This window comes from Hemiscyllium ocellatum, chromosome 11 (genome assembly GCF_020745735.1).
Source record: "Hemiscyllium ocellatum isolate sHemOce1 chromosome 11, sHemOce1.pat.X.cur, whole genome shotgun sequence".
NCBI lineage: Eukaryota > Metazoa > Chordata > Chondrichthyes > Orectolobiformes > Hemiscylliidae > Hemiscyllium > Hemiscyllium ocellatum.
In genome coordinates, this window is record NC_083411.1 from 72,897,406 (window position 1) to 72,969,494 (window position 72,089).

A 72,089-nucleotide genomic window follows, 5' to 3' on the forward strand; every position below is an offset into this window, starting at 1 on the left:
TCTCTATTCCTCTTCTTGAACAAGGGCACAACATCTGCTATCCTCCAGTCTTCTGGCACTTATTCCTGTAGACAATGGTGACATGAAGATCAAAGCTAAAGGCTCTGCAACCTCCTCCCTAGCTTCCCAGGGAATCCTAGGATAAATCCCATCTGACCCAGGGGGCTTACCTATTTTCACATTTTCCAGAATTGCTAACAATTCTTCCTTATGAACCTCAATCCCATCTAATCTAATATCCTGTATCTCAGTGTTCTCCTCGACAACATTGTCTTTTCCTATGTGAATACTGATGAAAGATATTCATTTAGTGCCTCTCCTCACTCTTCGGACTCCACTCATAACTTTTTACTACTGTCCTTGACTGGCCCTAATCTTACCCTAATTTGCAAATGCATTTTTTAAACATTGTGGCCTCCCAGCATGACAGAGTACCACTCTGCACAATTGTGTTGAAGCACGGAAACAGGATTTCCTTGTACTCGGTGTGGTTAGAACTGTATGGTGAATCAAGTGAAATTAGCCCGTCATGGTAAAGAAAGGAAATGCACTGGATTACATTTACTTGGTTAACTGCTTCATGATTCTGAATCAGCTTGACAACAGCACAAAAGTAGTTTGAATTTGTTTGTGTTTCCTCAAATTAATTTGCATCCATTCTGATGTAAAATATGATAAGTATACTTTCACAGCCTCCAACAGTTTTCAAATATAACAAACATGTTGTCACTTTCAAACTCTGAGCTTTAAATGCACTGTTTCAGTGCCAGGTAATGCTAAAAATAGGATTGGTCTCTTCAGGAATATGATCTCAGTAAGGAGCTCATTCTGTCACTTAGTGTCTTTGTGTCACTAGTGTATTTACTAGAGGAATCCAGAAAAAAGTCATTTTCATTTACTATCCTCTGTGTCAATTGCTCAATGTTCTCACAACTTCTATAGAAGTCCCTACAGTATAGAAGCAGACTGTTCAGCCCACTGAGTCCACACTGACCTGCCAAAGGACACATCACACCCTTTACCCTATCCCTGTATTTCCCCTGGCCAATCCACTTAGCCTTAACATCCCTAGGAAATTTAGCATGGCCAATTCACCTATCCTGCACATCTTTGGATTGTGGGAGAAAGCCATAGCACTTGAAGGAAACCCACGCAGACACAGGGAGAATGTGCAAATCCCACACAGTCATCCAAGGCTAGAATTGAACCCAGATCTGTGGCGCTGTGAGGCAACAGTGCTAACCACTGAGCCACAGCGCTGCCCTACATTAAGAATGTTTCCCTTAATCCTCTTTTCAGTCTTGTCATGGAAATTTCAAACCACTATCCCCTCCTCACTGATACCTAACCAAAGGAGGTAGTATATCCATTGGCTCTATCAAAGCTAATAATGCCTCATACATCCAATGAGCTTATTGTGGAAACACAATGATATCATGGTCTCCAATGAGTCATGGTGAAAGAGCAGTTACAGCTTTTCTACTTAGTGAACTTTTCTCACCTGGCTAGACCTTTTGCATGTACACACTCATGGACTGTAGCATTTCCTCCAATGTTGAGGCAGCTCACCAATACATTCTCAAGGCCAGTTATTGGTGGACAATAAAAGCATGCCCATACCCCCAGGACTAAATATACAAATATTCATCCCAGCTGGTGGCTGGGAGTTTTGGGGATGTTAACTTGATGAGAATGGGAATTTTCATTACAACCACAGGGTAACGTGGGTTATTAGCAGTGCAGAAAATCCCTTCTCCATTAAATCACACCTTGGTTTGTTGCCCTACTCCTTTGGCAATGTCTCTTTTAAGCAGATGCCTTTATCCTGGTCTTCACAACTCTCATTTAACATCCAATCAATGTGAATTTATCACATGGCACTCCATAGGAAAGATGAGAATGTATTGAAGAGAGTGCAGAAGAGATTTACTAAAGCTCCAAGATGAGAACTTCAGTAATGAGGAGAGACTGAAAACATCGAGACTGTCGTCTTTGGGCATTAGAAAATTCAGAGAAAATCTGACAGAAGTTGTCAAATTGTTAAAGGGGACTGAATTGAGTAGATAGGGAGAACATGTTCCCATTCATAAAAACAATCAAGTACGAGAGGGTACAGACTTAAATTATTCATCAAAGAAGCAAATGTGGTGTGAGAAAAGCTTTTTCAGACAAGTGTTTTAGGTCTAGAATGCAGTTGCTGGGAGTTTGGTGGAGGTAGGTTAAACTGAGACGTCCAAGACAACATGAGATAGTTCTTTAAATAGAGACAATGTGCAAGAGCTCAGAGAAATGGAGGGTGAATGGCATTAAGTTATGATGCTCATTTGTCGAACTGGTTGCGACACGATGAGCTAAATGGCCTCCTTCTGCACTCTACTACTTCTTTGATTCTGTGATTACGTTTCCGCAACTATTGGAAAACACCTTTACCTTCTAATGTCCCTTGTCCCCATGTGTATTATCACACAATGACAAACTATTCTCTTCTCATCCATTTTAACCTCTCTCCAGTTTTCAGGCCTTGATCACATCACCTCCATGAATGCAATAGCTCAATGGCTCAGGAAGATGGAATTGACCTAACTTATCAATTCACTCATAACCAAAGAATTACTAAAAAATGGTTTGTTTTTCCATTTCCATATTGAGATTGGAAACCCCCATAGACTTGCCTTTGACTATTTTCAATTTCTTAACCATTGCTAAAAAGAGACGTGCGGTTAAATCTCTTACCATGAGTGAAATGCTGGTGACAGTAGTGGCAAGGCAAGTGCATTCTCGAAACTACATGGAACTTGCACACGAGACACCCTTCAGGAAATTATGGATTGCATTAGGTGTGATCAACAGTTTGAGTCACCCTGAGGCAATGTGTAGCTGGGGAGCAAGCAGACATCAGAAGCTGTGTGAGGAAGGGTAAAGTCTAAGAGAAGAAAGTAAGGACTACATTGAGGTGACAACAAAAGCATGAGAATAGGGTGGCACAGTGGCTCAGTGGTTCGCACTGCTGCCTCACAGTACCAGGGTCCCAGGTTCGATTCCAACCTCAGGCGACTGTCTGTGTGGAGTTTGCACATTTTCCCCGTGTCTGCGGGGTTTCCTCCAGGTACTCTGGTTTCCTCCCACAGTCCAAAGATGTTAAATTGCCCATAGTGTTAGGTGCATTAGTCAGAGGGAAATGAGTCTAGGTAGGTTACTCTTCGGAGGGTCGATGTGGACTGGTTGGGCTGAAGGGCCTGTTTCCACTCTGTAGGGAATCTAATCTAATCTGGAACTGAAACTGTGGTGAAGAGGAAGAATTTGTTACAGTTGCAAAACATGGGAATCATTCATTGAAGCTGTTAAAGAGAATGGGAATTTTCATTACAACCACAGGGTGATATGGGTTATTAGCAGTACAGGGGACAGCATGAATTCTGCATGGAAAGTCATTAAAACAGCAGGAATTATTTTTAAAGCTGCAGATAGTGAGATTAATTCAGGAAAGCCATTAAAGAAGACAGAAATGATTTATTAGTCCCCAAAGGCAGGAATCATCCATATTATTAGCAGGAGGCAGGAAGTCTCTATCTCCAGCACAAATGCGAGGGAAAATCTTCAATACAGAAGCACAGGAAAGTTAGCTCACAATGCAGAACGATGACAGGAATGTAAGGGGAGGTGATGGCCTCATGGGATCACTGCCAAACAATTAATCCAGAGACGTGAGTTCAAATTTCTGCCAAAGAAGAAGGTGGAATTTGAATCCAAAATTGGTCTGGATTTCAGAATCTAATGATGATGATGACCACAAAATTGCTGTGAACAGCTGTCTGATTCACTAAAACCCCTTCCGGGAAGAAGACCTGCTGTCCTTACCCAGCCGGGCTTACATGTGACTCCAGATGTGGTTGACTCTTAACTGCTGGCCTAGCCAGTGACTCCCACATCCTGTGAATGAATTTAAAAACAATGTTCGCTCAATTCCCACACCAGCTGAGGTTACCATGGTGTCCCTCCTTTGCCCCTCGCCTGAGATGTGGTGCTTCTCAGATTAAACCGTCACCAGTCATCTCTCTCCAATGAGACAGCAGCCGAGGGTCTGGCAGGACAGTTGCAACATTAAAGAACTCCATGTACAGAGGTTATTGTTGGGTCTGCTTGGCAACTCCTAGAAACATGCAGAGAGCAGCAGCAAGGTCTACACAAAGCCATGTTTGTTCTCATAAGCCTGAAATTCTGTCAACTGGGAGGAACTATGGAGCAGTGTTCTCAAATTTGATTGCTTGCAGAGGTTTATCACCATCCTCTCTACCATCCTCGAGCTGTGATCTTTACCAATGGATCCACCATAGACAAAACATGAGTGCAAGCTGGTGTCAAGCAAGGCTGCTTCAATACTCCAATGGTCCTTTCCACCTTCCTCGCAACAAACCTCCACCCTATGTTCATGGAGCTGGCTGCTGGAGTGTAACATCACTATAGGATAAGCAGGAAGCTGTACAACCTGAGTCATCTCCAGTCCAGAACCAAGACCACCCTGATTTTTATTATCATGCTGTAGTGTATTGATGGTGAGCGTACACTCAGAGACCAAGACAATAGCCTGCTCCTACTTCACATCTTTATCCCTGAAGATCAACATCCATAGTGAGCCACTGGACAATGTGAACCATTCTTTTTACACATTATGAGCTTCCTCTCACTGAGGGCAAACATTGAAACTCAACATTGCCTCCAGGTCACCAGCATGGACTTTAGCTTTCTGAGGACAAAGTGTTTGATGACAAAAATCTCCAGGTTCATGAATCTGCTAGGCTCCTAGCACCCCCCTGTATGTCTCAGAGACATGAACAATGTACAGCAGCTACCTCAAATCCTTGGAAAAATGTCATCAGTGACATTACTGCAGTGTCCAGCATATCCACTGACAGGGACAAGCATTCTAATATCAGTGTCTTCTCTCAGGCCAACATCTCCACCATCCAGACATTGGTTACTGTCTATCAGCTCTGTCGGCCCAAGCCATTCTGAGTGAATACTCGAAACAGGACTCCAAAAGCAAGCTCTCCCACTTTGACATTTACCCTGAGAGCAGCGGAAACACTTCCAGGACATCCTCAAAGCCATGGATAAAATGCCACACCCCTACCACCTTGTGGGAATGCCTTGTCCAAGACCACCCAAACTGGAGAAGAAGGTGACAAACATTTCGATGACCTATGACAGGCCTAGGGGGAGTCCAAGGCAAAACAACAGAAGGCCCATGTTAAAAGCTGAGTATCCCACCTATTTGCCTCACCAACCACCAACTACCCTGCCTGTAGCAGAAGGTACAAATCCAGTATCAGACTGCTTAATCACCTTAAAGGGTGCTGGAAGCAGAAATCCAAAGAAGACAAGGACATCCTTCGCACAGAGGAGCCATTTAGAATCCATTTAGCTTATAATACAAAAGCCATAAGACCATAGAAAATAGGAACAGGAATAGGCCATTCGGCCCATCAAGCCTGCTCCACCATTCAGATCATGGCGGATCTAACATTCCATTTTCCTGCCCTTTCCCCAAAACCCTTGATTCCCCGACTAATCAGGAATCTATCCATCTCAGTCTTAAATAATCACAAGGACTCTGCTGCATAGCTCCCTATGGCATGAAGTTCCAAAGACTCACAGCCCTCTGACAGAAGGAATTCCTCCTAATCTCAGTCTTAAATTGCCACTTCTTAATTCTGAGACTATGCCCTCTGGTCACAGACTCTCCCACAAGGGAAAACATTCTCTCAGCATTTACCCAGTCAAGGCCCTTCAGAATCCAATATGTTTGAATGAGATCACCTCTCATTCTTCTACATTCCAGTGTGTAGAGTCCCAACCTGTTTAGCCTTTACTCATAAGAAAATTCCTCCATATCAGGGACCAGCCGAGTGAGCCTTCTCTGAACTGTCCCCAAATTAAATGGTATATTTCCTTAAATAGATTGGATTAGATTACTTACAGTGTGGAAACAGGCCCTTCGGCCTGACAAGTCCACACCGACTCGCCACCCACCCATACCCCTACATTTGCCCCTTACCTAACACTACAGGCAATTTAGCATGGCCAATTCACCTGACCCGCACATCTTTGGACTGTGGGAGGAAACCGGAGCACCCGAAGGAAACCCACACAGACACGGGGAGAACGTGCAAATTCCACACAGTCAGTCGCCTGAGGTGGGAATTGAACCCGGGTCTCTGGCGCTGTGAGGCAGCAGTGCTAACCACTGTGCCACTGTGCCGCCCACAAATAAATAAGGGGACCAAAACTGCTCACAATACTCCAGCTGTGGTCTCCCCAACACCTTGTATAGTTGCAGTAAGGCTTCCCTACTCTCATACTTCAAACCTTGAAATAAGGGCTGAAATAAGGGCCAACTTTCATGATGCAGGATGACAGTGGTGCTGGAAATGTACAGCAGGTCAAGCAGCAGCCAAGGAGCAGGAAAGTCGATGATTCAGGCAAAAGCCTTTCATCAGGAGGGCTGATAAAGGGCTTTTGCCCAATACGTCAATTTTCCTGCTCCTCAGATGTTGCCTAACCTGCTGTGCTTTTCCAGTACCACTCTCATCTTGCCTCTGATCTCCAGTATCTGCCGTCCTCACTTTCATCAAATTTCCATGAGCCTTCCTGAATACCTGCAGCATCCATGGGGCACAAGGCCTCCCATAAGTCCATGGGTGTTGCTGCAGATAGTATTCAACTGATAGGGCGGCACGGTGGCACAGTGGTTAGCACTGCTGCCTCACAGCGCCAGGGACCTGGGTTCAATTCCTGCCTCAGGCGGCTGACTGTGTGGAGTTTGCATGTTCTCCCCGTGTCTGCGTGGGTTTCCTCCGGGTGCTCCGGTTTCCTCCCACAGTCCAAAGATGTGCGGGTCAGGTGAATTGGCCATGCTAAATTGCCCGTAGTGTTAGGTAAGGGGTATATGTAGGGATATGGGTGGGTTGCGCTTCGGCGGGTCGGTGTGGACTTGTTGGGCCGAAGGGCCTGTTTCCACACTGTAAGTAATCTAAAAAAAAAATTGATACTCAGTTCCGTTCTTCTACATTCCAAGATGTACAGTGATCTTTCAGGAGCAATCGGATGAGTGTTGGAAATTAGTGCAATTTTTCTTCCTGGGCATTATCAGGCAGGGAGACATGTTGTATCATTTTAGAGCAGGAATCTGCCTCAGTCGCATGGGAGTGCAAGAAGTTTTCAGACAACATCCTTCAAACCTTCACGAAAGGCACTCACAGAGACAGACCATAAGTCATTGCCATCTCATAGATAAGCAGCAGTTGGCAATGATATTTCCATGGATACACTTACTCTGATTGCACCTTCTGCAGTTCACATTTGAGACAAGATGTATGCAAGGGAATTGACAAACAATGGTGCACACATTCTGTACAGCAAAGATTATAAAACATGATGAGTAATTTGTTAATGAAAATGAGTCATATACACAGTGGTGCAGTAACCACATGCCAGAATAGCCTCAAAGAACTATTTTAAAAATCACACAACACCAGGTTATAGTCCAACAGGTTTAATTGGAAGCACAAGCTTTCAGATGAAGGAGCAGCGCTCTGAAAACTACTGCTTCCAATTAACCCTATTGGACTATAACCTGGTGTTGTGTGATTTTTAACTTTGTACACCCCAGTCTAATACCGGCATCTCCATATCAGTGGAAATAGTGTGTCTCATACCTGACTGTGACACTATTCACAGGCCTAGCAGTGAGAACTTGCTCATATCCACCAGACCAAGGGAATAGGTAGGAACAGAATGATTTAAATTTGACTTACTGGTGTCAACTACTTATTACAGTGCATAGAGGTACAAATTTATATACCGATGCCAGTTATCAGGGTCTTAAATGGAGTATTCATTATACATGGGATCCCTGATGTGGTCATGTTAGATAATTGATTACAATTTGCCAACAAGTCCTTGCGCCAATTTACAGCTAATTCTGGATTTGAACATATAACATATCAGCCGATATACCCATAGGTGAATGGGCGAGACAAACATAGAATCCAGATGTACAAGTCACTTTTGAAGAAGAGCACTGACTTCAATACAGCATTATTAAGTTAAAGGACCACACCATTCCAGTGTGAATTAACAGCATCATAATGGAGGATGGAGTGAAAACTGAAGAGTCAACTCCCTAACCTACCAAAGAGATTGACTCAACAGTTACATCCATGGGACTATTACGTATGTGAGAGAAAGAACTGTCTTATTGGGATCACTTCAGTAATATATATGACACCACGCATGAAGAAAACTTTAAGTCAGCCAGCAGCTTTAGTGAGTCAATAACTGTCATTGAGTTGAGAAACTCTTGTGTTTTCCAGATGACCATAGCATCAAACAAATATTGTAATACTTCACAGATGGTCAGTGATAATCAGGACTCAAATTAAACAGTTAGAATAAAGAATAGATGCAAACTAAACAATTATAATAAAGCAGAGGTTTTATTAAAGTTAGAATGAAGCAAAGGCCTGTACTTTATGGGCCACTTGCAGATGACAAACTTGGCAGAAAGACTTATAGTTTAAGGTACCACACCAATGGCATATGCCTGCTGTTGGTCCACCTGAGCCTGAGCTGAAGAGCAGGAGAAGCCTACAGTCTATGCATAGCCAGTAGACAAACCACAGCAGGCTGCTGGTCAATGTGCTTTCTTCCTTGCCCCCACTATGCCAGAGGAGTTATCCCCCAGTGCTTCATTCCTGCCTCCGTTAAAAAGGACCTTCAAGATGAAGACTTCTCTCTGAAGAAATTATGAAGTGATAAATGTTAACTGTGAATCTCACCTCAGGATGGTCAGCAGGCACAGTTTTCGCTTCTTGGTCTTCCCATTTAAAGAAGGTATTGATGTCTCTTCAGCCGACTGATACGAGGCTCTGAAGGTCTTGAACAAACAGAGTTGAGTCGCCTGGTTTGAATTTAAACAAAACCTCAGCAGTAGCTACTCCATTGTACATTGTCCATGGCAACGCTTCTACCAATCAAAGTCTAACCAATCCATAGACTTCTCTCATGCTGTATAACTTTAGTAAGTATTTAGATGTTCACTTGTGTTGCCAAGGCTTATAATGCAATGGATCAAGAGCTGGAAAGTAGAATTAGATAAGTTAGATGGTTGGTTTTGATTAGTGTGGACATGATGGACTAAAGGGTCTTTTTTCTGTGCTGCAATTCACTATCACTCTATAACTCTAAGTAGATGTTCCCTTGGAGATATGGCATTCTTGTGAATCTACCCTGATGCGTGCAAGATGAAAACTTTGACAGACTCTATCTCTGTTCAGCAATACTCAAGTAAACATTGGTTAATGTTTCGAGTCCAGTGACCATTCCTCAGGACTGAAGTACTGAAAAGCAGTCACTGGACCTGAAATGTTAACTCTATTTCCCTCTCCACAGACACTGCCAACCCACTGAGTTTCTCCAGCAATTTCTGTTTTTGTTTCACATCTTCAACATCCGTAATGCTTAGTTTTGTTTTACTCAAATAGACATTATTTACTGTGGTTAAAAAAAAAATACTTGCTTGATCCTTAAGTACAACTAATTTGTTAAAGTGTAATCAGTGTCATATTAAACAAAGTTTGATTTGGTTTTCGAGATTTCCTTGACCGCTTAAAATGCAGGGAATGGCATGATCACAATTTACTTTAGTAGGATATTGTGTTAAATTCCCATCATATTTCTCATTATTTACCGCAAAATAAATACACATTTTACTGGGCACTTGGACAAAATAATTAATCTGTCTGCTTCAGGGATTGAAACAGAGACACTAACCAGTTTCCAGTTCAAAGCTCGGCTATTCACATGATCTCAGTTCCTCCTGATTATTGAAAGGTTTAATTTTAATACTTTGCACTTATGGCCTGTTTATTCTTGTTTCAAGATGGCGGCAGCAGCGGCAGGGTAGCAAGTGTTTGGTCTCTGTGCCCATACATTCCCGCTCACCTGGCCGGCAGCATTCTTCTTTGAGTTGTTTTCTGTTTCTTATCTTCATTTCCCTTTCGTATCTGAGTTCACCTTTCCTTCTCTTCTGCAGCGGCGGGTGGGGAAAAGCAGTTGCGGGGACTGCTGCAACAGCGTGGTGGATCTGGCTGTTCGTTCCTCATGGCCAGAGCCACTTCATCATCCATTCCTCCTGGCGACAGTGCGACGGTTTTCTGAGTGGCTGTAGCAATAGCAGCATAGCAGCTCTGGTTTGTTCCTTGTGGCTGTGGCGGAATTGGGCGGCGACTGAAGTGGCGACAGCCTGAATGCTGTCGATTTGGTAAGTCCTGTCTGTCCCTCCTTGTTAGGATTTGGAGGAGCCGGTGTTGGACTGGGGTGGACAAAGTTAAAAAAAATCACACAACACCAGGTTATAATCCAACAGGTTTATTTGGAGGCACTAGCTTTCGGAGCGCCGCTCCTTCATCAGGTGGTTGTGCACAAATAAGCCTGTTGGACTATAAGCTGGTGTTATGTGATTTTTAACTTTGTACCTCCTTGCTATGACAGTGATGCAGAGGCTTCAGGTATTGCCTTCAGTGGTGGCAGCGCAGTAGAACCGGTCCAGAAATCCCCACTTTGGCAAACTCAGCAGGGGCTTCAGCAGCCTCGTCCTCTAATCACCGGAAGAAACCCAGGCGACATGGAGGGAACAAAAGTTGAAATTTTGTCCTAACTTTATCTCAATTATTTATGTTTATAATTTCTGTAATTAAAATGTATTGTGGCGACTCATGCACATCTCACTATATTCTCAGAAATACAAGTGACAATAAATTGTTACTCTATTATTGGTTCTGAAACCTTCATTGATTTGTGCTTATACTTACGACTTGGAAATACTGACAATGTTTTCACAATGGGAGGCACGTTCATCAAGCAGACTGCAGCTCACCAATCATTGTACTCTTCGTAGCTTTAGCTTAAATCAGTTCAGTTGATCTACCTGGTCCATTCAAACCTTTGCTATTTTCCTTCCACTGAATTCTGACTCTCTTTTAACCTGACTGTTTCACCACATCACTCACGCTGTACCATTCATTTGATGCAGATAACTGGATTATATCAAGGACAGAGAGTGCTGGAGAAACTCAGTAGAATGGCAGCATCTGCAGAGGGTGAAACACAGTTAGCTGGTCTGTACGTGAATTTCAGAAAAGAGTTTGTCTCTGCTTAGCTGGCTCACGCTGCTGTCATTTCCTTAACATGACTTCTGTTCATCTCCAGGATGATGTCCGCTCCACGGAAAGTCCAGGCAATTGGACTCAAGCAGCTCTGGAGGAACAGCAACCACCTGTTGGTACTGCTGATAGACCAAGGCAGTAGCATTCAGTGCTGGGCATAGACATTCAGGTATGTCCAGAACTTCACTCGGATCAAACTGACGTGGCAAGAGGACTGGTTTCCTTTCTGAATAAGCAGCACTACAGACCCTCCTATCGAAATTGCCACATCCCTGGGCCACCCGTTTTGTCCTTCATCTGACTGGACTCCCAGAAGTGTCTTCTTAATTGGTACGTTCCAGAGGGTAAAAACAATGACTGCAGATGCTGGAAACCAGATTCTGGATTAGTGGTGCTAGAAGAGTACAGCAGTTCAGGCAGCATCGAAGGAGCAGCGAAATTGACGTTTCGGGCAAAAGCCCTTCATCAGTTTATTCCTGATGAAGGGCGTTTGCCCGAAACGTCGATTTCGCTGCTCCTTGGATGCTGCCTGAACTGCTGTGCTCTTCCAGCACCACTAATTCAGGTTCCAGAGGGTGGTGACCAACACCTGGACACAGTCACGTCCGGGTTTCCTGACACAGAGTCAAGGCCTATGGGGGGTTGGAAACCTAATCCAGAAAATGCTGCCCCCTCCCAACAACCACCACCACCCCCCCCCCCCCCACCCCCCACCTAATCAGTGAAACTTTGCAGCCTGAATCATTTTTTCACATTGCGAATAAGAGATGTCATTCTCTGGAAGATGATGCCCTGATTTAATAGATCATTCAATTCATAGGTCGCATCATCTTTGTTGGTTTTACGCAAATTATTGACAGCACACTGAAATAGAGTACAGGAAAAGATGAGCAGCAAGGTCAGTAGACTGCCCTTATCTCAGGACACTGGAACCTTACAGGAGCACTCGTGAGAAGTCAAGAAGAGAGCCAACATGGGGTTCACCAGTGATTTAAAAATCTAAACATTACAACCAAAAACAAAATTTGGTGGAAGAACTCAGCAGGTCTGGCAACATCTGTGGAGAGAAAGCAGAGTTGATGTGACCTGATTTCAAAACTCCCAGCATTCACAGCCCTTTGGATTTTTTAAAAAAATTGAAATATTACTTTCCTTTTGCTACCTCAACTAATCTCTTTAGTTCGATATTCCTGCTTTTCTTTCCAATTTTTGCTTCATTGTGAGAATTCAGCTATTCCCTTCGTTTCTCAAGCTACAGCAAGCAATGGATTAAGGCACAGCTGTTCATTTCCTCAACTTTGCCAAAGTATCCTGTGCATCTGAACACTAGGATTGAGCAAACATTCCCATCATCTAAAATACTGGACAAGATCCTGCACTTTTCCAATGTCTAAAATACTGTACTGGACAAAATGCTGAGCTCAGGCTGCAACTGACACGCAACAGAGCTAGACTGATTTCTATCAGTGACTATTGTTCATCCACAACCACCTGATGAAGGAGCGACGCTCCGAAAGCTAGTGCTTCCAAGTAAACCTGTTGGACTATAACCTGGTGCTGTGTGATTTGTACACCCCAGTCCTACACTAGCATCTCCAAATCATTGTTCAGCCTGGAATTCCAATTTACACTTCTAGTCTCAGAGAACAACCAACCAAGCCTGCCACTCTGCACTGAAACTAATTTATACACCTCGGGCAACTCAGCACAGACAGCATGGGGCCTACAGAGATACAGAGCACTCAAGTACAATCAAATCCATTCACACATATTGTTAACTATCAGAAAACCAATTGACTTCGAAAGGAACACCAGAAACACAAAAGAAGGCACAGATTTGGTGCAGAGATAAGGAGCCCACAATCAGTATAATTGCAGGCCTGACCTCACCCGAGGCAGCTATCCCCAGGAACATTCCAGAGAGCTATCTCCAGAAGACGAATTCCAACAATTAATTCCAGCGGCTACTTTCCAACAGCAATTTTTCCAGCCGCTATTTCCAAGAGCTATCTCCAGAAGGGGGGGTCCCAACAGGAATTCCAAGAGCAGCTGACACAGGCCTGTTCTGAAGCAGGGGAACAGACCATGTCCAGCAGACCTAAGAACCGACAAACTCTGAAAACCCACTGACCCGACTGACACCACAAGGCCTCAGACACATCCTGAGCAGAAAGTAAGGAAGAGCAGGTACTCACCTGACAGATTCACCACGTGTCTGACTGGATGAGCGAACTCAACTCAAAATGAAAGGCCAATGCAGTCTGATGTCTTCAACCAGGCTGTGGGAATGGCAGGGGGAACAGCTAGATGTACTTCCAAATTGTGTTTTCCTCAGTGATGAGCTTAAACTCCAGAGACCCCAAGGTTTCCGACCGAGCTAGCAGGGAGTGGAAGGCAAGTGGTGACAGTGCATGGGACCCCACGGTTAGGAAGCCTGAGTAAAGTTTCTGTGATTAAAACCGTTGTCTTTAGGTTCTAATAGTATTAAGTCCTCTGTATAGTTAGATTGGATTCCCTACAATGTGGAAACAGGCCCTTCCGTCCAACCAGTCCACATCAACCCTCTGAAGAGTGACCCACCCAGACCCATTTCCCTCTGACTAATGCACCTAACACAATAGGCAATTTAGCATGGCCAATTCACCTGGTCTGCACATCTTTGAACTATAGAAGGAAGCCGGAGCACCCGGAGGAAACCCATGCAAACACAGGGAGAATGTACAAACTCCACACAGACAGTCACCCAAGGCTGGAATTGAACCTCTGACCCTGGTGTAGTGAGGCAGCAGTGCTAACCACTGAGCACCATGCTGCCCTTGTGTTACACTCACCTTTTGTATTGTGAATCACCTGTCTGCTGTCTTCTTCATTTCACATTCCCTAAATAAGTCCAGTGTCTCTAACCAGGGATCTGGTGGCGATTCAAACCACATAAAATTACTGATTGCAAACCAGAACCCGACAGTACTGAGAGGTGGAATGCTGAGACATAGTGGGCCAAATTAACAGCAACGTTTTATAGAAGTATTTCCAAAAGCAAATAAAGGCTGACAAGAAAAGATTTTCTTTTGGTATCTCAAGCCTCCTTCCTCTTTTCTCATTGTGCCATGCCTGTAAACAATGGGGTTCCTTGTCTTGAATGCCTGAACAGTATGCTTCTCTGCATGATCATTGTCAAGGAGGCTACACAATTATAGAGTCATAGAGTCATAGAGATGTACAGCATGGAAACAGACCCTTCGGTCCAACCTGTCCACGCCAACCAGATATCTCAATTCAATCTAGTCCCACCTGCCAGCACCCAGCCCATATCCCTCCAAACCCTTCCTATTCATATACCCATCCAAATGCCTCTCAACTGTTGCAACTGTACCAGCCTCCACCACATCCTCTGACAGCTCATTCCATACACATACCACTCTCTGTGTGAAAAGGTTGCCCCGTAGGTCTCTTTTATATCTTTCCCCTCTCACCCTAAACCTATGCCCTCTAGTTCTGGACTCCACGACCCCAGGGAAAAGACTTTGCCTATTTACCCTTTCCATGCCCCTCATAATTTTGTAACCCTCAATGAGGTCACCCCTCAGCCTCCACTCTCCAGGGAAAACAGCACAAGCCTGTTCAGCCTCTCCCTGTAGCTCAAATCCTCTAACCCTGGCAACATCCTTGGAAATCTTTTCTGAACACTTTCAAGTTTCACAACATCTTTCCGATAGGAAGGAGACCAGAATTGCATGCAATTTTCCAACACTGGTCTAACCAATGTCCTGTACAGCCACAACATGACCTCCCAACTCCTGTACTCAATACTCTGACCAATAAGGGAAAGCCTATCAAACGTCTTCTTCACTATCCTATCTACCTGCGACTCCACTTTCAAGGAGCTATGAACCAGTGATTTCCTTATTGTCTATTGTGTTATGGACTAGACTAAATCCCTTCAAAATATTTGGAAGATAGTCCAGAGGGAGAAAGTGCAGACTGCAAATGCTGGATTTCTGAATTGAGAGTGTGGTACTGGAAAAGCACAGCAGGTCAGGCAGCATCCAAGTAGCAGGAGAATCAATGTTTTGAACATAAACCCTTCATCAGGAAAGAGGCTTGTGGCCTAAGGGGACTGAGAGATAAATGGGTGAGGGGTGGGGCTGGGGGGGTTTGGTACGTTTTGGCACGGCGGTTTGGGCACCATCCTATTTGGCGCCAGCCCATTTGGCAGCAGACGTTTTGGTGCTAAAAACATTTCTTTATTTGTAAACCTGAATGGACAGCTTTAGTGCAACAAAATTACAATATATCTGTTATATAACCATCTGTTATGTTGAATAACCATGCATGTTTATTGAATGGTGTAGATAAGTTTAATAGGAGAAAGTGAGCACTGCAGATGCTGGAGATCAGAGCTGAAAAATGTGTTGCTGGAAAAGCACAGCAGGTCAGGCAGCATCCAAGGAGCAGGAGTATCTCCTGCTCCTTGGATGCTGCCTGACCTGCTGCGCTTTTCCAGCAACACATTTTTCAGCTCCAGACAAGTTTAATTTCAACATAAATATACTTCTTGTACATATGAACATATAATTGCATGCATTTTTTTGTACTAAATGTTTTTGAATATAGTAGTTGAGCATGTAGCCTCGAAAAGACCAATAGCTATGTTGCTGTTTGCACTTCCTTTGTACTCCTTTGTATAAATTGAGGAGGTACAGGAAAACTATCTCTCCCCTCGTTTCGCTGCTTGCTCAGGCTATAGTTAGGTCTTAGCCTCAGTTGAGTTAACTGCGGATGCGCTGCCACAAGTATTTAGTTCTTTTGACATCTTTTTATATTTTTCTAATCGTTTTATCCATGTGATGGCTGAGGAGGTATTAACAAAACGTGGTAAAGAAAAATTTACGCATAATGGATTCCTCTACATCTTTGACAAAACAAGCAAAGTTGACAGCAACTTGAAATTTTGGCATTGTGAGCAAAAAGGATCATGCAAAGCACGGCTCCATACTAAAGCTGGAGAGGTGGTGAGGGAGCTGAACAACCATTCGCATGAAGCTTCTGCTGCACAATTAGAGGTTACACTTGTGAAAACTAAAATAAAAATGAGAGCAGAGGAGACTCTTGAGTCACCGACTGTAGTTGTTAATAAATGTTTGACAGCGGTATCCCAAGCTAGTCTAGCCTTCCCCAATCACGAAGGACTCAAAGCCCTCCACTTCTTCCTTTCCTGCCGCACCAACCAGTACCCTTCCACCGACACCCTCCTTCGACTGACTGAACTGGTCCTCACCCTGAATAACTTCTCTTTCCAATCCTCCCACTTCCTCCAAACTAAAGGAGTTGCCATGGGCACCTGCATGGGCCCCAGCTATGCCTGTCTCTTCATAGAATATGTGGAACAGTCCATCTTCCGCAACTACACTGGCACCAACCCCCACCTTTTCCTCCGTTACATCGATGACTGTATCAGCGCTGCCTCATGCTCCCACGAGGAGGTTGAACAGTTCATCAACTTTACTAACACCTTCCATCCCGACCTCAAATTCACCTGGACTGTCTCAGACTCCTCCCTCCCCTTCCTAGACCTTTCCATTTCTATCTCGGGCGACCGACTCAACACAGACATCTACTATAAACCGACTGACTCCCACAGCTACCTGGACTACACCTCCTCCCACCCTGCCCCCTGTAAAAACTCCATCCCATATTCCCAATTCCTTCGTCTCCGCCGCATCTGCTCCCAGGAGGACCAGTTCCAACACCGCACAGCCCAGATGGCCTCCTTCTTCAAGGACCGCAGATTCCCCCCAGACGTGATCGACGATGCCCTCCACCGCATCTCCTCCACTTCCCGCTCCTCCACCCTTGAGCCCCGCTCCTCCAACCGCCACCAAGACAGAACCCCACTGGTTCTCACCTACCACCCCACCAACCTCCGTATACAACGTATCATCCGCCGTCATTTCTGCCACCTCCAAACGGACCCCACCACCAGGGATATATTTCCCTCCCCTCCCCTATCAGCGTTCTGCAAAGACCACTCCCTTCGTGACTCCCTCGTCAGGTCCACACCCCCCACCAACCCAACTTCCACTCCCGGCACCTTCCCCTGCAACCGCAGGAAATGTAAAACTTGTGCCCACACCTCCTCCCTCGCTTCCCTCCAAGGCCCCAAGGGATCCTTCCATATCTGCCACAAGTTCACCTGTACCTCCACACGCATCATCTATTGCATCCGCTGCACCCGATGTGGCCTCCTCTATATTGGGGAGACGGGCCGCTTACTTGCAGAATGCTTCAGGGAACACCTCTGGGACGCCCGGACCAACCAACCCAACTACCCCGTGGCTCAACACTTTAACTCTCCCTCCCACTCCACCGAAGACATGCAGGTCCTTGGACTCCTCCACCGGCAGAACATAACAACACGAAGGCTGGAGGAGGAGCGCCTCATCTTCTGCCTGGGAACCCTCCAACCACAAGGTATGAATTCAGATTTCTCCAGTTTCCTCATTTCCCCTCCCCCCACCTTGTCTCAATCGGTTCCCTCAACTCAGCACCGCCCTCCTAACCTGCAATCTTCTTCCTGACCTCTCCGCCCCCACCCCACTCCGGCCTATCACCCTCATCTTGACCTCCTTCCACCTATCACATCTCCATCGCCCCTCCCCCAAGTCCCTCCTCCCTACCTTTTATCTTAGCCTGCCTGGCACACTCTCCTCATTCCTGATGAAGGGCTCTGGCCCGAAACGTCGAATTTCCTGTTCCTTGGATGCTGCCTAACCTGCTGTGCTTTAACCAGCAACACATTTTCAGCTCTGATCTCCAGCATCTGCAGACCTCACTTTTTACCCGTCATTCCTAATATGTCTGCTTTGAGAAAAATAATATGCAGAAAGCGTAATTCAGTAATGAACGCCCCACCCAATCCAACTGATTTGCAACAACTATTTGTGCCAGAATGCTCCAGAATATATGTCCCTCAACCAGGTGTGGAAGAAAGTTCTTTACTGCGTTATAGTAACCAGGTCCCGACCGGATATTAATCTTTGGAAGACAGAGCCGACTCTGACACTTAGTGACATCTGATATGTGGTTTGCCGATGGCAGATTCAGTATTGCTCCCAGCCTCTTTTCTCAGATTTATGTAATTCTGGCAAAAAAAACGCGGAAGTTTCCACCTTGTAGTGTATGCTTTTTTGCCAACAAACAACGCACCACATACGTGAGAACGTTCGAGTTATAGAACCCAATTTGAAACCCACTTCAATCATCTGCGATTTTGAACAAGCTGCGCACAGTGCTATGAAGGACATATTCCCTGATGTTCAAATAAAAAGATGTCTTTTTTCATTTAGCTCAAAATATGCAAAAACATTTAGCTAGATTGGGGTTCACTAGTTTGTATAACACTGATCCTGATTTCGGGTTAAAAGCTAGAATGATTATTGCCCTTGCCTTTCTACCTTTGAACAAGATCGATGAATATCTGGATGCTCTAGCGACCAAACTGCTGCAAGAACTTCAAGATTTACTCAACTGGTTTGAAGATACATATGTTGGTCGTCAGAACAGACAAGGAAATAGGGCGTAGGTTTGCTCACTGAGCTGCAGGTTTGATATTCAGACGTTTCATTACCTGGCTAGGTAACATCATCAGTGGCGACCTCCAAGTGAAGCGAAGCTGTTGTCTCCTGCTTTCTATTTATATCTTTCTCCTCGATGTGGTTCCTGGGGTTTGTGGTGATGTCATTTCCTGCTCGTTTTCTGAGGCGTTGATAGATGGTATCTAGATCTATGTGCTTGTTTATGGTGTTGTGGTTGGAGTGCCAGGCCTCTAGGAATTCTCTGGCATGTCTTTGCTTAGCCCGTCCCAGGATAGATGTGTTGTCCCAGTCGAATAAGTTTTTTTCATCCGTGCGTAGGGCTACGAGGGAGAGGGGGTCGTGTCTTTTTGTGGCTAGCTGGTTTTCTTGTATCCTGGTGGTTAACTTTCTTCCTGTTTGTCCTACGCAGTGTTTGTGGCAGTCCTTGCATGGAACTTTATAGATGACGTTGGTTTTGTCCATGGTTTGTACTGGGTCTTTTAAGTTGTTAGTTTTTGTTTGAGAGTGTTGGTGGGTTTGTGTGCTACTAGGATTCCGAGGGGTCTTAGTAGTCTGGCTGTCATTTCTGAAACTTCTTTGATATATGGTAAGGTGGTTAGGGTTTCTGGCTGTGCTTGGTCTGCTTGTCGTGGTTTGTTCTTGAGTTCTCTAGCTCCTGATGGCTTTTGTGATTATATCTAGCGAGTTAGACTTGTACCTATTGCTAATATGCAATAAATGATGTCTCGCTCTAAGTGTCTCTTCTCATTCAGCCTCAGTGATTTATACCACTGCTTACTAGATAGGCCCCTGACTTCAACAGAGAAAGAAAGATCCCTTTGATAATTCGGAGTGTTGTGGAGGACTGAAGTACATCATCACCCATCAAAATGATAGTGTAATTTAAACTGGTAAATTTCCTTTGAAATGTTGATTCTCTGTTATCCTTTAGGAACTGAGGACTCTAAGTTGGTTTATTTAAAACCATGGTGCAGTGACAATGTCCATACCCCTGGGGCTGGTGGTCCAGGATCAAGTCCCAGCTGCTCTGGATGTAATAACATTTCTGAGCAGGTTGATGAGAAAAATAGGTGATTAAAAATAAAATACAATAGTACATAGGAAGTTGATTCAACGGGGAAGTGGAGGGAGGTTTTCCCCAACCACAAACTTCTACTGTTTGGTCATGGAGAGGAAAATAAGCCAATGTTTTGTTCTGGAGACTATTCTATTGATGCATTCTGACACCCACCACATGAATGTTCCAGGGTGCTGCTGTTAGACCATGAGGAAGCAACAACAACATTACAAGAACATTACAAGTTGAATAAGGAGTTGCAATGGGCCTGTCGCAAAGGTATTACTACAGTTGTTATGGAGGATTTCAACATGCAAGTAGACTGGGAGAATCAGGGTGGTACTGGACCCCAAGAAAGGGAGTTTATGGAGTCCCTCCGAGATGAATTCTTAGAACAGCTTGTACTGGAGCCTACCAGGGAGAAGGCGCTCCTGGATCTGGTGTTGTGCAACGAACTGGACTTGATCAGGGACCTCAAAGTAAAGGAGCCAATAGGAGGTAGTGACCATAATATGATAAGTTTTAATCTGCAATTTGACAGGGAGAAGGGAGAATAGGGAGTGTCAGTATTACAGTTGAACAAAGGGAACTATGGAGCTATGACGGAGGAGCTGGCCAAAGTTCAATGGTTCAATCCCCTAGCAGGGATGGCAGTGGAACAACAATGGCAGGTATTTCTGGATATAATGCAGAAGGTGCAGGATCAGTTCATTCCAAAGAGGAAGAAAAATCCTAAGGGGAGGCAGGGGCGGCTGTGGCTGACGAGGGAAGTTGAGGACTGTATAAAGATAAAAGAGAAGTATAACATAGCAAAGATGAGCGGGAATCCGGAGGACTGGGAAACATTTAAAGAGCAACAGAGGAAAACTAAAAAGGCACTACATAGGGAAAAAATGAGGTACGAAGGCAAACTGGCCAAAACGTAAAGGAGGATAGTAAAAGCTTTTTTAGGTATGCCTAAAGAACAAAAATGGTTAAGACTAAAATTGGGCCCTTGAAGACAGAAACGGGTGAATTTATTATGGGGAGCAAGGAAATGGCATAAAAGTTGAGTAGGTACTTTGGATCTGTCTTCACTGGGGAAGACACAAGCAATCTCCCAGATGTAATAGTGGCTGAAGGACCTAGGGTAATGGATGAACTGAAGGGAATTTATATGAGGCAGGAAATGGTGTTGAATAGACTGTTAGGTCTGAAGGCTCATAATTCCCTGAGACCTGATGGTCTGCATCCCAGGGTACTTAAGGAGGTGGCTATAGAAATCATGGATGCATTGGTAATCATTTTCAAATGTTCTATCGATTCAGGATCAGTTCCTGCGGATTGGAGGGTAACTAATGTTGTCCTACTTTTCAAGGAGCGAGGGAGAGAGAAAACAGGGAATTATAGACCGGTTAGTCTGACATCAGTGGTGGGAAAGATGCTGGAGTTGATTATAAAAGATGAAATTATGACTCATTTGGATAGCAGTAACAGAATAGGTCAGAGTCAGCATGGATATACAAAGGGGAAATCATGTTTGATTGGAGTCAAAATTTCTGGAAATTTTTGAGGATGTAACTATGAAGATGGACAAGGGAGAGCCAGTGGATGTAGTGTATCTGGACTTTCAGAAAGCCTTTGATAAAGTCCCACACAGGAGATTAGTGAGCAAAATTAGGGCACATGGTATTGGGGGTAAAATACTGACTTGGACTGAAAATTGGCTGACTGACAAGAAGCAAAGAGTAGTGATAAACGGGACCCTTTTGGAATGGAGTACCAGAAGGTTCAATGTTGGGATCGCAGCTGTTTACAATAAGCATTAATGATATAGATGAAGGCATTAAAAGCAATATTAGCAAACTTGCTGATGATATAAAGCTGCATAGCAGGGTGAAATGTGAGGAGGATGTTATGAGAATATAGGGTGATTTGGACAGGCTAGGTGAGTGGACCGATGCATGGCAGATGCAGTTTAATGTGGATAAATGTGTGGTTAACAACTTTGGTGGCAAGAGCAGGAAGGCAGGTTACCATCTAAATGGAGTCAAGTTAGGTAAAGGGGAAGTACAACAGGATCTAGGTGTTCCTCTACATCAGTCAATGAAAGCAAGCATGCAGGTACAGCAGGCAGTGAAGAAAGCTAATAGCATGTTGCCCTTCATAACAAAAGGAATTGACTATAGGAGCAAAGAGGTCCTTCTGCTGTACAGACCCCTGGTGAGACCGCACCTGGAGTATTGTATGAATTTTGGTCTCCACATTTGAGGAAGGACATTGTGGCTATTGAGGGAGTGCAGTGTAGGTTCACGAGGTCAATTCCCGGAATGGTGGGACAATTATATGTTGAAAGATTGGAGCGACTGGGCTTGTATACACTTGAGTTTGGAAGGATGAGAGGGGTTCTGATTGAGACGTAGAAGATTATTAAAAGTTTGGACACTCTGGAGACAGAAAACATGTTTCTGCTAATGGGTGAGTCCAGAACCAGAGGACACAGTTTAGAAATAAGGGGTAGGTCATTTAGAACAGAGTTGAGGAGAAGCTTCCTCACCCAGAGAGTGGTGGATACATGGAATGCTCTGCCCCAGAAGGCGGTGGAGGCCAAGTCTCTGGATACTTTCAAAAAAGAGATGGATAGAGCTCTTAAAGATAGTGGAATCAAGGGTTATGAGGATAAGGCAGGAACAGGATGCTGATTCTGGATGATCAGCCATGATCATAATGAATGGTGGTGCTGGCTCAAAGGGCTGCATAGCCTACTCCTGCACCTATTGTCTATAACACACACTACTGTTACCTGATGATGAAAGAGAAAGAGGTAGAGAGGAGAATTCTTTGGCTAATGGGCACCCCATGGACTGTGGTGAATTGTTATCTTTCTCCTCAAAAACAAGATCTTAATTTAAATTTTGTATGTTTCCTCTGTGATTTTGACCTTTGTTATAATGGGTCGGGTTCAGGGACTGAACCTATCAACAGTGAATGTAGGAGAGAAACGAGTGAGCAGCGCATCATGAGCTGCCAAGGCCTGCAGCCAAGGAAGATACCATCTGGTAGAGGAGTGAAATGAGAGCTGGGCCATTGAGAGGCCGGGAGCAGAGTTAAATTCAAACATAGTGAGAAATGGGGGCTTTGGGACATTGGGAGAGGGGGGCTGACATGTGGTCATTAACAGGTGGGGAGGGATATTGAGGGTCAGGTCACCTGAGGATGGAATGGGGGTTGATTGCAGTGGTGCACGAGATTCAGGCAATTGGGTGTAGATAGGTGAGAGTTACACAGTTGGGTGAGAGATGGCAATCAGACAATTGCGTGTGAATAGGTGAGAATATTGCAGTTGGGTGAGGGATGGCAATCAGATGATTGGGTGTGGATAGGTGAGAGTTACACAGTTTGGTGAGGGATGGGAATCAGGCGTTTGGGTATGGATAGGTGAGAGTATTGCAGTTGAGTGAGGGATGGGAATCAGGTGATTGCGTGTGGATAGGTGAGAGTTACACAGTTTGGTGAGGGATGGGAATCAGGCGATTGGGTGTGGATAGGTGAGAGTATTGCAGTTGAGTGAGGGATGGGAATCAGGTGATTGCATGTGGATAGGTGAGAGTTACACAGTTTGGTGAGGGATGGGAATCAGGCGATTGGATGTGGATAGGTGAGAGTATTGCAGTTGGATGAGGGATGGGAATCAGGCGATTGGGTGTGGAGAAGTGAGGGTCAGGCAGTTAGGTTGAGGGTGAATGCTGGTTTGTTGTGAAGGCGAGCATAAACCACCCCGTGTTTACCGTGGAGCAAGGCCCACATCGGGAAAACCAGCAGTATCCATTTTAAGCCAGCAGTATCCATTTTAAAGCAAACAGTATTCATTTTAAGACAGCAGCTGCCAGCCCGACCACGTGATTGGGAGGAGGGGACCCAGAGACAGATCCAAATACACACCAGACCAGACACTAGTCAGGACTCCAGACAATGGTCATGACCCACAGATCGAAACCCACCTTATAATCTCGTCAAGATCCCAACTGACACACACCCATAACCTGATCATGCAAAACAGTCCTACACAAAAGGATGAACCTAACAGACACTTTGGAAGTAACAAAGAGGGGTGCTCGCCTCCAGCCCTCACGGAGAGACAAGCAGATAGCACCCGGACCCATTCACATAAAGATAAACAGCACACCTTTTGTGTGTGCTGCCGACTCTCCGAGGACGGCAGGAAGCTTGACATTCACACATACTCCAGCCATGAGTACCACCATTCACACTCATTCATACCCAATCTCCTACATCCTGACTCATGAAGTATATAACTTGTAACATCGCACGGGAAACGTTAGAGCGATCGAGATTCAAACCTCGGTTGGTCTCCGCCGGCGTTACATACTTTAATAAAGTTACTGATTGTCGAACCGCACTCTGGGCTCGGACTGAGATCATTTCATCCGCGCTAACAGTTGACTCCCATGAACCTCCCATGAATCTTTCTCAGATTGCTTTTTGAAGAAATTACTGTGGCTATAGAAATACTTTGGGGTTAATCATTAAACACCCTCAGATGCATAGAAAATCCTCATATGTCACTGGTTCAAATCCAAAAGTCCAAGCTGAAAAATAAATACTAATATATATAATTGACATACTGAAGTAAAAGAGGCTACATAGGTTTTCTTGAGTGATCATAATTCAGTTCCATAAAACCCAATTTCCATAATTTAACACAAAATAACGCTGTGAGAGAACGCAGGATGCACTGTGAGAAACAGTAGTATAATGATGTGTTATCTGTTTTTCATTGCATTTAGTAAAGGCAAGGGAATATTATTCCATATCTATTGAGAGGATTTGACACTAAACTTGATACTGGGCTTTTAAAAATAGTGGAAACTGTCCCAGTCTTTTCAGGGTCTCAGGCTGGGCAGAATATTTTACAGCCTCTGAAGGACATTTTTGAATCATTGCCACCTTTGGAAATGTGTTCACCAACTTTACAATGGAAAAAAATAACACATCTTTTTGAAGAAATATGCCAGTCGTCAAACCCTTTGCAGAAAATGGAAGCTGAATGAAAATACATATAACTGAGAAACACCAAAAAAATCCGCCAAGATGTACATCAGAAGATTTGGATCCTGATAACAAGTAGGTTATAGTATAAATCTGGTTGCCCCTGTTATAGAGTCATACAGTCATAGAGATGTACAGCATGGAAATAAACCCTTTGGTCCAGCCCGTCCATGCTGACCAGATATCCCAACCAATCTAGTCCGACCTGCCAGCACCCGGCCCATATCCCTCCAAACCCTTCCTATTCATATACCCATCCAAATGCTTTTTAAATGTTGCAATTGTACCAGCCTCCACCACTTCCTCTGGCAGTTCATTCCATACACATATCAACCTCTGCGTGAAAAATTTGCCCCTTAGATCTTTTTTATATCTTTCCCTTCTCACCCTAAACCTATGCCCTCTAGTTCTGGATTACCCCACCCCAGGGAAGAGACTTTGTCAATTTATCATATCCATGCCCCTCATGATTTTATAAATCTCCATAAATTCATCCCTCAGCCTCCGACGTTCCAGGGAAACCAGCCCCAGCCTGTTCAGCCTCTCCCTATAGCTCAAATCCTCCAACCCTGGCAACATCCTTGTAGTCATGATTTGGAGATGCCAATGTTGGACTGGGAGGAACCACCTGATGAAGGAGTGGCGCTCTGAAAGCTAGTGCTTCCAATTAAACTTATTGGACTATAATTTGGTGTTGTGTGATTTTTAACTTTGAACATCCTTGTAAATCTTTTCTGAACCCTTTCAAGTTTCACAACATCTTTCTAATAGGAAGGAGACCAGAATTGTACGCAATAATCCAACATTGGCCTAACCAATGTCCTATACAGCCTCAACATGACCTCCCAACTCCTGTACTCAGTACTCTGACCAATAAAGGAATACATACCAAATGCCTTCTTCACTATCCTATCTAGCTGCGACTCTACTCTCAAGGAGCTAGGAACCTGCACTCCAAGGTCTCTTAGTTCAGCAACACTCCCTATGACCTTACCATTAAGTGTATAAGTCCTGCTAAGATTTGTTTCCCAAAATGAAGCACCTCACATTTATCTGAATTAAACTCCTCTGCCACTTCTCAGCCCATTGGCCCATCTGATCAAGATCCCCTTGTAATCTGAGGTAACCTTCACTGTCCACTACACCTCCAATTTTGGTGTCATCGACAAACTTACTTAACTACACCACCTGTGTGCACATCCAAATCATTTACATAAATGACAAAAAGTAGAGGACCCAGCACCAATTCTTGTGGCACTCCACTGGTCACAGGCCTCTAGTCTGAAAAACATCTCTCCACCACCACCCTCTGTCTTCTACCTTTGAGCCAGTCCAGAATCCAAATGGCTAGTTCTCCCTGTATTCCATGAGATCTAACCTTGCTAATCAGTCTCCCATGGGGATCCTTGTGCAACGCCTTACTGAAGTCCATATAGATCACATCTGCCGCTCTGCCATCATCAATCCTCTTTGTTACTTCTTCAAAAAACTCAATCAAGTTTGTGAGACATAATTTCCCACGCACAAAGCCATGTTGACTATCTCTAATCAGTCCTTGCCTTTTCAAATACATGTACACCTTGTCCCTCAGGATTCCCTCCAACAACCTGCCCACCACCGACAGATGGCTCACCGGTCTATAGTTCCCTGGCTTGGCCTTCCCACCCTTCTTAAACAGTGACATCACATTGGCCAACCTCCAATCTTCCAGCATCTCACCTGTGACTATCGATGATACACATATTTCAGTTAGAGGCCCAGCAATCACTTCCCTGGCTTCCCATAGAGTCCTAGGGTACACCTGATCAGTTCCTGGGAATTTATTCACTTTTATGAGTTTCAAGACATTCAGCACTTCCTCCTCTGTAATATTGATATTTTTCAAGGTGTCACCATCTATTTCCCTATGTTCTATATCTTCCATGTCCTTCTCCACAGTAAATACTGATGCAAAATACTTGTTTAGTATCTCCTCCATTTTCTGTGGCTCCAAACAAAGGCCACCTTGCTGATCTTTGAGGGGCCCTGTTCTGTCCCTAGTTACTCTTTTGTCCTTAATGTATTTGTAAAAACCCTTTGGATTCTGCTTAAGTCTATTTGCCAAAGCTATCTCATGTCCCTGTTTTGCCCTCCTGATTTCCCTCTTAAGTATACCTCTACTACCTTTATACTCTTCTAAGGATTCATTCGATCTACCCTGTCTATACCTGACATATGCTTCCTTCTTTTCCTTAATCAAACCCTCAATTTCTTTAGTCATCCAGCATTCCCTATACCTACCAGCCTTCCCTTTCACCCTGACAGGAATATACTTTGTCTGGACTCTCGTCATTTTATTTCTGAAGGCTTCCCATTTTCCAGCCATCCCTTTACCTGCAAACATCTGGCTTCAATCACCTTTTGAAACTTCTTGCCTATAACCATCAAAATTGGCCTTTCTCCAATTTAGAACTTCAACTTTTAGATCTGGTCTATCCTTTTCCTTCACTATTTTAAATCTAATAAAATTATGGTTGCTGGCCCCAAAGTGCTCCCCCACTGACACCTCAGTCACCTGCCCTACCTTATTTCCCAAGAGTAGGTCAAGTTTTGCACCTTCTCTAGTAGGTACATCCATTTACTGAATCAGAAAATTGTCTTGTACACACTTAACAAATTCCACTCCATCTAAACCCTTAACACTATGGCAGTCCCAGTTGATGTTTGGAAAGTTAAAATCCCCTACCATAACTACCCTATTTTTCTTACAGATAGCTGGGATCTCCTTATAAGTTTGTTTCTCAATTTCCTTCTGACTTTTAGGGGTCTATAATACAATCCTAATAAGGTGATCATCTGTTTCTTATTTCTCAGTTCCACCCAAATAACTTCCCTGGATGTATTTCTGGGAATATATTCCCTCAGCACAGCTGTAATGCTATTCCTTATCAAACACACCACTCCCATCTTCTCATGCCTCACTTTCTATCCTTCATGTAGCGTTTGTATCCGGGAACATTAAGCTGCCTGTCCTGTCCATCCCTGCGCCATGTTTCTGTAATTGTTATGATATTCCAGTCCCATGTTCCTAACTGTGCCCTGAGTTCGTCTGCCTTCCCTGTTAGGCTCCTTGCATTGAAATAAATGCAGTTCAATTTATTGGTCCTACCTTGTCCCTGCCTGCCCTGACTGTTTGACTTGCTTCTGTTCTCAACTGTACCAGTCTCAGATTGATCTCTTTCCTCACTATCTCCCTGGGTCCCAACCCCCACCTTACTCGTTTAAATCCTCCCAAACAACTCTAGCAAATTTCCCTGCGAGTATATTAGTCCCCTTCCAATTTAGATGCCATCCGTCTTTCTTGTACAGGTAACTTCTACCCCAAAAGAGATTCCAATGATCCAAAAATGTGAATCCTTCTCCCATACACCAGCTCCTCAGCCATGCACTCATCTGCTCTATCCTCCTATTCCTGCCCTCACTAGCTCGTAGCACCAGGAATAATCCAGTACCTGATCTTTTCCAGCCTGCCTTATAAGCTACCAAGAATGTCCATTCAATTTTCATGGGGCAAATCTTAATGGGGATCTAGAAGCTGTTATGCACCATAGTATGAGGTTAATTGGCATCCAACCAGGTAAGAATGGCACTCACATGGTGTGTGAAGAGGCCAGTACCCATAAAGGACCAATCACGCATCCTGAAGAAGGACTTATGCCCAAAACATCGATTCTCCTGCTCCTCAGATGCTGCCTGACCTGCTGCGCTTTTCCAGCACCACACATTTTGACTTTGGTCTCCAGCATCTGCAGTCCTCACATTCTCCCAATCACACATCATGGCCGGCAAGAGCCAGACACTGAAGGTCATGACCTTGCGCCTCTTGTGCCCATTGTAAATAGATACCTTCCCATTGACCCACAAATATTACATGGTTAGCACTGAAGCACATCGATCACCAAATGTCTTGTGTTTATCTAATTGATTGCATTGTGCTGATCATTAGAGTCCATTTTCAGTGTCTTGTGCATGGCTAATCTCCCCTTCACAATATTGTTTCTTAACAAATTCATGAATGCATTTGGTCGTTAACACTATATAAACTTCCATGTTTTACTCCAGATGCTGGCAATCTCCCCATTCTATTGAGACAAGCTCCTCTGAAGGCTCTGGCACTGTGGAAATTGGGGCATACAGACAGGAAGACTGAATAATTCACCAGCCATATTCAAGTACTGCTGGCCAGTCATTAACTGAAGGCAACAATTTCATCAGTAGATCCATTAACAGTGATCTCACAGTCCCTAGTTATCCATTAAATACATTCAGTCAACTTTCAGGTATGAGGAAATAGTTACTGCAAGATGTCAGCCAACTGGTTATCACGAGCTGCAACTTTGATGAGAGTCGAGTTGGCAACCACATGAGTGATTGGAATTGGAAGGAATTGGATTAAATGCTTATGCTAAAATAGCAGCACTGGAATCAAAACAGGGTAGCAAGAGGAAGACCTGGCACAGGCAGGAGATGAATTAACCATGGGAGAGCTGGCATTGGGGGGAGTGAGGTGGATTGGGAGAGCTGGCACTGGGGGGAGAGGAGTGAAGGGTGGGAGAGGGGGCACTAGGGGAGTGAGGTGAAGAGTGAGAGAGCTGGAACAGGGGGAGCGAGGTGAAGAGTAGGAGAGGGGGCACAGGGAGTAGTCAGGTGAAGAGTTGGAGAGGAGATACTGGGGGAGTGAGGTGAATAGTGGGAGATGTGGCACTGAGAGGAGTGAGGTCAAGAGTGGGAGAGGGGTCACTGCAGGGAGTGAGATGAAGAGTGGGAGAGCTAGCACTTGGAGAGTCAGGTGAAGAGCGGGAGAGGGGGCACTGGAAGGAGTGACATGAAGAGTAGGACGGGGACACTAGGGGGAGTGAGATGAAGAGTAGGAGAGGGGGCACTGGGCGGAGTGCGGGGAGTGAGATGAAGAGTAGAAGAGGGGACACTGGGGGGAGTGCGGTGAAGAGTGGGTGAGGGGGCACGGGGGGAATGAGATGAAGAGTAGGACAGGGGGCACTAGGGGGAGTACGGTGAAGAGTGAGAGAGCTGGCACTGGGAGGATTGAGGTGAAGAGTGGGAGAGTGGGCACGGGGAGAGTGAGGTGAGGACTGTGATGGGGCACTGGGGGGAGAGGAGTGAAGAGTGGGAGAGGGTGCACTGCGGGGAGTGAGGTGAAGAGTGGGGGGAGTGAGGTGCAGAGTGGAATGGGGCACTGGGGGGAGGAGTGAAGAGGGGAGAGCTTGAACTCGGAGGAGTGAGGTGAAGAGTAGGAGAGCTGGCATTGGAGGAAGTGTGGTGATGAGTGGGAGAGGGGCACAGGGAGGAGTGAGGTGAAGAGTGGGAGAGGGGGCATTGGGAGGAGGAAATCAAAGTGAGAGTGTTGGCAAGGAAGCTATCCGAAATGGAAGACCAACCCCACCGAAGATAACTATGTGATGACTGAGAGCTAACTTCCGGAAACTTCACCCGCTTCCCAGTGCTCTCCAGCTGCTGGGGTCTGCAATGGGAACTCCGTCTCATTAGTGACAGAGTGCACTGCTTTCAGGCATTTACACCAATAAAATCTCATCCCCAAGATTCTACCTAATGCCTTGCAAGAAACTCTTGAAAATAAAAGCAAAGAGTCGTGGATGCCGGCAACCTGAAACAAACACTGGAAGTGCTGGAGAAACTCAACAGCATCTGGAGAGAGAGCGAAATAGTTAGTGTTTCGAATTCAAAAGGTGGGAGTGCTCCGAAAGTTAGTGCTTCCAAATACACCTGTCAGACTCTAACCTGGTGCTGTGTGGTTTTTAACTTTGTCCACCCCAGTCCAACACCCTGCACCTCCATATTATCGACTGGAAATGTTTTGTTTCACTCTCGCTTGGCTCTCTCTCCTTTCTCTAGCACTCTCTCTCTCTCTCTGTCTGTCGCTATTGTTGAGAATAGGATTGAATGCCTGCTAAAGTTTGCATAGTTCCGGCGATTAGGTATGTAGACCTTCCGAAGATGAATCAGCTGAAAGAAAGGGGAACCGCTCTGGTCTGAGAAATGCTTGTCCCATCACCAAGGTAATGCTCATTTATTTCTCAGTGCAGACAGAAACCTTAAGTCACCATGATGCCCCGAGTTGGCGAATGTCTGCAGTTTCTTGTGGTGGCTGGGTTGGGAGATTGTGTCCTTATACTGGAATGAGTGAGAGTGACCGCTTGTGTGTGTGCGCGGGAGGCTGTCTTTTGTTCTTGGATCGCCTTTTGTGATCTGAAGGCACTGACATTTCGCCAATCCTGGCCGCAGTTACACAAACACACGTACAAAAGGGGGACGGCTCTCCGCGTTGTAATCTTCCCTGGCAATGACTTGCGAGCTGCAGTCAGCTGTGCAGAGTGGAAGGGACGGTTCGGTTGGTGCAGTGCTGTCTTACACATTACACACTCCTCAGGAAGGGGAGAAGGTGGGGGAAGCTGTGTCTCAACTGGAACTGCACCCGGTCATGATGAGAAGGAACCTAGCCGCCTGAGATATAGGTAAGCCATTGAAGAGAAAGAGCATTCACACTCTGAAAGGTAGCATTGAAATTGGTTCCACTTCTGCAACAGAAAGCGATAAACCGGCAGCTTTCTCATTTACAATCTTTAATTGGCGATGTTTAGTCACAATTATCAAACATTAATCTCCAATTTGTCCATTGCTGGCAAAATTTACTCACATGAATCACGTTTACCTTTGTAGGTGAAATATGATCCACCCAGGAGGTTTAAATTTTTAACTTAACTGGGAGGGTATTAAATATCACTGCCTATTCATGCCTTGTGCACAGTTTGGGTGTGAGGTGAATATGGTAGTTCTGGGGAACGGCAGTGCACCTTGCCTTCTGATGCAGAGGGGCCGGTATTGCACTGGGGTGGACAAAGTTAAAAGTTACACAACTTTTTAGTCCAACAGGTTTATTTGGAAATACCTGACGAAAGCTTGTGTTTCCAAATAAACCTGTTGGACAATAAGCTGGCGTTCTGCGATTTTTAATTCGGTATCATACATTTCTGTACAGTACACTCAGGGACAATCAGACCCGTGACCCTTGCAGGAAATCCTTGCAGAGCCCGTCCAGTTCCAAGTGAAAGGCGGAAATCTCCGCTCGGGAAGAGCAGGGAACGCTCAATATGGGTCAGGTCAACTGGACACCTCCCAGACAACCAATGGTTGAAAAACAAAGCATTCGTTCCTCCTTGTTTCCGTAGGACATCGTTGTGCCAATGTTGTAGTCTTTTTTACACAGAAGGGGAAAAGGGTGGGGGGGGGGGGCGTTTGAAAAGTACTGCAGAACTAATAGATGTAGTGCATAGTCAATTGGTATAGAGCCATTAATAAGATGGTAATTGTTTATCTCTATTTGAGTCTTTACTTTTTATTTTGGAAATCTCCTTCTTTACAATTTGCTTTTTGCCCTTGATAGTTTCCTTTTTCTTATTTTTGACTTGCCAGTCGAGTCCCCTGAAACCAACTGGTAGAGGGACTTGGAGCTTTCTATTCAGCTGAGCAGAGACCATGTGAAAATAAAAGTAGATCCCTGTGCTCGGTGGAGCGCGGAGTGGGGAACCCCATGTCCCCATATCAAAACGCTGTCAAGGAGAAAAGATATGACTGGTTCAGTTAAGCTTTGGAGGCGCCGGTGTTGGACTGGCGTGTGCCAAGTTAAAAATCACACCACACCAGGTTATAGTCCAACAGGTTTAATTTCGGAGCGACGCTCCTTCCTCAAGTGGTTGTGATTCAATTATAGTTAGCTTTACTTCACATTATCCAGGTCAGATTTTACAATTTGCCAAAAAGAGAAAAAAAGATGCACCTGGCCCAAGATATCCAACGAAATCTCACCGAGGCAGTGAGAAAAAAGTTGAACCGACTGGCAGTATTTTTTTCCCCGTTGACTCACTGTTTATTAAAGTGTTGCACGTCAAAATGGCCCAACCCTGGGGGACATTACTGGAATTCATTCACTTTTAAAGTACCTTCACAGAACTGACTTTGTTTTTTTTGAAAATACCTAAAGCCAGGAATATGAAGTTGTTTTAGTTAACTGGAAATTCCATAAATGATAAGGTAATTAGTGTCTTCAAGCTCTCTTTTAAACCTTTCCTGAGTCCATAGTTTAGAAATTAATGTTATATTTGATGCTGTCCAACCTCCTGCTGGATGTAGCCGAGCTAACTTGCTTAAAATACAGAAAATGATGAACAATATTGCCCACTCTGGGAGAACCTTTCTCAGTCTGACGGCAGCCAACATAAGAGGAGAGTTGAGGTTACATATTACAGCAGTGTTACTGCTCCTCGGTGAATTCGGTTCCTACATTTTGCCCCTTTTCTTAGTCGCGCCCAACTTAAGCTCCTTCCGTCCTTTTTAATTTCAGTTTCATCCATTAGAGTTACATCTATTTTATTTGTGCTTTGTCCTCAGGTTTGGTCATGGTTTGCATTCTGCTCACCATTCATTTATTTACACTAAGTCCCATTAAGCGATCACCCCTGTGCTTGATGACCTAATTGTCCTGGCCGTTTCACAACTTCTTGATTTTTAAAAATTCTCATCATTGTTTTCAAGTTCCTCGTTGCCTCACCCTTCCTCTTTCTGCAACTTCCTCTCATCCTCAGAACCTCCAAGATGTACACATTCCTCCAATTTTGGAATAAAGACAGAAATTGCAGGAGAAATGTAACAGCAATAGTCGAAAGAAAGCAGAGTTAGCGTTTTGGGTCCAATGACCCTTCTGCAGAACTATTAGTGAAAAGGTGGTTGTACAGGCTGCAGAGGAGGGGTTGGGGCTGGCTGGCAGGGTAAGAAAATAGGCGGAAATGGAGCCCAAAGAGGCAGGGCATGATGGTTAGGATGGATCATGATGAGCCAGGGAGAAATAAAATTTGATAATGGATACCATTATTGTGTGAAAATTGGTTGGCTGTGCTGAAATCAGCCCATGTGGTCAGAGGGCTGGGAGTGTTGGGTTTGGGGTAAGGATTTGGAGAAGTTGCACAGATTCTAAAATGATTGAGCTTGATATTGAGTCCGGACGGCTGCCTCAGTGGAGAATGAGGTGTTGTTCTCCCAGCTTGCACTCAGCTTTCCTGGAGCACTGCAGCAAGCCTGAGACTGAGATGTTGGCCAGGGAATACGGTGGTGTGCTGACGTGGCAGGCAACTGGAAGCCCAGGGTCATTTTTGCGAGCAGAATGTAACTGCGCTGCCACGTGGTCACCCCGCCTGTGTTTCACCACCCAAACATGGAGGAGACCGCACTGTGAGCAGTGAAAACAGCAGACAAGATTGAGTGAGGTGCAGGTAACTCGCTGCTTCACCTGGAGGATATGTCAGGGGCTTGGGAAGGTGAGGAGGGAACAAGTAAGCAGGCAAGTGTTAGACTTCCTGTGATTGCATGGGAAGGTGAGGTGAGGCTGTGGGGGAGGAATTTTGGGAATGGAGAAGGAGTTAATTAAGGTATGCAGAATGCTGACAAAGGAGGGGAAGAGAATATGTGTCAGGTGGACCAATTTTCGTCTCTGAAACATTCCTGATTTTAATCACACCAGCATTTGTGGCTATTCCTTCAGCTCCTCAGATTCTAATTCTAGAATTCCCTCCATCATCTTTGTTTCTTTTTTTAAAAAAACTCATTCAAACCTTAACCTTTGGCTAAGATTATTTCTCATTTGTCTTGATATCTCCTTATATGACGACATCGAATCTCATTCTATAACTGCGGATAGTTTACTGTCTTCAAGGCACTTTATAAATACATGTTGTTATAAACATCTGTTCAGCTTCTGTCTAAGGCTTGTTCTGCAAACAAGTCAGATTAAGTACTTATTAATACTCATGAGAACTGTATTGATTCTCCAGATTTACTGTCACCTGTCATTACATTACATTGTAATCCTGCACAGTTAAAAGTTCATTTCAACCACGCCTTAATCACATCATGAGTTTGTTTCTTTGTATCAAATTTCATTTTCTGTTCAGGTGTGATACCATTTCTAACACTCGGTTTGAAGCTGTTTAAAATGTTTCTGACTCTACCTTGGAATTTCTGTTGTCAGATTTTTGGACTTACATTCTCGATAATTTTTTTTAAAAATCCATTTTCTTCCTGCTCAGAGCTTTTTCTCCTGCCTCCCAGGTTACTGACTTCCACGAGTGATATGTTTACCTGGTTTCTGCACATGTCCAATAGTCTTTGTACAAATTGTTCACAAACCTGTGAAAGCAAATCAGAAATTTCTGCTTTGAATATTCCAACTTTCGCATCTTGTTCTTGACTGTCTTTAATCTTTCATAATCATAAGCACCACCTCCTCCTACAAGTCAACCCACCATCCTGTCGGTGAGAGTGGTGATTACAAATCCCTCCCTTTGCTGCTGTTGTCTCCTTAACCTCATCTCATGCAAGTCCATCTTCTGTATCATGATTGATGAGAAATTGCCCTTGACACTCAGAAGAATATAATGTGATTCCTGGCAATGTAGATGCCCCATAGGAAACCCAAACTTGATACAATACAGGAATTCTGAGGAAAAGGGAGAGTGGCATCCTTACAGTAGAAAGTGATCTGGAGTTAGCAGTAGAGGAGCTAATCACCTTGCAATATTCATTTCTTTGAATAAAAAGGAATAAAATATATCTGCTTCCCCCACTCAGACTCATTTTCCTTTGTGGTGCAAGTTTTGCCTAACATTGGCTATGGTTGAAATAAAGTAGTGCTGTCTAAGTAACTTATTCAAGCTAACTCTGCTGGTTAGGCATGGAAGATGGAAAGGGCAGGTAATTGGTATTTATTTAGACTGCTGCAAAATTAAGTTGATACGGACACCGTGGGTCAACTGACTACATTATGCATTTAGATTTATGCAGTTAAGTGACTTGGCATGAGTTGCTATAAGTGAGTTATGTAAACATAGACATCCAAGCCTACCCAATGAAAAGAAAACAGACAGTAAATTATATGAAATGGTTCTTGTCATTCAGTTGCATTAATTTCTATTCATACCATTATTGTACAGAATACAATATTGAATGGCCCAGCGTTTGCTGCAGCATATTTTGCCTTAATTTTAATTTATTTTGGACTAAGCATTATTGTCAAAAATAATACACTTAACAGAAATGTTAGACTTGAAGATCAGATCCTCAGGCTGTGCCAAATGTCTCATCAACAAATGAAATCGCTTTCCTGTTATGGAGACAAACAAAACAGGCTAGTTTCCCACAGCAGAGTACTACCAAGAATGACTGAGCACTTTCACTCATTAATCTGTTTGTGATTGAGGATAGTGGTTGACCTAGGAATCTCTCTATCCTTTTACACACACCTTTAGAGACTGAAGACCTTAGAGACTCATTTAAGATCTTATCTAAAAGAGATTATTTTGACAAATACAACACTCAAGTAATGACAGAAATCAGAATAGTGACGATGGCCTTTTCTTAAATTTGTTTCATTGGTGAAAAATTCACAAGCTGACAATTACACCTCAGCAAATCCCTATTGAAAACAATGTCTGTATAACACTGTATAATTAATACTATATAATAAAAACAAAGTGCTGTGGATGCTGGAGATCCAAAATATAAACAGAAACTCAGCAGGTCAGGCACCTTCTGCAGATAGAGAAGTAGACAGTCAACTGTCTCTTCTTTGTAACAACTCTGTGGATGATTTGCTTATAAAATTTAAACACCACTGCATCTTATGGAAGCGATCATGACTAAACTTGTGATAATGCTATTTTGTAATATTGGCTAACTACATACTTTTGAAAGATTACTGAAATTCTAAACAAGACAGTTTCCTTTTCCCACTTTGTTAACTATTAAGCAAGTAAAGCACATGACTCAGGAAATGAAAGGCACAATACACAAAAATTTACAATAACTCATTTCTCATTTCTTCTCCATTGTTAGGATTTTAAGTACTTAAAATCTTGAAATTCTGGTGAGGGCTCTTGAAGCTTGAATACGCAGTTGTTGTCAAAGATATTAAATGTAATTTCTGTTAAGAATTGAAGAGTAGTTGACAAAGAAAATGGTCCTCTCCAGTATAAGGAACTACCACTTGTATGGTAAATTGCTTTAAATAAAGAGTAGAAAAGATAGAAAGTAAAAATACAAAAAGAGAAATCAAATCCAAGCATTGATTGAAATTACTCATCTTGGCAGGTTCAGATGAATTGTCAGTTGCAGAAATTTTTTAAACAATTTGTTCAGATGAGTTATGCCACACCTTTCGAACAGATGGGACTTGAGCCCACACCTCTTGGCTCTGACGCAGGCACAGTACCATGTGCCACAAGATCTCTATTTGTCAATTGTCAGCTCACCTCAAGATGGGAAGGACAATCCTTCATTATTATCTGTTCATACCTCAACCTCCTCCTCTGCCACTTTGGCGGCTGAGGGGTGACCTTATAGAGGTTCATAAAATTTATGAGGGGCATGGATAGGGTAAATAGACAAAGTCTTTTTCCTGGGGTAGGGGAGTCCAGAACTAGTGGGCATGAGTTTAGGGTGAGAGGGTAAAGATATAAAAGAGACTCGAGGGACAACATTTTCACAAGAGGGTGGTATGTATATGGAATGAGCTGCCAGAAGAAATGGTGGAGGCTGGTATAATTACAGCACTTAAAAGGCATCTGGATGGGTATACGAATAGGAAGAGTTTAGAGGGATATGGGCCAAGTGCAGGCATATGAGATGAGATTAGGTTGAGCTATCTGGTTGGCACGGATGAGTTGGACTGAAGGGTCTCTTTCAATGCTATACATCTCTATGACTCTACTGAAAACAATCAATTAAAAATCACAGAAACAGGGATCTAAGCACTTGTGGTCAGATGACTCACCATCACTGAATGGACGTTTTTGCTTTCACCTATTAATAGATATGGGAGCAATCTGGCAGTTGTTGTTGCCTTCAATCTTCCAAACAGCATTGCATTAAAGGGGAGGGGGGTGCGCTTCTAACCTTGGTCATGTCTCGTACTCGGTTCTGCTTGACTCCACATGGTCGACTACAAATGTCTCTGGTTTCAGCCTTGTGGAACAATGACAGACAGAACAGAGAGGAGGCAGGCATGGAATGTAAAATTGTGAGGGAGCGGTAACATAATGACCAAAGACAATATCTTATCCTGTGACAAATCATTGACAATCGGGTAAGAGTGTTGGAATCTTGAGTTGAAAGACATAAGTATAGGCCTCATTTTGTAGTGTTCACTTGAGGGGAACCATTCAATGGAGATCGGTTTTGCTACAATTAGATGTAAATCAGAGGTCGAGTTAAATAGTTCACTTTCTCATATCAGACGCCTGAGATAGCTGTCAAAGTAGGTCATCTGCCTTCTTTGAGAATAGTGCTATTATTGGAAGGAAATTGTTTCGAGTGACGAATGATTCGTTTAGAACATTAGATAATATCAAGTAAGCAACACTCTCTTGAGACGCATTCAAAAATTAGAAAATGTCACCCCTTTCTGCCACTGCACCCACATTCCTGTTGTCTACTTCTATATAATTGCAATTATTTTTACCAGTCAAAACGACAGGAATTGAATTACATTTGTGGTAAAAATTGGCAAATTTCAGATCATTTTGCTTATTTGAAACCATTTTATGTTGACCAGTCCTTTTTGTTAAACACAAACGCAACACAATAAAATAGTAACTACTCACATATTCACATCAAGTTGCAAGCCCTAATATTTATGAAGAAGGTGTGACTTTTACATTTTGATACTTTAAATCTATCAGGGACTGTAATGGCTACTTTATTTCTCATCTGTCCATTTGTGTCCAGTGATGTGTGTTGTGTGTGATCAAGACAGATTGGGCAGACTGCCATTGCCCATATGTTCATGTCCTTTTCTAATAGAGTTCTGAATTTGATTGCTTTCTTCATCAATGGGGTTCTGTTTGTACTCGAGCAAGGAGCATTCTAAATCTTTATTCTGATTAGGAAAATAATAAGTAATCCGTGCAGTCAGGATATGAGTTAGCCAATTCTGTTGTGATCAGTATTCTTTTCTAATCACTGCCAAGGCTCAGAAAGTTTAACATTGTGTTTGACTTTGAAGTTTCAGAATTGTACATAACCAAACTTCAGAACTATGAACACTCACTCTTACCAGTTAGTCAGTGTACAAGTGAATTTCAATGCTTAGCGTGTAAAGGCCTCTATTATACTTGTTATTTAAAATGGCGGAGTAATCATTCCAATGTAACGTCTGTTTAGTCAGATTGAAAAGTGATCTAGAAAGAATATCACAAGTGAAGATTTAAGTAAATTGCCGCACACTGAAGATTATCCACATAAATAATACCATTATTAGTGTATAAGTAGAGATATGCTTCCAAGATCATTTCAAATGTTAACCTGCAAATGCCACCATTCAGCAACGTTCATGAATTAGTGACTCTTTAGTGTTTTTCATAGTAAAAATTGATGTAAATGACCATGCTGGAAAGTTGCCTTTTTCACTTCTGAACAAGGGAAAGTGAACTCAGTTTGTTTTATTTCTTCACGGGTATTATCTGATGGAAGGGACGGGATGCTTATGATAAAGTATTTTCAAACTTTTGATTACATGCCGTTACTTCCACAATAGTGTCAACCTGTGGTTGTATAAATTGATGCAGTTTACATGACTGAAATACAACAGTTTCCCAAAGTTTTAAAATTATCCTTGATTTTACTCACTTTAGAGAATTAATGTGATTATTCACCAAATTCACCCAAAAAACCAACACTGTGTCAAAATCGTGGAATTCCCTCCCTTAAGGCATTGTGGGACAACCCACAGCAGCTGGACTGCAGCGGTTCAAGAAGGCAGCTCATCACCACCTTTTCAAGGACAACTAGGGACCGGCAATAAATGCTGGTCGAGCAATGACCCCCACATCCCACAAGTGAATTACAGTATTATCTTGCAATAGCTTGCATGTTTATTACTGCCATCTAGTGGCACCTTTTAGCATTCACCAAGGCTTTGATAATCTCTTCATGCTCAAGATCCTTCCTGAGCAGCTCAGGGTCTCTAAGGTTTTCAGTTTTTGTTTTAGATGTCCAGTCTCTGCAGCTTTATGTTTGTATCTTTTGAGCAGAGTTTAGGTATAGATGATGAGGCAAAAATCAGCAGAACAATGGAAAGCAAAAATGTTTTTTGTGCAGAATAATAGTCTGAAGAAAATCATAAAAAAGAATTGATTTTTTTTTTCAGCAGATTAATCTTATAGTAAGAAAGGGAGCAGCAACCATCCATTCTGCCTGAAGGAGAATTTGATTCATTTAAGAAGCCTGACAGCATTGTATGGTACGTCACTAGACAAGCCTGGCTGCAGGCACCTAATTATAAGCCTCTCCTGACCTATGTGATATTCTGAGCACATCATATTTACACATCTGACTGCATGCCATTTCCTGGAGGTTAACGCCTTTTGGCAGAGATACCACCAAGCAGCCAGTGAGCTTTAGCACCAGGTTGGCACCAGTTGTGGCTTAGCAGTTAATACACTGAGCTCTCTCTCTAAATGTCAAGAATTCAAACTTATAAAAGCCTGAACCTGTCCACCATCTACAAGGCACAAGTCGGGAATGTGATGGAAAATTCCCCACTTGCCTGGATAGGTGCAGCCCAAACAACACTCAAGAGACCAGCCAGAACAAAGCAGCTCATTTGATTGGCACTGCATCCCTCCACCACTGACGCTCAGTACCAGCGGTGTGTACTATCTACAAGATGCACTGCAGAAATTTGCCAGATTCTTAGACATTACCTTTCACCTAGAAGGTTAAGGGCAGCAGATACATGGGAACACCACCTGCAAATTCACCCTTCAAGCCACTCACCATCCTGACATGGAAATATATTGCAATTCCTTCACTATCACTGGGTCAAACTTCTGGAATTCCCTAGACAAAAGTGTTGCAGATCTACCCACAGCACTTGGGCTTCAGCGGTTCAAGAAGGCAGATCACCACCACCTTCTCAAGGGCAACAGGGGTCAGGCAATAGTTGTCAGGCAATACCTGCATCCCATAAGAAAATGAACAAAAAGAGGCTGCTACTCCAGTGCAGGATTGACACAACGTTGCGCTGTTGGAGGTGCCATTTTTCAGATGAGACATCAAAAGCAGATTTGTAGGACCCCACAAAACTATTTTGGAGAGGAGCAGATCAGTTGTTCCTGATAAACCCTGGCAATACTTATCCCTGAGCCAACATTGTTTAAACAACTGGCCATGATCATAGAACCCAAACTTACTTACTGTATGTGCTACAACAGTGACTGCATTTCAAAAGTGCATCATCGATTGCAAATCACTGGAATATTCCCATGAAAGGTACTATAAAATTACGAATTATGTTTGTTATCAATTCTCTGAAAGCCTCACAGAATAGAAAACGTTAATCTGTAAAGTAAAATTTCCAGCTGAAGCCTTGTAAAATGTCAATGAATTACCACTGGTAGTAATTTGTGATAAATTTGGTAATATCACAATTCAACCTTGCTGCTATTCATTGGTAAAGGATTGCTTTTGTGATAAGTTACTGAATGTTTACATTTAATGACTGTTAATAACAAGAACTGGCTGCATTGCTAATGACGTAATTAATGACTTTTAATGTTGAGGAGAGTTGGTTAAAAAATTATCAGTTATTTGAGGTTTAATGTAGAGGAATTTTAATGCTTCTCAAGATGGAGATTTTGTTTACAATAAAGTGAAGAGAATCTATATAAAAGGGACACACATGAGGAACAAATTATCTTGTCTTCATCAATCATAATCATAATTACAGAGTCGTACAGCACGTAAACAGACTCTTCGATTCATCCAGCCCATGCTGAACATAATCCCAAATTAAACTCATTCAACTTATCTCCAAACCTTTCCCATTCATGTATCTATCAAATGGCTTCTAAATGTAGTAATCGTGTCAACATCCACATCCATTCCTTTATGTAAAACAATTTGCCCCTCAAGTCTTTTTTAAATCTTTCTCCTCTCACCTTAAAATATCCCCTATCTTGGTGAAAGGACACCAGGACTTTTTGTACAGTTTTATCCTTTAAATGCGCCACTGAGAAGGTAAGTTATAGGAAGATAGGCCACTAAGTTGATCACACAAAATATTAGGATATTTCAAATACAAGGAGCATTTCAATTCTGCTTTAAGAAAACAGATGGCCTTTTACAGAGATAGCAAAACCTTCCTTTTGTCTTCTATTTACATTTTAATAAATAACACATAGCATTTTTCTTCCTTAATCAATTACTGTTCCTGCATTCTAACTTTCTGTAATTTACGTACTGGGACACCCAGATCCCTCTGCATCTCCATGTTCTGCAATCTCTTTTAAAAGAGAGAGTAGGAGTGTGGGGAGAGGCAAGGACTTGTGGAGAGCAGGGAGAGAAGAGAATGCAGGGAGAAAAGGAACTTGGGGTGAACATAGGGAGAACTGGAGCCGGGGGAGTGGAGAGCAAGCAGAAGCTCCGGTAACATGAGGACAGCAAGAGCAGGGGGACAGCTTTGATCACATATAGAGTAGGCCATTTAGGACTGTGATGAAGTGAAATCTCTTCCCTCAGACAGTGGCAGAGACATATAGCATGGAAACGGTGAGTCTGTGGAGTTCGCTGCTACAGAAAATGGTTGAGGACAAAACATTGAACATTTTCAAGAAGAAGTTTTATACAGTTCTTAGAGCTAAAAGGATCAAAATGTATGAGGAGAAAGTGGGAACTGAGTACTGACTTGAATGTTCAGCCATGATCATAATGAATAGGATCAAAGGGTTGGATGGCCTACTGCTGTTTCTACTTTCTATGTTTCGATGTTCAGGGACATTTTTAATGAAAGAAATAGAGGGGTAAGGCTGTTTACCTTCAGACCTATGGCAGTCTTTCTTTCTCACTAACTTAAATACCAGTGGTTTATTTATCCCCAAAACCAAAGTCACATCACCCCCATAGACTCTGCATCTCCCAGAAAGCTGTCTGTATTCTTCACAAAAGCATCATTTCAGGTAAAGCCAACCAAATGTCGTTTGCTTTGAAAACTGTTCTTTTTGTTAACCAGAGACATATACATATGTCCAGCTGATAACATTCTGATTTAATATTGCAGAGAGCATTTTGTTTTAGCACAATAAATAATAATATACAAAAAGCGCTGGAGAAACTCAGCATCAAACTGAAGAAGACGCCATATCAGACTCCAATTATTGATTGTTTCTGAACCCACAGATACTACCAGACCTGCTGAGTTTCTCCAGCATTTTCAGTTTTTATTTCAGATTTCCAGTATCCATAGTATATTAATTTTGCACATCCTTGTAATATTGTTCTGTTGCATGTGAGTGCAATGATCTGAAGGATGATGGAATATTATACATGCTGTCATTGTGTGTGTGTAAGCCAGAGATTTCAATAGACTGGTGCCATTATACTGTGACTCAAAGACTTACTCAATTCATTCAAGTCCATCACCCTTTTCAAAAAAACACCTCTTTCCAGGGATACGGGGAAAGAATATGACTTATTTGATAACTCTTTCTGTGCAGTGGAATTCTATGTTTCGCTAGTCTAACGTACTAGCTGTCACAACCATGATAAACTTGGGGGAAAAAAGTGTTTTTTAAAAATTTTATAATGAACCAAACATGTACACCAGAAAAATGGCTGAAACTCACTCCACAGCATCAATAATCCTGTAAGGATTAAACATCCTGACAGTAGACACCAAATGTTGGCATAGAATGGGAAATGTCACAGAAAGTCAGTCAAAAATTGTGACAACAACATGTGAGCTTTATAGACTTGAAGCATGTGTCTCATGCAAGAGTCTGAATAATAGAAACAGAAACAATGGATTTATAACAGCATCAGTTTATGTTGAGGTCTTGTAAACATGTTGCGCAACCAGAAAACATTTGAGTCAGTCAGATATTTTAGAAGTAAAAGCACTTGTTTGTCAAATAATAATGAAGGCTGTGGACAACAAGCACCTTACTGTCCAGCTGCAACATGGACTATTCAAGCTGGGAAGGGAAGAAGACCTTGTTACAGCCTTGCTTCAAACATGGACAGAAGAGCTGAATTCCAGAGGTGAGGTGAGAGTCACAGCTTTGACATCAAGGCTGCATTTCACCGAGTGTGGCATCAAGGAGCCCTGGAAAAACTGGACTCAGTGAGAATCAGGGGGCAAACTCTTTGGTGGTTAGACTCATATAGGAAGATGGTTGTGAGGTCAGTTGGAGGTCAGTCATCCCAGCTCTGGGACCTCTCTGCAGGGGCTCCTCAGGGTAGTGTCCTAGGCCCAACCACCTTCAAATACTTCATCAATGACTTTCTCTCCATTAGAAGTGGGGATGTTCACAGATGATTGTGCAATGTTCAGCACCATTCATGACTCCTCAGACACTGAAGTTGTCCATGTGCAAGTCAACAAGGTCTGGACAATATCCAGGCTTGAGCTGACCAATGACAAGTAACATTCACGTCACACAAATGCCAGGCTATGACCATCACCAATAAGACACACTCTAACCACTGCCCCTTGGCGTGGTGTGCCCAATGGTGTTACCCATTATCAACATCCTGGGAGTTATCATTGATCAGAAACTCAAATGGACTCACCACATAAACACAGTAGCTACAAGAGCAGTAGAGATACTAGGAAAACTGTGACGGGTAACTCACCTCCTGATTCTTCAAAGCCTGTCCACCATCGGAAAGGCACAAGTCAGAAGTGTGATGGAATACTCCTCACTTACCTGGATAAGTGCAGCACTCAAGAAGCTTGACACCATCCAGGACAAAGTAGCCCGCTTGATTGGCACCACATCCACAAATATCCACTCCTTCCATCACTGACGCTCAGTAGAAGCAGTGTGTACAATCTACAAAAAGCACTGCAGAAATTCACCAAATATCCTCAGACAGCACCTTTCAAATCCATCTCGAAGGACAAGGGTAGCACATATATAGGACCACCATCAACTTAAAATTCCGCTCTAAGCCACTCACCATCCTGACTTGGAAATATAGCGTTGTTCCTTCAGTGTCACTGGGTCAAAATCCTGGAATTTCCTCTCTCAAGGCATTGTGAGTCAACCCACAGCAGGTGGACTGCAGCGGTTCAAGACGGCAGCTCACCACTGCCTTGAGGGCAGCTAGGGACGGGCAATAAACGCCAGCCCAGCCAGCAACACCCACATCCCCACAAAATGAACGCATTTTTAAAATTAGTTCGATGGGATGCATAAGGTCCACAGCCATGTCATGCAAGTCATGCTGGGTGAGCCTCCCAATCTGCAGCTAGGAGATGTCAGGGAAAACTGCAACTCTCAGTCTCTGAGAGTTTGGAGTGAAACAGACATTCTCATTTTCTGATCACTGTGGGTATGTCATTTCAAGAACTGAATCAGTGAAGATCACAACCACATGCAAAAGAGATGCTGGCTTTCTGAAACAACTATGCATTGATGCAGTAATTACTTTGGAATTACTTAACGTCATGTAGCACAGAAACAAGCTCCTCAGCACTAAAGCTCTGTATCAGTGTTTTTGCTCCACACCCAAGTGCTCCCACCTTATAGCAAGTCACATTACCAACACTTCCTTTTATTCTTCTCCCTAAATATACTTATGTAGTGTTTCCCTCAACGCATCAATCATTCCATGCTACAGAATCTAATCTGCAGCTTTGCATAAACAAAGAAAGTTCTTCATTCACCAGAGGGCTCTGTCAATAAAACATCCAGATTTGTTTTTCTGAATTCTAGTGACAAAGGCCAAAGATTTTCTTGTATGATGAAGCAGTATGAAGGAGCCACTCCTTTTTTAGTTAAGGAGAGGCATCATTCTCTTGGTAGTGTGATCAAAGTCTCTCAGTTCTCTTCAGTGTAATCTCGCAGCTTGTCAAACATTTACTCAAGTTTTATTAAGTATGAGCAGCCACTGGAAACAAATTGGGAAAACCGAATCTAATAGAACATTAATTATACAGAATGTCGAGACTTTGGATAAAGAGGAAGATGCTAATTATTAACAAGTAATTTGGAAACAAATCAACCTATGGTGGTTTTCTGAGATTCAGATTGTTGGATAGTGAATATTCACTCATTTTCACACCATTAAAGCAGTGGATTGATTGTAACCCAGGTCAGTTCTGACTTTCTTCATTAACGGTTCGCAAGTTGGGTGTATATGGTGAGTAGAACATGGTTATTCTTTTAAGGTTGCATTTGAATCTATCAACTGGGTATTGACTTTCACTAATGCAAAGTGCTATATCTGCAAGCACTCCAGTTATATTTGCAATGAAAACTGACAATCCACTATTGTATTTTAGCGATAAGCGAAGGAGAAGACACTAACTTTATAACCATTTCAAGAAGGCAGTACAACTACCGGTTTGTTTCGGTCAATCACCCTTTGTTACATTGTATGTTCCTTCTTTAGATATTGAAAGTTTCAAGCCAGTTTAGCAAGTATTAACCAAAAGGACAGTCTGTTTTGGCAGCTTTTTAAAATTTTTAATGTGACTCATAACTTAGGCATTCAAAGAGACAGAGTGTACAGAACAGGAGTAGAGTGAGGATAAATAGAAAAGATTCATTACTCTCTTCCCTGTTGCAACTAAGATTCTAGATATCCTTTTCTTTTTATCTCAGCAGCACATGTGCAGGACATCTGTTAAAGGATCAGGAATTGGTTATTGATTCTTGTCCAACTCCCATTTTGATTTAGCCCCATCTTCCTCTCCCTATCTCTCTCGCCTTTGGTGGTCCGCATTGCCCTGAGCTGACTTTGCGTGTAAATTAATCAATTAGAACATGCAAAATTTTTTTTAACTGTTGGAGATCAATAAGTGAAATGGCCACTGGTGATTTGGCAATGGGAAAAAAAATCATTCGGTTGTGTGTAATAGCACTTCCAGATATAAAAAGGAATGAAGTGGTTGCTGGGTGTTTTTGTTGTGTTGTGGTAGTGTCCATACCTCTGGGCCGGGAGATCAAGTTCAAGTCCTGCTAGTTCCAGAGACGTGTAAGAGTATCTCCAAAGAGGTTGATTAATAAATGTCTGAAGTGGTTACTTTACAAATCCTACCTGCTCCTAGAGGTGTGCTGTAACATCTCTGAACAGATTGATTGATTGATTGATTAGAAAATATTGGAAGTACAAGCTTTCAAAGCGCTGCTCCTTCATCAGGGAGCGTGTGACTAGCTATCTAACGAAGAAGCAGCACTCCGAAAGCTTGTACCTCCAAATAAACTTGTTGGCCTTTAACCTGGTGTTGTGTGATTTTTAACTTTGACAATCCCAATCCAACACTGGCACCTCCGCATCATAAAATATATTGAACAGTCGGTTGTCTAATGTGCTCAATCTTTTTCTCCTGGTATTTGCTTCAAGCCTCTGTTATATGTCACTTGGAGCATGGCACAGGAAGCTTAACAGAGCCTGCTTTTGGTGGCTGTTGATAGCAGGTGACTGCCTCTCTTTTCTCTCAGACAGAACCATGTATTCTATTTTATATTCACAAGAACTGTGAGGCAAATCCTGTTTTGCAGATCTCATTCAAAAGGCGGCACTTCTCTCTGTGCGGTATTTGAGGGGTTTGACTGCACAGAGATTTGAGGTAAAACTGTGCATCCCAGTCTTGTAATGGAGCTCAAATCCATCACTTTCTGATTCTGAAGCAAGAGTGTATGACTGGAGCCAAACTGCCCAGTGGCTGACTGATTGTGGATTTTTGCCTCATTTATATTATGAGCCACTGCAGTAACTTTTCAGTGGTACAGCACAACAGCAACATGCATTTTACGGAAACTGTGAAATTAAACAAAACATCCCAAGGTGCTTCTTCAAAGCATTACAAGGTCCAGTAACCTTTCCTCAGAACTGATGGTAGCTGGGAAAATGTTGGTTTATGTGCAGAACATAGGGAGGGGTAAAGGGAGGAAGCTGGGACATCACTGGATGGGACAGCTCGGAGAGCACTGGATGTGTTTACTGGAACATCACTGGATGGGTGAGCTCAGATATGAATGGTTGGGTCAGTTCAGACATCACTGAATTTGTCAACTGGATATCACTGGGTCAGCTCAGATACTCAGGTATGTATCAGCTGGGATATATCTGGATGGATCAGGTGGGTCTTTCAGCTGGCATAACACCAGCTGTATCAGTTGGGATATTAATGGGAATGTCAGCTGGATCTGTCAGCTGGGATATCACCAGGTGTACTAATTGGTATATCGGGAAGTGTGCCAGCTGGGAAACCACCTATTCCTTTCTCCTTTTACCTCTTACTATCACTTCCTCAAGTTTTCTTTTGTCCTGGCCTGCTGTCCATAATCTCCTGTGTACCTTTCATTTTCCTCTCTCTGGGCTCCCATCTTCACCTATCTGCTCACCTTTCATCTTAGCGCCCCTCGCCCCCACCCCAAAAACTTCACCTTTGCCATAAAAATAGCTGCTAGGAAAAGAGTTAACAGTTCTGATGAAGAGTCACTGGACTCTGCTTTCCTCCCACAGATGCGGTCAGACCTGTTGAGTTTCGCCAGCAATTTCTGTTCTTGTTTCAGAATTCCAAAACTGTCATGGAGAAAAGATATAAGGTTGCAAAATACCTTAGAGAAAACATAAAAATGATGCTAGAATTTGCTTCACTGAAATGCATATTTTCCATATTTATTTTCAAGTGATCTGCTTCTCTTTTTTTTTATGATGTCTTGTACATGCTATTTTCTTGTCATGGAGCATGTTTGCAGAATTTCCCATAACCATTTATGGAAAGAAATTAATGTTTAAATGCTGTGATTGTAATCACACTGTATGTGCTGCAGTACAGTGGACAGATTGCTCAGTTACACTATGAACCTATGCAAGCTTCTTGAGTGATGGAGCCTCATGCCACCCATAGATCAGAAGGATTGACATGATGATGTAAACATCTTTGAAAAAATGTTTGGATTTGAAGGATAAGCATTGGATTTTATTGTGAAGTTAAACAACTTTGAGGGAAAACAAGCAGATTTATTCTTGTTGTTGTTCTTAGTGAGTGGACAAGCCCACCCAGGCTGCATTTTTACCCTTGAGCCAGTATCCTGATGCCATTAATGGTTAACCATACAGTGTGATACTGAAGTCATGTGGTCACTGAGGCATTTGCATTGCATGACTAAAGGAGTGAACCATGTTGGCTTCTTACACAATTCTGCAGCTTCCTTAGTCTACATTCCTTTCTGGCAGCCTGCAAGCGATCAGATTTTTCAGAATTCAAGGAGATGAGAGATAGGAGCGGACAGAGATTATGTGGCTTATTGAGCAGACTCCAACATTCACGTGGCTGACCTGAGACTTCAACTTCACTTTTCCACATTTTCCAAACCCTGAAATATCCCTTGATTCTCCAAGACGCTAAAAATCAGTCAGGTGTAGCCTTAGGTATATTCAATGGTACTCCTACCGTTAGGCACTGGCATTAGCATGATGCCACCACCTCATCTAACAACTGCCCTGCAAGCCCTTTCATAATTCTGAAACTTTTAATGGGATCATGTCTCATTCTTCTAAACTCCAGAGGGTATAGACCTCATTCCCCTGTGAGGAAGACAAAGAGTGAGTGGGCATTGTGGTGTGTAAATAGATGGGTGAATCAAACAATTGAGGGTACTACTACCAGCACCATGAGATCAATTTGCTGTTGCACCTTGAGGTGATTGGGCACCCTGTTCTTGACAACATTAGACTGAGATGCACAGGAAAACCTACATGAAGAACGCATTTGGTGCTAGGTTTACACCTCCTGCTTAACTTTGGAGTCAGATTAGAAATCCCCTCCCTGCTCTGTGTTGATTGTAAAGTCCAGATCACACCCCATCAAAATATTTTAAGAAGGCAGCCCAGACCCTACATTTTCTTATTTTAAATTTTCTTTATTTTAAAGAAGGGAAGTGCTGTGTTCCAGATGTGATGCAACTCATCAAACTACTCGACATTAAGCAAAATGCAATTCACCTAAATACTACGGTCAAATATAAACAAAAGAAAGAGGAATTTAGAATAACTTAACGATTGGAAAATTTAACTGAGTGATAGATACAGTTTTGCTGTTCCAATGCAGAAACATCCCATAAACTCATCCCTTGGCACAAAAGGCAAATTCAGACACAATTCTGACATGCAGTTCTCCAATCTAGGAGGAAACAACATCAAGAGAGAGTTCAGAGAAAGTAGCAACCAGGAATCATCCACTGAAGCTTCCAACTCTTCCAAAATCCCAAACAGCTTCTGACTGCTATTGCTTAAAAAAAACCCCAGAAAACCTGGCCACGCCAATTCAGGCTTTCTTACATTTGGTAAACTCACAGGTCTCGACAGGTCTGTACTCTGTCGTTTCAGCATTTGCAGGCTCTGGGAAGTCATCTGATATATTGCCATGTACCTCTTGCTCTTCTAAATCCTCTCTCTATTCACTGCCTAAGTCGCAGAGGACAGGCACCTTTGAGTAACTCCAACTTCCAGGGTCATTCCCTAAATCTTCATTATTTTTTGTCAAGCTTGATGCCGTATCTTTAATCCTTGAAGTGCAACTGTTCCTGCATTTTGCAGATGTCGAATCACCTCACCTCCAGGCATTAAATGCAAGGCCACTAACCATAACACTACTGTTTTGAACTTCCTGTAGGTGCTGAGAAGGTACTTTTAAGGTTATGCTTTGCAGTTAAACATTATTTTTTAAAAAAGTTATATCTGCATACATTTAACCAGCCAAAATTCCTTGCATCTCATGTGTTGAGGTAATGTACAGTTTAACTATGGGGAGGAAATTATTATCTGATATCACTTGACAAATAGTCAACCTCTTTATATCAATTATCCCACTGCAATTTTAATGCAAGTACAGCTAATCTGCCAAACATTTCCATCAGAATAGCAGTGAGAAAAACTTGATAGAAACTGGAGCAATAATATTTATATGAGGCTGGATTGACTGAATACTTTGTTTTTCTTCTTGTTACTGTAAATATACATGGAACTACAGGGTACACAGATCTTGTATTGGTTTAATGTTGTTGCATGAGAAACATATTATTTTTGGATGTCCGTCTGAATCCCAATGGTTACACAATTTCTTTATAAAAAGTCCACTTTCCCAGACGGTTCTCAAATCAGTTCACCTGAGCGCACACAACATATTAGAATAGTACTTTTAAGAAAAGAAACAACATTGAATTCCTATAGTGTGCTAAACATTAATTCCATGTTTCATTGAATGAATCACCACAGCTGCAGCTTCAAATTAAAAAAGAAAATCACAGTCATTTTGTCCCCTACATCACTCACTGCTATCTCAAATCTGTGTCGGGGTCTTTAACACATGCAAGTAATGCTCAGGAATTGAAGACAAACAGAACAATTCATAAAAGCACAATTTGCCTAATTATGATTCATTTAAGATGGCAGAAGTAGAAAAGATGCAGCAAGCACATCTTAGTTTGTTGTTCAAATGAATTTGCTTTTTTCAGAAAACTTGAAGTATTAGATACTCTTCCCACACCATTAGAATAAGATGTACTGCCCTGTAACCCCATTTATTCAGATATCTGCCTAAACTCTTAATGTCTCTCATCGTTCCTCTCCAACCTTTAAAGGGTCCAGGGATCCTGCACTCTGTGGCAGAATATAGGTCAGACATGATGCGAACACACCACGGTGTTCATTATTTGGCTCTTACTGAAGCAGATTGAGGCTTCCCTTTAGGGCATAACATCATTGAATAAATCCACCTGATTGTTCAAACAATGTAGGGGTGGAGTAATGGCAGTGCCAACGTTCGGCACCAGGGCTCAGATTATAGGTTTTAAATCAGGCGTCATCAATCAAGGTCGAAAAGAAGGTAGGGCCACAACTCCACATGGAGCTGGATTTAATGTCCACCTGGCTGGTAGCAACATTCCAGGGATCTACATGACATATGACCACCTCCACGTGCTACCAATTAGGGATGGCAGCTCTTCAATATCAGGATACCATCAGGTGCCATAGCCACCATTGGTACTGCAGGCAGCCCAGCAGGATAAATATTACTGGAGCCCCAGAACACACCTAAAAGAGGTGTGGGCCTCATCCAGTTCAGTCATGCAGGCCTGAGCAAGGTAGAGGGTGTTGGTGATCTGTCTTGAAGACTGGAATAGTTTCTCCCTTGCTGCTGGCTGTTTCATGACCAGCAAAGATTCCAATGCCAGTAAAGAAAGCTAAACACAGTTGAGAATAAAAAGAGGAGACACAGAGTGCAGCAATATTGACGTGGCCCAAATGACACTCATGGAAAAAGTGCAGTAATGCATCCAAACCTGGAGAAAAATGAGTTGGAAAATTATCCCTGTCATGTTTTTGCACTGAGATTTAAATTCCAATAATCTTTTGTAAATTCAGCCCTGCTGTTGAATGTGCCAACTTGATTAGATTGCTCGAATTTTTTTATACTGTTCATTTCAAAACTTTATCAGAGTGGATACTGAGAGAGAGAGAGAATGAAGGATTCATGGGGACATGGAGGGTGAATTGGAAGTATGAAGGAGAGGACAAATGGGCTGGTGTAGGGATAAATGGAGGTGAGGAGGGTGAGGGTGGTGTGGAGTTGACAAAAGAACTCCGCTAACTCAGATTGGCCTTTGATAAGCCCACTTCTCTGAACACAGCTTTCATTTCAGAGACATGACCCTCTCTGCCAATATCTCCAGGAGTGAAAAATAGGAAAGTATCAAAAGCTCAAGTTTCCAAATGTGGGAAATGGCCCAATTGGCTTATCTCAAAAAGGCCAAGATGAAAATCCCAGCCTATAGAGACAGAGGGAAAGTACAGATTGCAATCTGTCTACAGAACAGAAAACAGAGTAATGGTTAAGGATAGCATAGAAAGAAATGAGAATCAATGTTGCACAGCGATTGATGCTGGGCCCATTGTTCTTCACTGTTTAGGCTGATGATTTTGAGTGAGGAAGTGAAATGTCAAAATTAGCAGGTAATGACAAATTAGAAGAGCTCCCTCTCCTGCACAAGAGAATTGGAGTTCCAGTGTAAATGATATACTGTGTGGTAGGACACTGCAGCTATTGAGCTAAAGCTGGTACCTGCAATACAATTGCAACAGAAGACAGCAGTTTCATGAAAATAAAACTTGGATTAAAAAAACATTTTGAAACTTATGCAACCCATCTTGAATTTATCATATATTTCACATCTGGTCTGGAAATTTTCCATTCCTTCACTCTCCTCTCGAGTAATAGCATACATTGGTTCCTATGTTATCGTCTGCCTTGGTGGTTATACAGTCGTTAAATCATAGATGTACAGCATGCAAACAGACCCTATGGTCCAACCAGTCCATGCTGACCAGATATCCTAAATTACTCCAGCCCATTTGCCAGCATTTGGCTCTTATCCCTGTAAAACTTTACTGTTCATATACCCATCCGATGCCTTTTAAATGTTGTGGTTGTACCAGCCTTCGCCACTTCCTCTGGCAGCTCATTCCATACACACACCATCCTCTGTTGAAAAAGTTGCCCCTCAGGTCTTTTTTAAATCTTTCCCTTCTCACCCTAAATTTATGCCTTCCAGTTTGGATTCAGCTACCCCAGGAAAAAGACTTTGGCTAGTCACCCTATCTGTATCCCTCAAAATTTTATAAGCTTCTAAAGTCACCACTCATTCTCTGATGCTCCGGGGAAAACAGCCCCAGCCTCCTCACCTTCTCCCTATAGCTCAAACCCTCCAACCCTGGCAGCATCCTTGTCAATCTTTTCTGAACTCTTTCAAGTTTCACAAATCCTTGCTATTACAGGGAGACCAGAATTGAGTGCAGTATTCCAAAAGTGGCCTAACCAATGTCATGTGCATATGCAACATGACTTCCCAACTCCTGTACTCAAAAAGCACTGACCAATAAAAGAAAGCATACTAAACAGCTTCTTCACTATCCTATCTATCTGTGACTCCATTTTCAAGGAACTATGAACCTGCACTCCAAGGTCTCTTTGTTCAGCAACACTCCCTAGTATAAGTCCTGCTCTGATTTGCCTTTCCAAAATGAATGCTTTTATATTTATTTTAATGCAAAAAATTTATGATACAAAACTGAGCCAACATCGTAAGAACCAAGTGCCCTGTTGAATAAAGAGTTAGATAATCACACTTGATTTGCTGCAAAGAAAAATCTTTCGTGACACCTGGATAGGCATAAGATTAGTCAGCATGTATTCCTGATGCTAATCCTGACTCCAGACTGACCCCAGCTCAGAATGACAGTGGACAGACATTAAAGAAACAGGCTAAAGAGGCCAGAAGTTCAAAAGTTTAACAATATTCATTACACAGGATTGCACAACTTAGAAAATTAAGAAGATTTATTTGATGTAATTGTTGAAATACAGATTACAGGAAAATTGTAGACAGAGGTGTGACCACTGATAGTCATCAGATTATTGAACTGAAAACTGTCAGGCACTAAATCAACAAAGTGTAGGTACCTAAATAGCAGAAATTACAATAGCAAATTAAGAAACTATATGTGATAGATAAACTACTATGTCTGTTGCAATTTCACCCAGTCTTTACCTTGTAACAGGATCCTGCTGTAAATTGTTTCCTGAAAGTGCTACGAACACCACATTGTGGCTGGATCACTCAAGCCAAATTGGCCTAAGATTAATTTTACAGAACATCCCTCATCCAACTGGAGGTTCTGGCTTGAGGCCAGTAGTTAAATGGGCTTGAGTTAATATTTATACAGGGATGAAAATGTGTTGCTAGAAAAGCGCAGCAGGTCAGGCAGCATTCTAGGAGCAGAAGAATTGATGTTTCGGGTATGAGCCCTACAGGAATGAGGAAAGTGTGCCAAGCAGGCTAAGATAAAAGGTAGGGAAGAGGGACTTGGGGGAGGGGTGTTGGAAATGCGATAGGTGGAAGGAGGTTAAGGTGAGGGTGATAGGTCAGAGTGAGGGTCGGGGCGGAGAGGTCAGGAAGAAGATTGCAGGTTAGGAAGGTGGTGCTGAGTTAAAGGTTTGGGACTGAGACAAGGTGGGGGGAGGGGAAATGAGGAAACTGGAGAAATCTGAGTTCATCCCTTGTGGTTGGAGGGTTCCTAGATGGAAGATGAGGCGCTCTTCCTCCAGCCATCGTGTTGCTATGGTCTGGCGATGGAGGAGTCTAAGGACCTGCATGTCCTTGGTGGAGTGGGAGGGGGAGTTGAAGTGTTGATCCACAGGGTGGTTGGGTTGGTTGGTCCGGGTGTCCCAGAGGTGTTCTCTGAAACGTTCCGCAAGTAGGCGGCCTGTCTCCCCAATATAGACGAGGCCACATCAGGTGTGGCAGATGCAGTAAATGATGTGTGTGGAGGTGCAGGTGAATTTGTGGTGGATATGGAAGGATCCCTTGGGGCCTTGGAGGGAAGTAAGGGGGGAGGTGTGGGCACAAGGTTTGCATTTCTTGCAGTTGCAGGGGAAGGTGCTGGGAGTGGAAGTTGGGTTGGTGGGGGATGTGGACCTGATGAGGGAGTCACGGAGGGAATGGTCTTTTCAGAATGCTGACAGGGGAGGGGAGGGAAATGTATATCCCTGGTGGTGGGGTCTGTTTGGAGGTGGCAGAAATGACGACAGATGATACGATGTATATGGAGGTTGGTAGGGTGATGCGTGAGGATCAGTGGAGTTCTGTCCTGGTGGCAATTGGAGGGACGGGGCTCAAGGCCGGAGGAGTGGGGGAGATGCGGTGGAGAGCATCATCGATCACGTCTGGGGGGAAATTGCGGTCTTTGAAGAAGGAGGCCATCTGGGTTGTACGGTATTAGAACTGGTCCTCCTGGTAGCAGATGCAGCGGAGATGAAGGAATTGGGAATATGGGATGGCTTTTTTTACAGGGTGGGAGGGGGTGTAGTCTAGGTAGCCGTGGGAGTCGGTCGGTTTATAGTAAATGTCTGTTGATTTGGTCGCCCGAGATAGAAATGGAGAGGTCTAGGAAGGGGAGGGAGGAGTCTGAGACGGTCCAGGTAAATTTGAGGTCAGGGTGTAAGGTGTTGGTAAAGTGGATGAACTGTTCAACCTCCTCGTGGGAGCACAAGGTAGCGCCGATACAGTCATCGATGTAGCGGAGGAAAAGGTGGGGGGTGGTGCCAGTGTAGCTGCGGAAGATGGACTGTTCCACATATCCTACGAAGAGGTAGGCATAGCTGGGGCCCATGCGGGTGCTCATGGCTACTCCTTTGCTTTGGAGGAAATGGGAAGATTGGAAAGAGAAGTCGTTCAGAGTGAGGACCAGTTCAGTCAGTCAAAGGAGGGTGTCAGTGGAAGGGTACTGGTTGGTACGATGGGAAAGGAAGAAGCGGAGGGCTTTGGGTCCTTCGTGATGGGGGATGGAGGTGTACAAGGACTGGATGTCCATGGTGAATATAAGGCGTTGGGGACCGAGGAAGCGAAAATCATGGAGGAGGTGGAGGGCATGGGTGGTGTCCCGAACGTACGTGGGGAGTTCTTGGACTAAGGGGGACAGGACCATACAAATGGTTTATGGAACTGGTAAATACAAAACAATGAGCCTCATTGAGAAGTCAAGTTGACACATGCCTGCTTCTGCACATATATGTCTGATCTTCAACCTCTGACAAATCCATCTTATTGAAAGTGCCACTCATTTGCCAAATTGACCCCAGCATATTCAAAACCAGCAACAAATGACAAGTCACTTTTCAAATGAAAAAGGTAAGTAATGTGCATGTCACCACCTCTCACAGTAGGAGTGCTAACAAATTTACACTTAGCACATCTCAGAATGCTCCCTACAGCAAGTGAACTTTAATTAACTGCAAGAAATCACAAAAGTAATAGCCACTACTTGAGTGATTGAAATTCTCTCAATTCTCCTATGAACCAACCTATTTGTTATCAATTGTCCCATCTTTCAAAAGCCTACAACTTTGACCTCCTCTTCTTCTATCTCTTCATCAAGTTTCATCTCCGTGTGAGTTATGAAGAAGAGTCATTATTGAAGTTAAAACATTAACTCTCTTTCCCTTTCGACAGTCACTGCCAGATTAGCTGAATCTCTGCAGCACTCTTTTTGTGTGAGATTGCACCACTCTCTTCTACAGCATTTTGGGATATTTTGGGTCTACAGAGGTGTTACACAATCGCAATTACAAGTTATCTTATTCCTTGAAGTTAAAGAGCGGCTAAAAAGTCAGAATCAAATGGGCTAAATAAGAACAGTAAAAACAATATATTATATTATGAAAACAATATATTTATATTCAATTGCGAGATATCTCAAAATGTTTTTTTTTAAACCAAATGTTCCCAAAGAGACAGGTTTCCAACGTTCACAGTCATGCTGTACCTTAAGGTAAATGCAGAGTTTTGGTGAGACAGATGCCTTTGGTTTAATTGTTTCTCATCATTTTTTTTTTGTCCAGTGTAGACTCTGAAGACATTTCCTTCCAACAAACAGCTTCAAAAATGGCTGAAGGAACAAATCCGATTGCAGCAAACTATTCGTGGAACACGTCCTGCCCGTCGATTGATGATTTCCGGAATCAAGTGTATTCGACCGTGTACTCCCTGGTCTTTGTGGTGGGCTTGTCAGGAAATGCCTTTGCTCTGTTTGTACTGGTGAGAACGTTCAAGCAGCGAACAGCCTTCAACGTCTATATGCTCAACCTGGCAGTGTCGGACATGCTGTGTGTTTGCACCTTGCCCTTACGTGTGGTTTACTATGCTTTCAAGGGCAGGTGGATCTTTGGGGACTTTTTGTGCAGAATCAGCTCTTACTCTCTCTATGTTAATCTGTACTGCAGCATTCTCTTCATGACCGCCATGAGCTTCAATCGTTTCCTGGCCATCGTGTTCCCTGTTAAGAACCTGAAAATAGTCAATGTTAAGAAGGCCAAGATAGTTTGTGCCTTGATCTGGATTTTTGTCACTGCTACCAGCAGTCCGTTCCTTTTGTCAGGCTCTCACAAAGAAGGAAACAAAACAAAGTGCTTTGAACCACCGGCTGGGAAGCGTAAACAAGGCCTGAAAAGCCTGTTGGTAATGAACTACGTTTCGCTGGTTTTAGGCTTCATCCTGCCATTTCTCATCATTCTTGTCTGTTACATCTTCATTGTGAGGGCACTATTGAAAAGCACAGCGGCCATTCAGAAGAAGAAAGCATCGCGCCAAAGAGCAGTGCATTTGATCATCATTGTGCTGGGTGCTTTCCTGATCAGCTTTATGCCCTATCACATCCAACGTACAGTGCACCTGCATTCCCTGCTGCAAAGCAACAGGAACTGTGATGACATTGTTTACATGCAGAAGTCTGTGGTGGTCACACTCTGTCTGGCAGCTGCCAACACCTGCTTTGATCCACTCTTGTACTTCTTCTCTGGAGAGAACTTTAGACGGAGACTGACCAGTTCCTTCACGCGAAAGTCATCCGTATCCAGCAATCAGCTGTCAAACAAGAGGAAACGCTCATTAATGCGCGTTGAACAAGACAAATCAGATGAAGATTCATTCAGCCCTGCTCGGGCAAATGGAAGCATCAGCAAGTAAATCTGAATCTGCTGTCGTGATGCAGAATACACAGAAAGGAACAGAGTCTTTCAAGTGTGCCGTAACCTTTGCCCGGGTAGTGTTGCTATCACACAAAGCATATATAAACCAAAATTCACATAAATGCAATCTGTAGAAATCGAATGTAAAGCACACTCTGATTATAGAGTTCTTGTAGGTTTTTCAAAACTGTGCAGTAATTCATTGCAGTGTTCAAAAGCTGGCTTATCACCATGAGAGAGCCTGTTTTATTGTGCTTGGTTTACAAACATATATAATTATGAAATTTATCTGAAAGGCATTTGACGATGGGTGAAGTGGATAGTTTGTGTATAAATCACTGATCAAGTTATCATAGCTTTGCAATGGACCTCCTTTGTTTTCGATTATGTGATTTGGATATCCATGTTAGGGTAATGAACACAGTGTCCAAATACTTCAACGTTATTTCTTCGGAAAAAGGTTGAAAGGGGATAAAATCCAATTGTTTAAACTTCTGAAAAGTCTCTGAGAGACTCAAAGCTACCTAGGTTGTTGAGGATGAAGTAGAGGGCATTTGTTTAAGGTTCACAAACCTCCACGTAGGATGCGAAGAGTTAGTCCTTACCTTGGAACCAAGAAAACGGAACCATTGAAAAAACCTTTTGGATACATCTGGGGAGGTCCCCAGTTGACCATGTATTTCAACATTATAAAGTTAATTGTGAATGATTTGGAGGTCAGATGGACAAGTGAAAGATTATGATCCCATTAGGGATCAACAATTAAAATCAGTCAGTAGATACTACACACAGCAAAAAGTTCCCAAATTGAATCATGTTTATGTGTTGAAGTTTCTGATTTCAGCCAAGGTAGTCATTGAATGTTAACAATGGACATCAGCTGCCTATTCATCGACGTCTGCTGGGATGTACATATTCGGTCACTACTTTAATGCTCCCTTTAAAAAGTCAAAACTCTGCTGACACTTTGACTTGAACTGTCCCCAGTCAGGTGGCTGTTGGAGAACATCAGTCACCCATTCAGATGAGCAGGAACATAGTATAATATGTTTGAGAGAGCGAAGTGACATGACAGAGAATAACAGAGATTAAGAAGAGGACATTTAATAATTGCCAGAAGAAGTGCCTTGAATTTTCAAATGCTTTTTTCTCCTTCAGTGCTTTCTTGGCATTTTAAAAACCAAGGTCTATTTTGTTGAGATGCAAAATTTAAGTTTAGTGATAATCAGGTATTAAGTGTATGATTTCATCACAATGTGTGTGACAGTTTTGTTTATTTTTCATAAACAAGATAAATCTTGTTTTAACCATACATTCACATAAATATACTGCCAAAACAGATGGAATAAAGTAGATTTGTAAGTTACTTCCTATGTTTTGTATTTCAGTGGGAAGTTATGCTGATTGAAATTGAAATTTTCCAAAGTAAAGTCTTTGCAGGACAAAATCAATGGAGACAGTATAGGGTTGGGGAGTGGGAGTTTATGGGAATATTTTGAATGGTTTTTTATGTAACACTTTTTTCAGCATGGAAAAGTGGCATTGACTTTTTTTCAGACTTTTTAACGCACCTTTGAGTATTATGTTTAAGTTAAGGTAGCTGCTTAACTATGAATAGAGTAGAGAAAGTGAGGACTACAGCTGCTGAAGATCAGAGTCGAGAGTGTGGTGCTGGAAAGCACAGCAGGTCAGGCAGCATCCAAGGAGCAGGAGAAATGATGTTTCAGGCATAAGCCCTTCATCAGGAAACCATTCCTAATGAAGGGCTTATGCCCGAAACATCATTTCTCCTGCTCCTCGGATGCTGCCTGACCCGCTGTGCTTTTCCAGCACCACACACTCAACTATGAATGGAGTAGAAAAGGTCATGTGTGCCACCCCATCTAGACACGATTCAGCCCACATAAAACACCAAACCACCCTCCATCATTTAGTGTCCTACCGAAACAACCAGTGCCTAATCCAAGAAGCAATGTACAATGGTTGCACAGTGCCTCAGTGGTTAGCACTGCTGCCTTACAGCGCCAGGGACCCAGGTTTGATTCCAGCCTTGGTGACTGTGCAAACTCCACACAGACAGTCTCCCCGTATCTGTGTGGTTGTGCTCCAGTTTTGTCCCACAGTCCAAAGATGTGTAGGTTAGGTGAAGTGGCCATGCTAAATTGCGAGGTAAAAACAAGGACTGCAGATGCTGGAAACCCTTTATTCCTGATGAAGGGCTTTTGTCCGAAATGTCTTTTTTTTTTCCCCTGCTCCTCGGATGCTGCCTGACCTGCTGTGCTTTTCCAGCACCACTCTAATCTAGACCATGCTAAATTGCTCATGGCATTAGTCAGAGGGAAATGGGTCTGGGTGGGTTACTCTTCGGAGGGTCAGTGTGGACTTGTTGGGTCGAAGGGCCTGTTTCTGCACTGTAAGAAATCTAATCTATAGTCCTCTCCAATATCTGAAGGAAAGTTAGGTGTGATCCAGAAGTTAATGTAGCTTCTCTTTATTCCCAGACCTACCATTTTAACTCAGGCAGCAGTCTACCTTTCGGGATTTGTCCAGCTCTTTTCTAAAGACCTGTGGGTAGTCGAACCTAAATGTGGGAATTGCTATTGCTTACCCTTCTGACGGAACTTGCACAAATAGTTAACGCAACTTCAAAACATATATTTCCATATGATCATGGTAAACTCTAGTTACGGTGCCGAGATAGTATAGTGTTTCTGTCTCTGAGCCAGAAGGCCAGGTATAAGTCTCACCAGCCCCAGATACATGTCTTAGGGTTTGGGGCACAGTTTCTTCTTCTGGACCAGAAGGCCTGGGTTCAACACCCACCCGCCCTTAGACAAGTGGCATAGTACGTTTAAACTGAATGATTAAAGTAACTATGATCAAGCCTCCATTTGTGCATGAACTAAAGTGATTTAGGATCTTCTGGTGCAGAGATCAGCTTCGATTCTAACCTGGCCCGGGAATGAATCATAACATGTCCAAACACGTTGATTTAAATAACTAAACCATCCTTCAACAAGGTAATAATTCATGTGAACAAACAGAAAGCCAATCAGGTTTTGTAAGTGAGTGAATTAGGTATTGAGAGCTGCTTGATAAATGTGCTCACATTGCCAAAGATCTCTTGATTGAGGCCCACGTGCACTTTCATTCCAGCCTATGCAGCCAATCTGCACTTAGGTTTCTTCCTCACTGGCTTGTTTCTTTAAAGCCATCGGGTCTGGAGGTTCCAAGATGATTAATTCCAGCGCAGATGAATAAATCTTAAACACCAAGATCTGTCAGTAATTACATTTCACCATTGAAACAAATTAGTCAGAATATTGATTCATAGGTTTTTTTTTTCATGCTTGAGTTCCATGTTAAGCAACACAGGCTGTGAAAAGAAAACTTTTGGGTATTTTTATCTTAGTGCAACACACTTTTCGAAAAGAAAAGTACAGCAGTAGAGATCCAAAAAATGACTTGGGGAACAAAAATGCACTGACTTATATTGATGTAGCAAGCAAAGTTGAACTTCAAATAAGGAGCTGGCACATTTATAATTGGAACAGTCAGCTAATGTGAGGCTGCTAGACTTTTTAAACTCTAATCATCACAACATTGAATGGATTCACAGAATCTGTCACAGAACCACAGCAACTGAAGCAACACTTATTAAGGCATGCTTTAAAAAAAAGTCATAATTATTGCCTCAACAAGCCCCTCTGTTAGGAAACTGAGATTGAGTGCAACACTGGTTTGACATCAAACAGGGAATTTTTTGAGCCATCCACCCAACCCAATGGTTTGCCCATCTAGCAGGTAAAGTTAAAATTATCCCTCATGTTTCTTGATATGGATGTCTTTGATTTTTTTGGGGAAGGATCATACTAGTCAGGGATTCGACATAGAATTTACATTGGATGAAGCACCATACAAAGTTCAGACAGGCTATTGTTTTATCTCTATCAGCACAAAATATCACTTTGGATTCTTTGTGGTGATATATCTGCATGAAGGTGAGTGACATAGATGTGGACGTGCCAGTGTTAGACTGGGGTGGACGAGGTCAAATGTCACATGACACCAGGTTATCGTCCAACAGGTTTATTTGAAATCATAAGCTTTCGAAGCGCTGCTCCTTCATCTGACTTCACCTGACGAAGGAGCAACACTCTGAAAGCTTGTGATTTCAAATATACCCCTGTTGGACTGTAACCTGGTGTCATGTGACTTCTGACTGTCAGGTGTGCAGAAGATAGTCATTTCAGGTTGACCATTTACAGAGGAAGTAATTAGGAAAACTGAAGACTAAAAGAAGTGATTGCAAAGGAATTTGTTTTTGAAATAATGATGTAACAGTTTTTCCATTATGTCACTTTGTAAAGTCATTATATATTTCTGTTTTGTTATCTTGTATTAATGTTAATTTGATATCAAGATTTTTTTTGATTGGTGCCATATTGAAAAAACACCAGTCATAATTTTGTTATACCAACTTATGCAGGAAGTTTCTATTTTTATATTTCTTAAGTATCCTTATATGTGCACAATTTGTTATTATGAAACAAGAAGTAAGTTTCACAATGTATATGCATTTTGCAGTCAGTTACCTTAACTAATAAGGAAAATAATAAAAGCTGTTTTATCTCCATATTTGAATCTGTCTGTATTCTTCAACTCTTCCCAACTGACCATCTATCTGGATTTGTTTTTATTTGTTCATAAGATGAAAAATCTATTGGTATCATAGTCCAGCATTTATTGTCTGTGCTGTTTGACTTGACTAAATCTATCCAACAATCTCAACTCCGCTGTCACAATTTCTGATGTGGTTGACAAAACTAATGCTTTTGAAACTGACCTTTCCCACACCGAAGGCATGTCGATTTCACGTCACTCAATGCATCGGGATACAGTATCAGCTGCAGCACAGTTATACAGCTCTCACCTCTGGATCAGGAGGTTAGGTGTTCAAAGCCTCTTCCAGAGACTTAGACGCAAAATCTAGGCTGACGTGTTCAGTGTAGCACTGTTGGAATGCTGTCTTTCAGCAGAGATGTTAACAACGACGCCATCTGCTCTCTTAACCAGACAGAAAGGATGCTACAGCATTACTTTGAACAAGAGTAAAGGGGTTCTTCCCCATATCCAGCTTAATTTTAATTCTTCAAACTACACAACAGACAGTACGTGTGCTCATAGGCATGAACGCCCCTTAAGGTAAGGCTGCAGCAAATCGAGATTGTAGTGGGAGGTGGTGGAGAAGGTGGTCTGGAATGTAGGGCTAAAGATGGGACATATCCACGGAAGCGGTCTTCTTCACTACTGCTCTCAGTACTCCTCAGAGAGAGCTTTCAGGTATGACAACTCACTGCTTAGAAGTCACTGCATCTGTCTTGCACCTCACTGATCTTAAATGGTAAAGAACCTGCTGTCAGCTTTCACCACAGCTGATGCAACTGTACCTTGTATCTCTGATGTAGAACACACCCAGCAGTAACATCAATAGCAGTGGCTGGAGCAACACCAGCAGAATCTGCCTTGTCCACTTGATGGCAGCAGATTCTCCAATCTATCTGAACTTACTTAAGGAATATAAGAACATAGGAACAGGAGTAATCCACTCAGCCCACCGCACCTGCCCTACCATTCCGTATAGTCATGGCTGGTCAAATACCTCAATACCTTTTAGCCACTGAATCTGCATAACTTCATAACACCAATGCAGAAATCTATCAACCTACACTGTCAATGTACTCAAAAGACTGGACTTTCACTCCCTTGTTGTAGAGAATTCTGAAGATCTGTAACCATTTGAGTCAAAAAACATTATTCCTTATTTCTGACCTTTTTCAGAATTATTACCAAGCAATAGTCAATGTATGCCATCCTTTATAATAGATCCTTGCATTTTTCTTACTACTGATGTAAAGCAAATCTATAGTTGCCTGATTTTTTTCTTCCATTCCCTTTTTGAAATATTTGCTACAAAGAAATGCACAAAAATTATTTCAGAATTTATAAATTTTGAAAGATAATCATAAATATATTGATTATTTCTAGTCACCTCCTTCACCAATAAGTCATATAATAGTCTTTAAATTGCATTTAATTACCATCTATTGCCAATGCATATTCTTGTATTTAATGTATTTTCCCAAATGTCAGCCAATTTGTCCCTCATGCTTTCTTAAGTACCCTTATCAAAATTTAACACTTTTTCTTCAGAATACACGAGCTCATTTTCCAACATTATACAAAATTCTATCACATTGTAATCACTCATATCCTGAAAGGTGTTTTACAACATGATTGTTAGTTAGTCTTGTTTCACTACATAGGTAGCTGAAAATGTGTTGCTGGAAAAGCGCAGCAGGTCAGGCAGCATCCAAGGAACAGGAGATTCGACGTTTCGGGCATAAGCCCTTCTTCAGGAAAAGGGCTTTTCCTTCCTGAAGAAGGGCTTATACCCGAAACGTCAAATCTCCTGTTCCTTGGATGCTGCCTGACCTGCTGCGCTTTTCCAGCAACACATTTTCAGCTCTGATCTCCAGCATCTGCAGACCTCACTTTTTCCTCACTACATAGATAGACAAGCAGGAGGCTGGAAGAACACAGCAAGCCAGGCAGCATCAGGAGGTGGAGAAGTCGATGTTTTGGGTGTAACCCTTCTTCAGGACTAGGTGTAAGGGGAGCTGCAGATAAAGAGGGAGGTGAGAGAGGGGCAGAGTGGTGAGATTGCGATAGGTGAACAGAGGTAGCGGGTATGATTTGGTTGGTTGATGGGAGGAATGAATCTGGGAAGCTAGCTCCTCAAAAGACTGCTCTAGAAAGCCATTCCAGAAACCCTTCCTTCACAGCTTTACCACTTACTTGACTTACTGAGTCTCCATGCAGATTGAAGTTATCCATGATAACTGTTGACTCATACTACATACTTCTCTCTTCTCCTGATAATTACCATGCCCCCCACCCTACACTACTATTTGGTGGCCTATTCCTTCCAATGTCTGCTGCCCCCTGCTGATTCTTAATTCCATCTGGATTCCACAAATTATTCTTTAGATCTGAGATCCTCCCTTCGTAATGTACTGATCCCACTCCTTATTATCAGTGAAGCTCCACCCTCTTTTCCTTTTTATATGTCCTTTAAATATTCCATTCCTAGTCTAGCCACCATGCAGCGATGTTTTATTAATGGCAGATAAATAGTAACTATGCATCTATACTTGTGCCTTTAGATCATCTGGCTTGTTGTGAATGTTGCATGCCTTCTATTAAAATGCCCTTAACTTTGTCATCTGACTTAACTTTGCCTTAAAAGCATACTTGATGTTTGGTTTTGTTTATCCTGACTGCCAGTCTCCCCAGGATCTTTTCACAGGAAACTTAGAAAATAGGAGCAGGAGTAGGCCATTTGGCCCTTCAAGTCTGCTTTGCCATTCATTATGACCATGGCTGGTCATCCAACTCAGTACCCAGTTCCCACATACTTTTTGATTCCTTTATCCTTAAAAACTATGCCTACCTCCTTCTTAAAAACATTGGATGTTTTGGCCTCAACTGCTTTCTCTGTGGCAGAGAATTTGACAGGCCCACCAGTCTCTGAGTGAAAAAAATTTCTCCTCCTCTCAGTCCCAAATGGCCTACTCCACATCTTTAGACTGTGGCCTCTTTCAGTTGCCCAAAACCAGTTTTAATCCTCAGGTTCCCATCAACCTGACAGGTTAGGTTAAACCTATCCCAGTAGCACAAGCACATCTCCCTGTGAGAATCTCAGTCCCAGTCCAATTAAGGTGTCCAGGTTTTACAGGTCCCAATTCCTGAAGGAAATCTGATCCTCTCCCTCCTACACCAGTTCTCCAATCATGTATTCCATCAATCAGTCCTCTTGATCTTATGCTCCTTTTCACATGTCTCTGGGACTGATCTTAACATTACTGCTTCTGGGGTGCTAGGTTTTAATTTCGTTCCTATTTCCTGAAATCAGCCTTTAGAACTTCATTCTGCTTCCTACCTATGTCGATGGTTTAGATTAGATTACTTACAGTGTGGAAACAGGCCCTTCGGCCCAACAAGTCCACACCGACCCGCCGAAGCGACAACCCACCCATACCCCTACATATACCCCTTACCTAACACTACGGGCAATTTAGCATGGCCAATTCACCTGACCCACACATCTTTGGACTGTGGGAGGAAACCGGAGCACCCGGAGGAAACCCACGCAGACACGGGGAGAACGTGCAAACTCCACACAGTCAGTCACCTGAGGCGGGAATTGAACCCAGGTCCCTGGCGCTGTGAGGCAGCAGTGCTAACCACTGTGCCACCGTGCCGCCCCAAAGGTTCCTATGTGGACCTTGGTTCTGGATGATTCCAGAAGGAGGTAGGCTCATGATCAATGCAGGTTGTGTTGTCTGAAGGACCTAAAAGCAGTGCTGCAGAAATCTTAATGACCTGATTGAAGTAGTCAAAGTCAGTGAATGTGTCTTCACAATCTTTATCACTTATCACTGGTAGCTCAGCTTGTGCAGATCCCATCTGTAATCTACCCTCTAAAGCCCACACCGTATCAGTATCTGATCTAGTGGCTCTAAGTGAGAGACCAATTTATGGTGTTTCATCATTATCTGACTCTTCTTCCTCTTCCACTTTATGCTCCAGTAAAGCTGCCCAACCAAATTACAGTGCTTGAGTAAGGAAACAAATACGTTATTGTGTTGTTCTAGCTTGGCCTTTGTGGACAGAAACTTCCCGCAAGCACTAGAACTTGTACTACTCATCATAGTTTCTTCATTATTTCGCAATCTTGTTCAGTTACACCTTGGTAAAAGAAATGCCTGAATACTTGAATGCCAGTAAGTTGTGTGGGAAATTGAGATGTTCTGAGGTCAGTACTATTGTTCTGAGAGATCTTTGTATTCAACACCTAAGTTATTGTGTTTCATGTTGATGTATGATTAAATATAATTACATATTGCACAATGAAAGTGGAACAGGCGAACATTTGCCAGCAACACTCAATGATTATGAAAACATCACTACTGAATTTGACAGCAATTGCCAAGTCAAATTGAATTTTGGTTTGTGCCATTAGGTCATATGAGAAGAAATGTCCCTCCAAGTTTCCTTTTAAATGATCACCTTGAGAGTTGGATGTTGATATAAGTCTTTTAGTTCAATTATATGGAGGCAGAGTCACTTCACAAATGCAGGCTCTGGTTCAGATGATATGAACTTGAACAGATTCAGTTTATACCGTAACAATGCTTGTGAGGGCATGAAACATTTCCACATGACTCTGTATTCCTACTCCAATATCATTCCCCCTTTTGGATAACATCTGACCCAGGAGGCTGAATACTCTGCCTGTCAAAAAATCCAAGGATCTTACTGAATTCAACAGGCTTCAGATTCTTACTTGCTGCCTTCGTTCAGCCTTAACCAAGTCCTAATGACCTAGGATTGACCTAGGATAAGATCATAACCCTTCCGACACCACACCCTCAGCATCCATACCAAGTGTCCGCCCTCCTTTAGAAGTCGCACTTTCACATTCCTCGTGATTTTGACCTGTGTTAGAAATTTTTTTGTTGCCTTACCAGATTACTCATCACACTTATCCCTCACAACAGCATCACCAACTCTGCAACTACTAATATATAAGAGATCATTCTGATCCAAGTGTGGATCTACATATTGAAGCTCCAATTTCAAAGCTCCTCCCACTAGGGGCTAAAGTCTATCTGCTTTAACACCATATCTATATCCTTGCTGTTCTGCTGCAAAGCATGTTATACCTTAGGCACTTCCTCAGCTTCTTGCACTGGATGCTTGAGTACAGGAGGAGGTCAGTAGGTTAATATGTTATGTCAGGTTATCTCAGATAGCTTCCCATCTTACGTGTAGGTAATTTCCCACTTACAAACTTCCATTAGTCCCACCCTCCCCACCCAGAATGATAAAGACAGCTGCAATCATACTGTTTGATTGGTCAATGGACATATACAATTCCTATGGAGATATTCCAGGCCTGCTGTGATGATACAGTATCTCCCATTGCCCAGATAAATGTTGGTTCCAGTGTGGCCCATATGACTTCCATTGTACTGTTATCTGCTGCCTTAAGCATATGTGTGGACTATTCATTCTCTTATACTGGTTTGGGCCGTGCCACTATGAAGATCCAAACACCAAACCCATAAAAGTAATACTTGACACATTCACCCCTTTCTCTTCTACGCATGAAGACAGATCACAGAGTCGCACATAACGATCTCCTCTAATTACTCCTATATTCTCTACTCTATGCTATGTTCTTCCTGGCATTAATTATATAAAGACAGGGATTGTCAAGACCTTGCCAAGCAACATGTCATTACTCATAATAAATTTAGTATTTGTCAACCTCACCCCAATCTGCATCCTCATCTTTATCATCATTTAATTTGTTCACTGGATGTGGACATTGTAGGGTAGGCCAACATTTCTAAAGCTCAAGGGGCAATTAAGAGTTGACCACATTGCTCCGTGGCTGGATTCACATGTAGGCCAGACCAGGTAAAGACGGTAGATTTCCTTCCCTAAAGAACCGATTTTTTATGACAATTGACAGTGGCTATATGGTCACCATAAGCCAGCTTTTATTCAGTCCAGATTTTATTGGATTCAAATTTAATTGTTTGGATCCAAATCCATGCTGCCAGCTCTTTGGCATGCTCAATGATATTACCAGTACCTCCATATAATGGAAGGAAGCTGCCATCCTTATCTGGTCTGACCTACATGTGACTCTGGACACAGAGCAATGTGGTCAACTCTTATTTGCCATCTGGGCTTTAGGGATGGATATTAAATGCTGGCCTAGCCAGTGACACCTCATCCTTTGAATGCGTAAAAAATAAATACATGTATGTCCTCGTCACTAATCCCTGACCCTCCATTGAGTCTTAGAAGGAAATTATATATGATTATAAATGCTGTGGTTCTGTTCGCCGAGCTGGGAATTTGTGTTGCAGACGTTTTCTCCCCTGTCTCGGTGACATCCTCAGTGCTTGGGAGCCTCCTGTGAAGTGCTTCTGTGATCTTTCCTCCGGCATTTGTAGTGGTTTGAATCTGCCGCTTCCGGTTGTCAGTTCCAGCTGTCTGCTGCAGTGGTCGGTATATTGGGTCCAAATCGACGTGCTTATTGATCGAATCTGTGGATGAGTGCCATGCCTCTAGGAATTCCCTGGCTGCTCTCTGTTTGGCTTGTCCTTTAATAGTAGTGTTGGCCCAGTCAAATCCATGTTGCTTGTCATCTGCGTGTGTGGCTACTAAGGATAGTTGGTCATGTCATTTCGTGGCTAGTTGGTGTTCATGGATGCGGATGGTTAGCTGTCTTCCTGTTTGTCCTATGTAGTGTTTTGTGCAGTCCTTGCATGGGATATTTTACACTACATTGGTTTTGCTCATGCTGGGTATCGGGTCCTTCAGTCTGGTGACAACGGAACGAGGACATGCCGCAACCCAAAGTACTAGCCACACTACCATACATCAAGAGCATTTCTGAACTAACAGCCAGACTACTGTGACCACTTGGACTCATCACAGCACACAAACCAACAGCCACTCTCAGACAACAACTCACCAGAACGAAGGAACCGATACCCAGCATGAGCAAAACCAATGTAGTGTACAAAATCCCATGCAAGGACTGCACAAAACACTACATAGGACAAACAGGAAGACAGCTAACAATCCGCATCTATGAACACCAACTAGCCATGAAACAACACGACCAGCTATCCTTAGTAGCCACACACACAGATGACAAGCAACATGAATTCAATTGGGACAACACTACTATTATAGGACAAGCCAAACAGAGAACAGCCAGGGAATTCCTAGAGGCATGGCACTCATCCACAGATTCGATCAATAAGCACATCGACCTGGACCCAATATACCGACCACTGCAGCTGACAGCTGGAACTGACAACCGGAAGCGGCAGATTCAAACCACTATAAATGCCGGAGGAAAGATCACAGAAGTGATTCACAGGAGGATCCCAAGCACTGAGGATGTCACCTAGACAGAGGACGAAACGTCTGCAACACAAATTCCCAGCTCGGCGAACAGAACCATAACAACGAGCACCCGAGCTACAAATCTTCTCACAAACGTCAAATGATTATGAATGTTAATCATAGAATCTGTACAGTGTGGAAACAGGCCACTTGACCCAACAAGTCTACACTGACCCTCCGAAGAGTAACCCACCCAGACCATTCCCCTACCACTCTACATTTACCTCTGGCTAATACACTTAACTCACATATCCCTGAACACTATGAGCAATTTAGCATGGTCACTTCACCTAACCTGCACATTTTTGTCTTATCATTCCCAAGTTTCCTTTATCTTTTCCCTTCACACCCTTTGGGCTTCTGGCTTGCTTTTGGGATCCCACCTATTTTTCCCCTGTTTTCCTGATCAGCTTCTGATATACATCTGATAGAAAACTGGCAAGAGTTTCCTTTGGTTCCCCAGTCCATGTCCTGTCCTCTGTTAGCCATTGTTCTTGCTGTAATGTTTTAAACTGCCTGTGTGACTCTGGCTTACACATAGTTGTCTGCCCATTCTGTACAGTTCAGGACTAGGGGATGATCTTAGTCCCACAGCTGTCACCTACACAGTCTGAGCTACTCACGTTTCCCTGTCTTGGTGCACTTACAATCACTACACACCTAAGTCTCCAGGTATGGGCTCCTTTGCACCAATTTAAATTGACCAGTCCATGACTGTGAGGTAATTCTTAATTGCAAAAATAAATTAAAACACATTTTCTCCTTTGCTCAGTCTTCACACCATGAGAAGCTCCGATATAATGTGTCCCATCCTCATTGCCAAGTGTTGGGGGAAATGTCCCTATAAACGTTTGCTCAAATGATTATCTCGAGAGTTGGATGCCAACATGGACAGTTATTTTTAAGCCACCATTTTCAGGGAGAGAGACAGTTTGCAATTGTGGGAGCGACAGTCACAAAATCCTTTAATAGTTCTGCTCTGCTTCAGAAGGTTCATGGCAAGCCAACACTCTCAAGAAAAGGCAACTATAAAAGTTGCTTTTACCAAAGAAAGTAATATGAATCTGCATGGTTCATATCACCACTGTGGTGACATTGCAATGAAGCATGATCTCCTTGCTTGATAATATTCCTCCATATGGACGTTGACCTCAAAGTTAGTAATTTTTGGATTATTGCCCAAGCCATGAGCAAATTGGCTCAGGCACAGACAGATCTGGAGAATTAACATGTAGCTAAATGGCTGATATGAGAAAGAAGACTTACTCTTTATCAGGCCTTGGCACCAGTTCTGAGACTGGAAGGAGTTGGGACAAAAGCTACCTGGATTGTAGTTGGACCCATTTAAAAATCAGTAATGGTGGACGGCTAGTGCTTTCATCTCGATAGACCAGGGTTAGCCAGGGAGGGCTGTGGATGAGGTGAGAAGTGATCTACGAATAATGAAA

General features: G+C 42.9%; 1 protein-coding gene across 5 annotated transcripts; it reads left to right on the forward strand.

Moving 5' to 3' along the window:
• The first annotated feature begins 31,290 nt into the window (after window positions 1-31,290).
• On the forward strand, window positions 31,291-60,289 carry LOC132820212 (cysteinyl leukotriene receptor 1-like). Of its 5 annotated transcripts, none has more exons than XM_060832201.1 (3): window positions 31,291-31,456; window positions 40,195-40,287; window positions 57,460-60,289. In XM_060832201.1, exon 3 carries the CDS (start codon window positions 57,503-57,505, stop codon window positions 58,580-58,582), a length of 1,080 nt encoding a protein of 359 aa, XP_060688184.1. In that variant the 5' UTR covers window positions 31,291-31,456; window positions 40,195-40,287; window positions 57,460-57,502; the 3' UTR covers window positions 58,583-60,289. The 5 variants fall into 5 exon arrangements, with proteins under 5 accessions (XP_060688184.1, XP_060688185.1, XP_060688183.1 ...); XM_060832202.1 differs by having other exon boundaries at window positions 40,198-40,287; XM_060832200.1 differs by lacking the exon at window positions 40,195-40,287.
• Window positions 60,290-72,089: the final 11,800 nt, after the last annotated feature.

What these genes read in the sequence shown, in the direction of transcription:
- LOC132820212 (XM_060832201.1), top strand. Translation starts at nt 57,503, where the DNA reads ATGGCTGAAGGAACAAATCCGATTGCAGCAAACTATTCGTGGAACACG.